General features: G+C 40.7%; 1 protein-coding gene and 1 long non-coding RNA gene across 5 annotated transcripts in view; both read right to left on the bottom strand.

Annotated features, from left to right (window-relative positions):
- The window catches only part of LOC124275617, a 10,231-nt gene extending 4,178 nt beyond the window's left edge, over positions 1-6,053 (bottom strand). For 3 of the 4 annotated variants that reach the window (XM_046711217.1, XM_046711221.1, XM_046711219.1), the window contains exons 1-2: positions 5,990-6,053; positions 5,774-5,816 (exon numbers count right to left, since the gene is read on the bottom strand). In XM_046711217.1, coding sequence (XP_046567173.1) covers positions 5,774-5,815 — 42 coding nt within the window. In that variant the 5' untranslated portion in view covers position 5,816; positions 5,990-6,053. The remainder of the gene's footprint in view (positions 1-5,773; positions 5,817-5,989) is intronic. The other variant, XM_046711218.1, reaches the window with a different exon arrangement.
- A 46,295-nt stretch (positions 6,054-52,348) lies between these two features.
- On the bottom strand, positions 52,349-57,806 carry LOC124275541. Its single transcript, XR_006898310.1, has 3 exons — positions 57,653-57,806; positions 52,759-52,764; positions 52,349-52,359 (listed from the first exon to the last, which is right to left on the bottom strand). It is a non-coding gene; the product is annotated as an uncharacterized LOC124275541 (long non-coding RNA).
- Between the last annotated feature and the right edge of the window lie 14,283 nt (positions 57,807-72,089).

The following is a 72,089-nucleotide window of genomic DNA, read 5'->3' as shown; positions in this document are numbered from 1 at the left end:
TGGATAGTTCAATAGGGTCTGCATGAGTGGATAGTTCAATAGGGTCTGCATGAGTGGATAGTTCAATAGGGTCTGCATGAGTGGATAGTCCAATAGTGTCTGCATGAGTGGGTCCAATAGTGTCAATAGTGGATAGTCCAATAGGGTCTGCATGAGTGGATAGTTCAATAGGGTCTGCATGAGTGGATAGTGTCTGCATGAGTGGATAGTTCAATAGTGTCTGCTTGAGTGGATAGTTCAATAGTGTCTGCATGAGTGGATAGTTCAATAGGGTCTGCATGAGTGGATAGTTCAATGGGGTCTGCATGAGTGGATAGTTCAATAGTGTCTGCATGAGTGGATATCCAATAGCGTCTGCATGAGTGGATAGTTCAATGGGGTCTGCATGAGTGGATAGTCCAATAGTGTCTGCATGAGTGGATATCCAATAGGGTCTGCATGAGTGGATAGTCCAATAGTGTCTGCATGAGTGGATAGTCCAATAGTGTCTGCATGAGTGGATATCCAATAGGGTCTGCATGAGTGGATAGTTCAATAATGTCTGCATGAGTGGATAGTTCAATAGTGTCTGCATGAGTGGATAGTACATAAAGGTTAACTTGCAAGTTGCAATAAAACCTTCCATTCATAATTGTGTATTGAACCATTCATAATGATAGTCATCACAAAACGCCCACTACATGCATTTATAGCCCTGACATATCGATAAAACACTAGGCACAAATACGATTTATTATTAAACACGCAACCCAGGAAGCGGAAAATCGCGGATGGCATTTCGGTAAGATCCTGCAATCATGAGCGTTTTTACGCCGCTTCTAGCAATAGTCCAGGTAGAAATGATGTACCCATTTGTGGAATCGGGGAGAGACATTCGACCATTACGCTACCCAACCGCCCCGCAGTGATGTACTTCATGTATACTCTTCAAAAACAGTAGGGGAACCTGAACTCTCAAGATGGATAGGAAGTAAAAACGTTAACAAACTTTGCAAAGACAGACATCTTATGAACGCACGCACTTTCTCTTTATCACCATCGGCGGTGGGGTAGCTCGTCACGCCGAAGACCCGGGTTCGAATCCCCATATGGGTACAATGTGTGAAGCCCATTTCTGGTGTCCCCCGCCGTGATGTTGCTGGAATATTGCTAAAAGCTGCGTAAAACCAAACTCAGTCAGTCAGTTTATCACCATCCCCTAAACAACGCGTGGGATGCACGTGCACAACGCAGTAGACCCATGCACGTGCATGAGGCGTCATTTTTTTTATTTTGACGGTTTTCAAGAAGGTCGATAAATCACTGTACACCATTAATTTTTACAATCATCTTGCATCACACTGTTGTTTGTTTCTAGCCGCTTTCTTGTTTGGAAATGAAAATCGTACACATGCAAATTTCACGTCAAACACCAATCATCTTTCAAGAGCGATTACTGTACAAACAACTATGGTCATAAGGAAGTGCAAGTGGTGATGCACTCTCAAAGCATTCATTATTATCATAACACTGATTGACTCAGATGCTTTTTTCAATCGTAAATTAAAAATGAAGTTCCCCTACTTCTTTTTAAGAGTCATTGTTTACAGTTTTGTTCATCGCAAATCGAAATCGCGTACCCGTATCTTGCACTTCGACTTTAGTAGAGAAATCAGTTCGTAATATTATATATCGTATATTAAGGGAATATAATCATGAATCTTAAACAAGAACATTTACTTGTTTAAAAAAAAATAATAGTACAACTTCAGAAAGTCTCTGACGAGTGATCAACATGAACCTTGTAACACCCTCATCCCAGAATAGAACCATGGTCCTAAATCTTCCCTCTACTTCAATAAATCTCATTAATGCACACAAATATCTACAAATCGCATGCAGTCTAACGTAATGTATACTTTATATCAATTACGCCGTAATCAATGTTCTGGTTTTACACAGATCGGACCTCACACAGAATCGGTGTTTTTAGCGTCTTGGGGGTTTTAACACAAAAGCCAGAGGTTGACAAATTCTTCGATCCCCACAAATTCGAAAGGACAAATAATCTGTTACTGTCAAACTTGATGTGAGAATTGCTCTCTATTCTTTCTGTAGGAATACAAGGGTAGTTATTAAGCTATCAGACCATCATGGGATTTGGATAAGTTTGTATTTCTGTATGCTATACACACTACACACCATTTGGAGCCAAAGTCAAACTTGTTGCCATGAAAACTAAGAAAATATAGATTCTAAAAATCCCTAAATAGGTAAAGGCAACCTTGCGTCTTTCAAGAATGAATACGTATGAGTTTTTAAGAGATATTGCCCGAACAGCCAAACTTACGTGGGAATATTCAACATTCTTAAACAGGAAACGGCACCCCCACCCCCACCCCCACCCCCAGATTAATACATGCTACAAGTTTAAATGAAAAATGTTGAATCCTTTTTTAGTTCTAGAAATTCAGAAAACGAAAAAAGAGCCACCAAATCCGCAATACCACTTCAGGATATGTTTGATATATCTGCTAATTTCTATAGAAAAATATTGAGGCATTCGAGCTGCGTTCTGATGGTCAAACAGACGAGGAGTCGACTATTGTTCTTTCCCGGTACGACTGGACACCTCTTCCAGAGGAAATGAAGACGCCTACAGAATACCAACACATTGTACCCGTGTGGGGAATCGAACCCGGGCATTCGGCATGACGAGTAATAATTAAAGCTTAACCACTAGGCATCATCGTCGACTATCTCGTGGTGCTACGTTGATGAAGTCGTGTCCAAAGTCGGGACAACTCTGCCATACCTTGCCGCTAATGCTAGTAGTTCCCCAACTTTACGTCTACCGGTAGCGTTATGTGTCGCATTATATCACTTGACATCCCACATCCTTAAGGCACAATGTCACATGTCGGACAATATTTTGGCCTATATTATATATATTTGGGCATATGCACTCACTTTAGCTTCCTACTGATGATAAAGGACTTATTATCCCTTACGACTTGCCTGAAATCGATTATTGAAACTTCGAGGCGAACAGCTTCCAAACAGAGAACACTTGCCATGTATGGAATGTAAACAATTGCTCCGTACATCGAAAACTGTCGCACGCGGTGTTGTCAGTGTTGGCCAAACTGGTTTCAATCACAAGTTGTGCGTAGGATGTTCGTAAAGAGCGCTCCAAGGGACATAACTGTGGGGTTCGCTTGAAACAATATTCGGCTGGTAGAGGGCGCGAGAGTCGATTTAATGCGACGTTGCATTAATTCATTCTAACTTTTTAATTTAATACTGTAATCTAATACGTATATTTTGGGGAATAAATTACACGGTATCTTTCCCGAGGGCTGATAGTATTATTGAGAGAAATGCATTAGGTATCGTGTGACCTTGTGTCTCTAACGGAAAGAAAAGGAATAATGAAAAATGTCAGTGTCATCACAATTAACCATCAAAGCTACTTTATTTTCAAAGAATAACGGTGACTACTTTCCAACCACAGCATATTCATCCGCAATATACTTAACCACCTTTTTGTTTCTATACTGCTCTTAAGCTTGGTGAAGAGGTTTTTGTTAATACGAAAATATCTGGAGCAACAAAGATGTAATATGACCGAGCGTACCGAGACTTTCAATTATAGTTTGGCATGAAATGCATGTGGACCCGGTTTTTTGTAAATATCTCTTCATCCAATGACCCAATCGATCTCAAACTGTGCAAGTGGATGTTTTGTTAGACAACCTAATCACATTATAAATCACCGATTTTATGCATTTGTATTAAAGAATCTGTCTATGTAACTGTCAACAAAATAAACAGCAGAACGCAGAATGCTTGCAGAGGGAGGGAGCCAATGACCTCTAACAGCGGCAGTGTTGGGTCATAAAGGTCAACGTTCGTCAATGTAGATCAGCTATGCACGTGACAGGTATGAAGAGGTGTCACAGGTCGTGAATAGGGTCAGGTGGGTGCCAACTGTTAACCATCATACGGAGTTTGTTTCTCTGAGTTGTTCAACATTAACCACAAAACCCATTAGTGAGAATTATTCTGTAGGTTTAAATCTTTAAATTGTGCAAATAGCCGGCGAATGACATCTCTGATGACCCTGATGTCAAAATCTAACTTTGGATGCCTACCTTTTTGTACCAGGTTTTGTTTATTGGTTGTTGGTTTATTTTTCAAAATTTTAGCACGATGTTTTTTTTCATGCCAAGAGCAAAAGTTGTACGTTTCATGTAATCCGACACCTTATCAATCGGTTCGCTACGTTTGCTCTCTTTTTAAAAAAAATTCAACACATTTCTAATTAAACGGTTAGCATCATCTGAATAAGCTTTCATGATGACCGCTAGAAGTAGTCAATGTGAATGATCCAAACGGTCTATCACTGTGCAGTGGACAGGTAACTATCATGAACTGCACGTGCATAGGTGATTTACAATGTGATTAGGTTGTCTGACAAAACATCCACTTGTACAGTTTGAGATCGATTGGGTCATTGGATGAAGAGATATCTACAAAAAAACCGGGTCCACATGCATTTCATGCCAAACTATAGATATACAAGTGAGTGAATATAATTTTACGCTGCTTTTAGCAATATTCCAGCAATATCACAAACCGGAGCACCAGAAATGAGCTTCCCACATTGTACCTTTTGATATACAAAATAAGAAATCGTTTGAAATATTCTCACAAAATAACGCACGACTGAACAACTGATTACGGAATGAGGAAACTGCGGGCCTTAGCAACAGGTTCAGATTAACGTTAAACGCTGCTTTGGGCAATAACCTTGAAATACGTCAAGTGTGTGTGTTTTTTCCTAAAATCAAACAAAAACATCAAAATATGTCGCGGGTTGTACATATGTAACCCACAGCCTGAACAACAGTGTATTCTTCTCACCACCCTCCTCAATTGCGTGGCTGCTATTGAATATAATTGTTTTATTATGTTTTAAAACGTGACTTAGAAATTGTGTGTATCAAGCAGAACTTGCAGTAAGCTTATCGATCAATTATTTCAGTTGAGTTGGGTGTTGGTAATATAAAATGAAAACGCTTACAAATCCGAGAATGGCAGCCAGGTAGAAATTGTGTGTATCAAGCAGAACTTGCAGTAAGCTTATCGATCAATTATTTCAGTTGAGTTGGGTGTTGGTAATATAAAATGAAAACGCTTACAAATCCGAGAATGGCAGCCAGGTAGAAATTGTGTGTATCAAGCAGAACTTGCAGTAAGCTTATCGATCAATTATTTCAGTTGAGTTGGGTGTTGGTAATATAAAATGAAAACGCTTACAAATCCGAGAATGGCAGCCAGGTAGAAATTGTGTGTATCAAGCAGAACTTGCAGTAAGCTTATCGATCAATTATTTCAGTTGAGTTGGGTGTTGGTAATATAAAATGAAAACGCTTACAAATCCGAGAATGGCAGCCAGGTAGAAATTGTGTGTATCAAGCAGAACTTGCAGTAAGCTTATCGATCAATTATTTCAGTTGAGTTGGGTGTTGGTAATATAAAATGAAAACGCTTACAAATCCGAGAATGGCAGCCAGGTAGAAATTGTGTGTATCAAGCAGAACTTGCAGTAAGCTTATCGATCAATTATTTCAGTTGAGTTGGGTGTTGGTAATATAAAATGAAAACGCTTACAAATCCGAGAATGGCAGCCAGGTAGAAATTGTGTGTATCAAGCAGAACTTGCAGTAAGCTTATCGATCAATTATTTCAGTTGAGTTGGGTGTTGGTAATATAAAATGAAAACGCTTACAAATCCGAGAATGGCAGCCAGGTAGATGTACCAGAGAACCATCCTGAAACGATAAATATTAACATTGTCAGTATATTGACTGTAAATAAGCAACGAAACTACACTAGACTGCTTTATGATCCATTTTAGAAATATCAACCAAACAAGAAGTGTAGTTGACTTTATGAAACTGATGTTCAATTGTTTGAAAACACACACACATATGTCAACACTCACCTGCGACCTGCGACCTACAACTGCACTGAGCTCTCCTTCACGTCACGTGCTCTTTGCCGCAATAGAATCACGTGCTTCACGTGGGTACGTCATAATAGGACAGCCCTTAAAGGCGCTCTATTGTATTTCCAAGTTGTAATGAGTGGGTAAGTTTTACGCCGATTTTAGCAATATTCCAGCAATATCACGGCGCGGCACACCAGAAATGGGTTTCACACATTTTGCCCATGTGTGGAATCGAACTCGGGTTTCGGTGTGACGAGTGAACGCCTTAACCACAAGTCTACCCCCAACACCCCTTCAATTTTTAGTGTTATAGCGAAATATACGTCTAAGTTTTAAACGTTTACAAAGTTTGTGAAACTTAATCCCTCAATTACGTTTGGCGAAATCCCTGCCCTGCACGAGAAACAAAGGCATATATGCTTGTGTACTACTAGCGTCTCTAATGGCTGGCTCCACTCTATCCCATAATGGCTCACAAATTGAAACCCATTTGTGGTGTCCCCCGCGTGATATTGCTGGAATATTGCAAAAAGCGGCGTAAAACCAAACTCACTCACTCACACTCACAAATTGAAACCCATTTGTGGTGTCCTCGCCGTGATATTGCTGGAATATTGCAAAAAGCGGCGTAAAACCAAACTCACTCACTCACACTCACAAATTGAAACCCATTTGTGGTGTCCTCGCCGTGATATTGCTGGAATATGGCAAAAAGCGGCGTAAAACCAAACTCACTCACTCACACTCACAAATTGAAAACATGATGTTTGTTTCTTGTTTAAGGACACGCTCAATAACATTTGACGTGTGTGTTAATATTTGAGTCAATCCAGTGATTGACACGATGAGAATCAAGCTATGAAATTGTGGTACGGTGACATCCATCAATCATTTTGTTGGCTTTGGATTTTTTTTTTGTTTAACGCCGCTCTGAGCAATATTCCAGCTATGTGGCGGCGGTCTGTAAATAATCGAGTCTGGACCAGACTCTCCAGTGATCAACAGCATGAGCATCGAACTGCGCAGTTGGGATACGATGACATGTGTCAACTAAGTCAGCGGGCCTGACCACCCGATCCCGTTAGTCGCCACTTACGAAAAGCGTGTGTTGATAAAACCCAATTCTATCCCGGATCTTCACGTGTAACGTACTAGAATCCACACCTTACTGAATAAGTGTAATCCCAAATATAACATATGTTACATTTGATCACTTTCTTAATGAGAGTCTGTATTCATAGCCTTCGACCATGGGAGCCGTGCCAAGTTAAACTCGTCAGTGGGGTACACAAAGTACGCGATGTTGTCTACCAGTAGTCAGGCTTTTGTGAAGGCCGCGGTAGTCTGTTGGTTAGATCGTTGACTCTGTGCGCTGGAGAGTAGGTCCCTCACTCTGAGAATGTGGTTTCAAATCTCAGATGCGACTTAATTAAAAAGATGTACTAAATTCTGTACTTTTCTCGAAGTTGTAAACCTGATTTAACATGTGTTACAACATAATAAGCATCAACATGTAAAGGCGCACGGGTGAGTGACAGCCTCAGTAGATGCATGTCAGGGCAATTAATGAAACGTTTGATGTCAGTTTATGAGCATCTTGCAGAAACTTTTAAATTTGATTTGTTTTTAATACGTTTTAAAACGATAATTTTCATTGCTTACCTAACATATGTCGGAAAGTTTTGAAACACTTCGAATTAATTCTAGATTTTATCTATTGGAGTTCATGTAAGGCACTGATCCCAACGTGAATTCTCAAATCGTGCTTATTCACAAAGATGTATCTTCTCTAACGAAGTTCGAGATGAATATATCTCGATTCCACCCTGCCAAATAGAGGCGCTACGCTTGTGATTGCATATATAACACGTTCCGGGAAACCAGGTTCGATTCCTAACGTGGTTTCAGTGTGTGAACGTCGTTGGTGGTGTCCCTCGTTGTCACGTGACTACTGACAACTGACATATGTCATATTTGGGATTACACTTTCTTAGTAAAGTACAGATTCTAGTACTTTTGTTGGGTTGAGTCCCATCCGGGATTCGAGCCACACCCTCCGAGTCCTAATCGCCAGCACACAAAGTCAGACGCCTAGACCGCTCAGCCACCGCGGCTTCCACAAAATGGAAGTCGGACAACTGGTAGTCTAGACTGCGGACTTTGTGTACCCCTCTGATAAGTGTTAATTGGCACGGCTCCCACGGCCGAAAGCTATGATTACACAATGCCATTTAGAAAGTTGTCAAATGTAACATATGTTATATTTGGGATTACACTTTCTTGGTCCCCGGATGGGACACAACCGATCAAAAGTACTAGAATCTGTACTTTACTAAGAAAGTGTAATCCCAAATATAACATATGTTACATTTGACCACTTTCTAAATGGCATTGTGTATTTCATACTGACAACTGAGGTAAAGGTATTTGCCGTTGCGCTCCTCTCAACTTTGGCCCCAGAGCATCTCTGCAACCCCATTCTATTTACAGGTGTGTGATCGGTCTACCACTGGTGGACTTGTTTTCGGTACCGAGTTCTTGGGTGCAAATGCATTATTTATTGACTGCGCGGCTCAGATCGCTGAAACATGACAAAGCAATACAAGAGGTATGTCTAAAAAAAACATCGGAACCCTGGTTCAGTTAGGTCAAACAAAATAACTACACAGACAGACACGTTTATTCCGCTTGTAAGCCTCGTACCTCCTGGAGCATTAAAAGACAATCGCGTGGAGTTTCAAGTTAAGAAGATGACGCTGGCAAACTGGCCTCGATTTCTCGAAACAAACAAAGTCTGAGTTTTGACTTAAGTTAGAGTTTTTACTCAAATTTGAGAAACGCTGGAAAATGCATTGCCCAGAATAAACTGAAATCGATATTACCATCAAACATAGTAGACAATTTGAGTTTGGTGGATAGATTACTTAAGTTGTTTGGGCTTTTTTATTTAAATAATGCAGTTGAGTTAAAAATTCAGCTGTTTCAAATTGTCAAACACAGTTTGAGATTTGAGTACAAACTTAAGTTTGTTTCGAGAAACCGGGCCCTGTTCTGATACGGGGATGGTGGATTTGGTGGTCAGGCTAAGTGACGTATTGATGATCTGTACTACAACGACGTTGATTGTTTTTTGACAATATCGATCTCTGGACTGTCCGGTCAAGATTATAATACATCGCTCAAGATGATAATACATACAGGGCGCTGTCCTGTCGCTTGAATATTACCCACTGCGCTTTTGAACAAAACAAACAAACAAGCTTAAAGAAGTGGTGGTGGTGAAATTGGGTTTAACGTCGTGCTTGAGAATATTTCGCTCATATGACGACGTGCATGCGTGTGTATGTGTATGTGCGGCTGCTTGTACTAGCCCAGACTGAAGCTGGTTTTATAGTGCTAGCTCACTGAGATACCATGCCGCAGTGAAGCATGAATACCCTACTCAGACACATTATACTGACTCCGAGCCGACCAGTCCTTGTTGTACCCATTAATGCCAAGCGCCAGGCAGGGACCAACAAGTACCATATTTTAACGTCTTTTGGTATGACGCGGTCGGGGATCGAACCCGCGCCCTTCCTCTCTCCGGGCGGACGCTCTAACCACTACACCATGGAGGTGGTCGCATAAAGAAGTAACATCAGTTGTGGTTTACTAGGTACACAGGTACATCGTTGTTTGATATGTAGCTACTGCAAGTCGGTTCAACTTGGATTTTAATTATAAATGGATTTTCATTTGGTCCAGTGCGTTACACCGTTGTTGAAGTTGTGTCACTTACAGTACACGGGATCCAGCACTCATTTGAACATTTTTAAAGAACTTCACACTGGCTGGAGCAAATGATTTATATACTTGTAGCATAAACTATATATTGTACGAATAAAGAATACAAAAGCCCTCTTGGCAAGAGCGTTTGATGATATGGAGATGATGTACATCTAAAAAAGTAAAGAAAGGAATATTATATTTAACATGACCGAATAGGTGTCTTCTTATGTTCAAGAATAGGGGCACGAATTGTCGATCAGTCTCATTAGCCAGATTTCGTTTGCTTAGTTGTCCCCTGAACTCGTCCACCAGAAATATATGATTGTGGGTTCGAATCTCATACCGTCCCGAATAATTTATGTTTCACGGTTTGTCGGCACTAAACCCATGGGTTTTCACTATGGTGGTAAACACCCGTGATATGCTGGAATATTGCTAAAACTAAGCGGCGTAAAACTAAACTCACTCTCTTGGGCGGCGTCAATACCCAACTCACTCACCCACTCCTACTCAAATGCCAAATAAATTTCATCGAGAATCGACATCTATGATACACAGCTGATCTGAAACCGATGGAAGCGCCGCAAAATGTCTCTACCGCCCGCTGAGCTGAAGTGACTTCACCCTTGAACACTAACAGGTTCCCGCAGTAACTGATATGTAACGGACAAGAAATATTATATAAATGATAAAAATACCCATAAGAAATATTCAGAGTAATAAACAGTGTTTAATTACCACGTATCTTCAACACTTGTCTAGTGTGTTGGCTGGGTAACTTCTAAGAATTGGGGGTTTTCGTTTTGGAGAGGAATGGAACACTGGCTTGTGTTTGTGTGGTGTCGTGAAGTGGTGGCGGGTGTGCTTGTCGTGTAGGGGAGAGGGATAAACCCGTCATGTATCGGGTTGCAGCAGCGATGATGTCTAAAATGTAAATTACCTATAAGCTCATGTAAGCCCTCTAAACCGGCAGCCCTCCAATATCGGCACTAGAATTTGGTCCCGACAGAAACCAGTTAATTTATTATCATTACACGCCCTCTAATCCGGCGCCAGTAATTGGCGCTCTCTAAACCGGCATCCGGTATCTCGGCTCTCCTGTTCATTGGCTGAACGTGTATTAACAACACCGTCGATTGCTATCGTCATTGAGCTCATTGATCTTGCCTGATAAAAGGAGTAAGGATAAGGATTAGGCCTGAGTAGGCGAGGTAAATTGGTGGGTGACACGTGTCACTTGTATTATAAATTGTCGTGTAAATGAAACCAGTAAATTTGACAAAATTAACACACTGACGCATGATAGGTTTTCGACTACCCGCTGTGAAAACATGTCCATTTTCTGGCCCTATTTTGAAAGAGAAAGCTATTCAGAAGGGAAAAGTTCTCGAAACCGGCACGCCCTCTATACCGGTATTTTTGCCGGTCCCAACGAATGCCGGTTTAGAGGGCTTCCACTGTATCTTTATCGAAAATTTTAACAATATCATTCTTTTTCCGAGTGACCAGGTTCGCTGACGTGGATGTTATTGTATCCCAGTTGTGTAGGTCGATGCTCATGGTGTTGATCACTGGATTATCTGGCTTATACGTATTTTACCTGAATGACAAACAGTAAAGAAACCCATTTCTCAAACAGTGCAAAAATCACTAATCAGGCTAATCCCTAATCACAAATCAGGCCTTAAATTGTTTATTACAGAGATTATTTAACTCAGGTGAAAAAATATTTCCATCACTGTTGTTCATGCATATTTCAGTAGTTGAGAATTTTTTTGCAAACGTATGTAGATGTAACACAAGCAACAGCAACTCAGACAGACAATACACCTGTCACAATGTCCTCTCACCTAGTACTGATTATAAACCTGCACTCGAATGATATCTTTGCACGTACGTGCCGAGACTACACCCAGCGAACTGCATGAAAAGTAGGTTAGCGGTTAACGCCATCAAACTTTTATAGTGGTCAGTTCATTCAGTGTTTACAAACATACAGACAGTACAGATACTCTCTGTGTCAAGTCTCCAATGAGAGACTGTCAGATGTGCAGTTCTGTTTATGTAATAGGGACGTTATTTCTGTTTACTTGGTTGATCGTTACGAAGTCTCTCGCCGTTGGGTTAAACATGAACATTTAGTTTCTTGTTGATGTAGTCAACATTGATAACCTAATACGATGACTTACATTTTCCAGGATGGCTTATTAAATCTTCAAGGAAAGAACGCGTGTGAGAAATATTTTTATTCTATTAATGACGTCACAAGGTACGGATCATTTGATACTTTTATATGGGCCGCGGATTTTATTGAGTGAGCTCAGTTGGACGCAGCGTTTGGAACTATTCCAGCAATATCACCATAAATGGGCTTCACATTTTGTACCTATATATGTGGGGAATCTAACCCGGATCCTCGGCGTGACGAGCGAACGCTTTAACCACTAGTCTATCCCACCGCCCCGGATTTTATTGAAAACATTAAGCGCTCCAGGAATGTTTTGAAAACCTATCATGCTTCTAACTGTTGAAACATTGTTGCAGGATATAGTTTTTACTTAAACCACTGGGGAAAGTTATGTCCATAGGTCTTGGAAGTGTTTTATTTTAATTGAATAACTGCCCTTGGGCAATTATTTCTATTTAAAAACAATAAATTGTACTCATTTTGATATTCTTCATCATGCCTAATACATTACATGCGTATTAAATAAGTATGCCCTCGTGGTGTAAGCCGCTTAATCACACTCACTGCGGTAGTCAGGGCTACAGCCCCCGCAGAGTTTATCAAATACCTACCTTGTAAGTGTGATTAACCTATACAAAATATATTAAAATATGTAGAATAAAATAGGCTTTCATTTTAAGAATATCTGTTGTACAATTGTGGCTGAAAAGTCTCCACACTATAAATGAGATAATGATCTCAGTTAATAACGTGTTCCCACGTGGCTTATTCTGTATCATAATAACAAGATTTTTCCATGCAGCATAAAGGATGTTAATAACATTATGCTTTCCAATCTTGCATAACATAGTGTTTTCCAAATTTGAATGTACTGGATTTCAATAGATCTCTTTTGCATATACTGTATCTTAGTACGAAGTATATGGCGTTCGCTTAAAGATCACTGATATATCGCTATGTTAACAGTATAAAAGTATATACATATATTTCCATCGTAGCATATATTGTGTGCTAATTACATGGCGTTTTCCTATGTGTTACGTACCGTGTGTTAATACTATGATGTATTCCAATATGGCATCTATTAATGCCATGATGTTAATACCATGATGTTTTCTGATGTTGCTGAATCTGTGTCTCAAAAACATGATCTTTTCCGATGTTGAATATACCAAATATTATAGGACTATGGTTTCCGATGTTGAATACACCGTATGGTATAACGTAATAGGATTATGGGTTTTTTATGTTGAATATACCTTATGGTAATAGGACTATGGTTTCCGATGTTGAATACACCGTATGGTATAACGTAATAGGATTATGGGTTTTTTATGTTGAATATACCTTATGGTAATAGGACTATGGTTTCCGATGTTGAATACACCGTGTGGTAATAGGATTATGGTTTCCAATGTTGAATATACCTTATGGTAATAGGACTATGGTTTCCGATGTTGAATATACCAGATGGTAATAGGATTATGTTATCCGCTGTTGAATATATTGGATGGTAATAGGATTATGTTTTCCGATGTTGAATATACCAGATGGTAATACGATGGTGTTTCCGATGTCACATGTGGAGCATGTTCTCAGCCAGTTGTGCACATAGCCTTTCAATACCGGGTTCTGCAAGTACAAACCTATTTCTGATTAATTAAGTGTAGACAACGTGCGAACTCGCTTTCTTCTTTGATACAGAGCCCATCTCTCCAGCAATATTGTATCAATTAGGAAACTGTACAATCTAAATATTTGCTAAAAATATCGAAATAATTGGACGCCACATGCGCTGAATAAAACCATTTTACAACCTGTGCGTTCAAAGCTTGAAAACCACACCGTTGTGAAAGGGACCCTATGCACAACATGTCTTGTGGGCGTGAAGACACCTGTTTTCGATGTAATTTACGCAAATATCTCCGAAACATTTCACGCTCTTGGAAGCATGGCTTGTTCTTTAGATATATCGATGTGAAATCGATGTAGCAAGGCCTCCAAAATAGCATACGGATGTGAGGTTAACATTAAACCCTTCGTGTTTCCTTCAAGCACATGGATTAAAAGAGACGATAGCTTTGGTTAACACGCTTGACTTGGCCGCACGGACTTGGGCGCGAGAACTGAGAAGTTATCAATATTGTAAATAAATTACCCTTGGCCATCGCCACTGCCGGCAAATTAGGCGGATGGCGTGTTGCAGACTAACTAGCATGACGAGTGGGGGAACTGGGGATATGGGTGGACGACGGTTTGGTGTCTGGGATCTGAATAAATAAAACAGCACTTAATGCCAGGTTGTTTCAAGTGTGGTTTAAGTTGCTGTCATTGAGCTTTTACGTTTTGTATGTATATTGTATGAATTATTAAGTATTGTACAGTAAAAGTGTGAGTTTTAAACCGATTTTAGCAATATGCCTGCAATATCACGGGGGAGACAAGAATTGTGCCCATGTGGGGAATCGAACCAGGGTCTTCGACGTGATGAGCAAACGCTTTAACCACTAGGCAACCCCATCTCCCCTGTATAGTAAGAAAGTGATATACCGAATATCTGTACCCCTTTGCTTAAGTGACAAGGTCTCTCGCTGTCTTGTTTGCTTCACCGAAGCTGTTAACACTGTAGACCTCGAAGACTTTGCTTCTTTCGTAACAAGCTAACGCGTGTTGATAGTACTTGGGAGGTGGGGTAGCCTAGTGGTTAAAGCGCCCGCTCGTCAGTACGAAGATCCGGGTTTGATTCCCCACATAGACACAATGTGTGAAGCCCATTGCTGGTGTCACCCTCCGTGATATTGTTGGAATATTGTCACTCACTCACTTACGTGGTATTACTAATTACTGTTGAGGCTTTACGCCTAGCTCGTGTGTGATTTGCCCATTCCGATGGATATCGTGACACTATAAATCTCATATATTGGCAGTTTCATTCCAGTTAAAATACTTAACACTGACACTAAAATGTCAATGCAATATGCCGCTTAATCTGAGTCACTATCTAACCTATTACTACGTACTTCCTGCTCCAGTTATAGTCCGTTTGGCTCAAAAGCGGACCGATGAACTGCAATCAAACTCGAAAACTAATAAGCATAAAATACTCAATGAAACGCTGATCATAATCAAAACATCATACCCACTCTGTGAGGTTCTTGCAAAATTTAGAGAAACACGTGCACAAGTGCCGACAAAGTTATTGATTCATTAACCTGTGCTGTGCCGTCTCTATCCTTTCTCACACACCTGGCTGTCCCTTTCTCTCTGCACTCCTCCCTCGTAACAAACAGTGAACTGTGTCAATATTTTAATGATAGTTTGTTAAACAACTTTATTATTTTTAGGACAAAAATTCTGCAAAAACCTCACAGAGTGGGTATGATGTTTTGATTATGATCAGCGTTTCTATGTTATGTTTATTAGTTTTCGAGTTAGATTGCAATTCATCGGTCCGCTTTTGAGCCAAACGGACTATATATATATACGGAGTAAGGCTTTACGACACCTTCAGCAATATCCCAGCAATATCTCAGCAACAACACCAGAAATGGCATTAAGTCATTGTACTCATGTTAAGAAAATTACAACAAATTAAGGAAATGTCAGGTCAAAGACCCAGGCCCAATATACAACTTGGAACAGTTGTTTTCTCAATCTATAGTTTCTTTTCATGATGGCACAGTGAATATACACATGTAGAGATGAGTTTGCTATTTCGTGCGCACATGTGTATGTAAAATATACATGTAGTGATGTAAATATATAGCATGTGAACATCTCACTATTATCCGGAGTGATGCAATGTATAGGTGCAGAATGAAATATGTCTCCCTCACGATATCATGCTCGTACTATCGATCACTGGTTTATCTGGTCATTTAACAAACTTTCAGCACAAAGGGGGGGGGGGGGGGGGGGGGGGGGGGTTGCGCACCCCTGGATCCGCCTATGTGACCCCATTCTCTTCCCCACAGAGGTTACTCCTGTCATATCTTCCTACGTAACCTCTGTTCTAATACGGCCATATTTCCCGGTTCTCGTAAAATCCCCTAGCGGCAAAAGATCGAAACACGAATTATCTCCCTTCTTTCTATCCAATCAGAACACGTGTTACATCGATTTAGATTCAACTTGACTAACACGAGCAAATGTGGGGCCACAAATATCCTCCATCTGCCGGGGACTTGTGTTGATGTTACACACAAGACGTTTAATGGCTAGCTTGTCCGTTGTCAACGAGGGCGAGGGAGACGCCACTGATCCGCCATAACATGACTGAGTTCTGTCTAGAAGAAACGGTTGCGCATCGCGCAGGGGAAGAAGTTTAGTTTTCTCGAAGCATACGGAAATTACCGAGGCCTTGCGAATGATCACTTTTGAAACAGCGTCGCTGATTGCACAACTAAATCTGATTGTCTCCAATCACGAGTCTTGAACGCTCACACCATGAAAGGGCCGTATTAGAACAGAGGTTACGTAGGAAGATATGACAGGAGTAACCTCTGTGGAAGAGAATGATGTGACCCAAACTCTAATATTAACAGGCTACAGTCATAACGTTTGACTATGGCCGAGCACAGCGTTGAAAAACGTACAGAACTTTTACATTACATTTCGTTACTGGGGCAAATCTTCATCGTGGACTTTGTAGGCGACGTGAGCCTATCAAGAAACTATCTGCAACTTCCTGCTCAAGTGACCCCCCCTGTCCTGATAGTGTCTGATATATCTTTGGCTCCCCAACACCCAGCAGCCCGCCGATATCAGGCTATCACGTCCCACATGGCCAAGCTATCTTGTCTCTGATACTGGTCACATTAGGGCCAAATTCCACCCTTCCGAAGCCGATGTCTTGTCAAAATATGGAATAGCTGTGGGTAATTTACTTTAAAACTTTCAAATGTTTATAGTAAATTATTGAAAGTGTTGCGTCCTTTTGTATCAGCTGATCGTAGGTTTGAATCCCCATATCCGTGGTGCTAATTATCCTTGGTTTGTCTGCACCGTGATGACAGGTTTAATCGGCGTGGTGACCGGGGATGAACTGAAATGGTGTCACACGTTGCGTTTAGGTGTTTTGCGCTTACATAGAGACGTGCATGAACGCACGCGTGTGTGTGTGTGTGTGTGTATCTGTTGCCGCTAGCTCTAGTCCGGACTTATGACGGTATTACAGAGCAAGCCACAGAGATACCATACCAATGTTTGACCTGAATACCCTAGCTCATACACAGTATACTGACTACCGACCAGCACTTGTTCTATCCGTGACAAAAGCCAGGCAGAGTAACATCAAATGTTACTTGTGACATCCTTTGGTATGACGTAGTCGAAACGATGTTCCGCTGTCTGGACACACGTTATATTCTTCACATCAAGAATTTAGTGGACATGCAATAATTATGCAAATTATATTCAAAGAAGCTTTAAATCCCCTTCCCTAAAATGCGTGGGGTTTATATGTATATATTGCCTGTTTACACTTATGTAGAATGTGGGTCTGTTTGTTTGTTGTGGTGTTCAGTGCCGCCACTCAGCAATATTCCAACTTTATGACGGCATTCTGTAAATAATCAAAGCTGGACCTAACAAGAAGGAACCCCCAAGGCCTGCAACTGCACAGATGATTCGAAAACGCTGCCAGAGTCGGGAAGAGGTTGAGAATGGAATGGGGGAATGGTTTATGATACAGAGGCCTATTACACTGGCACGTATCATGCAGATGGCCTTTGAATGTCTATCACTCAACTAGCGATTAGTTCAAGGAAAAGAATTTCCTTTCCACCCTCAAACTGCAGAGTTCTGAATATCCCTTACCAACGTTCCCGTCGTTAAATGTCTTGATGTCCTCTGCTAACATTTATGAAGACGTGCAATGGTTCTCTAATGGCCATCTACATGCGTACTTGTAGATATCTCAAAGGCATGGGTGGCCTACTTGTCTGTGGTGCCACACCATTGTCCTGCTTTCTGTCCTAAGTTCAAATCCCAGTAGGCTGATTTTCGGCTGTATTCGGTCAGCAAAGTCACTTTGGACATCTATGTCGGTTTATATACGCAAATAATAAAATATATTTGTGTGGAGTAATTTTACACCATAGCTTCTTAAACATGTAATGAGATCTTTAACTTCACATTTCTCTCCAAATGCGTAAGTATTGGGTATTCGCACGTGTAGGGCTGTTTAGGGAGCACTTCTACACTCGCGCTATCTCCTGCAGCTTGGAATGACCTGATAACCACAAAATGGTATCTAGAATGTTTTCTTCGTTCTTATCTCGTGCAAAACGTCACTTCTCATGTTTCCCGCCAAGAAAATCTTTCCCGCCAAAATTGAGCAGACGTCCGATGTCAAGATGCCAAGCAGACGATAATCTAACTACGTGGTGCCGAAAGACACCGGCAGGGGGCGTTGTATGTTGAATGCGATAGCAACTGATATTACATCAATGTTTGGGAGTAACAAATGAAATTCTATTATCGTTTTGATAAGAATACAATTTTACGCAATCTGGAAAGTGAACATTTCTCGAGATAATGATTCCAAAACAGACATATGTTTTAGTTAGCTGTGAGAGAAGGACCGAGTTTAAGTGTAGATAGATAGTTTAAGCGTTTGATAAACATTAGGAAACCCCTATTAGAAAACCAAAAGACATATCCCAGATATCACCTAACAACGCTAGAGGTCGCTACCCCTATGTTCAGATTAGAGTCGCATAATTTCGGCCATGTTTGTTTAGATTTTTGCATATATCTTATAAATGGAGCTGTAAATTCGCATGTTTTCGACTAAGAAATTAACGTTGGCGCAATTTCAAGTTCGTACAAACAAACTTGTTTTTGAAAATGTAAACATCCTTTGGTTATCAGTTATAGATTTACCCACAATCATAGACAGAGATTTGGTCCGATTTAGAATCATTGCTTAGCGGTAAACGTGCGCCAGATATTATTGAAGAATGTTGGAATTTGCAAAAATTAGTTCATCACGTCGTTTCGAAACGGCTGCAATTATATGCAGTTTAGCCAAAGGTGGGGAAGTTATAAAGAAAATAAACAGAAATAACGCGAATATCTAAACATTGTTTTTCCTCCAAAATGAATCGGACTGGAAGCAAAGTATATAACTAGGGCTACTCTACTAGTGAAGGTGAAAAATAACAATGACAGTAAGTGAATTTAGTTTTACGCCGCACTCGGCAATATTCCAGCTATATGGCGTCGTAAACGACGACTAACGGGATCATGTGGTCAGGCTCGCTGACTTGGTTGACCCATGTCATTGTCTCCCAATTGCGTAGATCGATGCTCATGCTGTTGATCACTGGATTATCTGGTCCAGACTCGATTATTTACAGACCGTCGCCATACAGCTGGAATATTGCTGGGTGCGGCGTAAAACTAAACTCACTCACTCTTCGGTATAACAAATATGGGTGGATGCGTTTGACCATCGTGTTTCACTACCTGATGTTCTATAAAAAGAAACGTATCTTTTTTGTTAACCCGTTCTATTCACGGGAACATAGTTCGTTGTGTGCAAACATTATTTATTACAAGAAGTGTCAGCTCGTTGTTCTAACCTTACCTTCAACTAGGAGCTAATTAAGCCGAGAGGTAGATACATATAGCTCGCTGTTTACCTTGTATATTTCAGTATGCCGTTGTCAGCAGTTTTAGATTTACTGGTCATCTGGTGTTGTCAATTTCAGTACAAGATTATAAATTACCTCTTTACGAACAGTTCTGACGAGTATATTGTTCGACCTGTAGTTCGCGTGTAGAGGCGGTGATAAATATACGTAATTCAACGCGAAAACACAACTGCCTCTTGCGGTTCAACATTGTAATAAACCATGTCCATTTCAATCAACTGACAGTTTGAAATAAGTTCGTGTCATCGTCAATTTCGGCTCTGCTAACAAGACTTCGCTGCCCCTCTACCGTCAGTAATTGGGCAGGAAGGTGCATGTCAATTTCACTGTTGGACAATTCACCTATATATTTAAACGGTAGTAGGTACGTTAACGTCAAATAGTCTGACCTGTGACCCTTTTAATGTCGTAAATTGTCTAGATTTGTGGATGGGGTCCAGTGTAGCCTGTCTTATTTCGTTCAGTATATGATAACGGGTTGCAGATTCTCTTTTCCCAGATGTTCCAATGATTAAATGTTGTGTATGTTTGGTATGGAATGGGTTAACTGTTCAATTGATAATTGCTCATACGTCTGGTATTGTGTTAGCACCCTGTTCAATTCGAGATTGCTCACATGTTTAGAACGCTTTTAGTTAACTCTTTAATTAAAGGATGCTCACAGGTGTGGTATGGTAACTGTTCAAATGATAATTGCTCATAAGACTGGTATAGCGTTGGTTAGTGCCCTGTCCAATTCAGGATTGTTCAGAAGCTTGGAACGGTCAGAATGTGTTGGCAAAGGTTCAGTTTTTGAAAATGAAGAAAGTGGCAAGGCTCCACTTTATTATTTTGTATGAAGACGATTTAGAAACTGTTTTTACCTGTACACTTTGTTCATTTCAGAGACGGCTCGTTGAATTACATTTTTTTACAGCCCAGATTGTTAATTGTTGAATTACAAATCGCCCACATGTTAAATATGGTATTGGAAGATTGTTTATCAAACTTGCTCCCCTATTTGAAGGATATTTTAAGCTGTTTGATTAGATCTGCAAATAATTCAAATTTAGGTAAAAAAATCATTGTCAGAACGTGTTTCATGGTGTGTATTTTCAAAACTTTCAAATTCTAATAGATAAGCACACATTGTACCTACTGTCCCAATGAGACAGATGATTGACACTTGCAATGTATAACCCTGACTACATCTGTGGCAGATCCCACCTGAAGGATAGCAGCGATCCCTGGCGGTTGCTTATCTCGACCAAATTATCTTAATTAGACGACTGCAGGAGCCACGTGCTCCGCTATCGACATGAAACTGGCATGTCAACTTGGTATCGGGACTTTTGTACAGTGTAAAGACAAATCGACATCTGTTTGGCAAGCTAACAGAATTCTTCGAAGAATTTGTATTTAATGTACGCTTTCGGTCCAAATCGAGCAGACATTGTATAATTTGTTATTCAGGTAAAGAAGAAAGGAAAGATAAAAAACACACAGAGAAATGGCCATAGTTAATCTAATACATACATGCATGCATGCACACAAATGGCCATAGTTAATCTAATACATACATACATGCATGCACACAAATGGCCATAGTTAATCTAATACATACATACATGCATGCATGCACACAAATGGCCATAGTTTATGGATGCACACAAATGGCCTTAGTTCATGCATGCACACAAATGGCTATAGTTAATCTAATACATACATACATGCATGCACACAAATGGCCATAGTTCATGCATGCACACAAATGACCATAGTTAATCTAATACATACATGCATGCATGCACACAAATGGCCATAGTTTATGCATGCACACAAATGGCCATAGTTCATGCATGCACACAAATGGCCATAGTTAATCTAATACATACATGCATGCATGCACACAAATGGCCATAGTTCATGCATGCACACAAATGGCCATAGTTCATGCATGCACACAAATGGCCATAGTTAATCTAATACATACATGCATGCATGCACACAAATGGCCATAGTTTATGGATGCACACAAATGGCCATAGTTCATGCATGCACACAAATGGCTATAGTTAATCTAATACATACATGCATGCATGCACACAAATGGCCATAGTTTATGGATGCACACAAATGGCCATAGTTCATGCATGCACACAAATGGCCATAGTTAATCTAATACATACATGCATGCATGCACACAAATGGCCATAGTTAATCTAATATACATACATGCATGCATGCACACAAATGGCCATAGTTCATGCATGCACACAAATGGCCATAGTTTATACATGCACACAAATGGCCATAGTTCATATAGTTAATCTAATCATACATACATACATAGTTCATGCATGCACACATGCATGCATGCACACAAATGGCCATAGTTCATGCATGCACACAAATGGCCATAGTTCATGCATGCACACAAATGACCATAGTTAATCATGCACACAAATGGCCATAGTTAATCTAATACATACATGCATGCATGCACACAAATAATACATACATGTTCATGCATAGTTCATGCATGCACAAATGGCCATAGTTAATCTAATACATACATGCATGCATATCTAATACATACATGCATGCATGCATGCACACAAATGGCCATAGTTCATTCATGCACACAAATGGCCATAGTTAATCTAATAATACATACATGCATGCATGCATGTACACAAATGGCCATAGTTCATGCATGCACACAAATGGCCATAGTTCATGCATGCACACAATTGACCATAGTTAATCTAATACATACATACATGCATGCACACAAATGGCCATAGTTCATGCATGCACACAAATGGCCATAGTTAATCTAATACATACATGCATGCATGCACACAAATGGCCATAGTTAATCATGCATACAAATACATACATGCATGCATGCACACAAATGGCCATAGTTAATCTAATACATACATGCATAGTTCATGCATGCATGTACACAAATGCATGCGCCATAGTTAATCTAATACATACATGCATGTGCGCACATGGCCATACACATGCACACACACATAGTTCACACATGCACACACACACACACACACACACACACACACACACACACACACACACACACACACACACACACACACACACACACACACACACACACACACACACACACACACACACACACACACACACACACACACACACACACACACACACACACACACACACACACACACACACACACACACACACACACACACACATACATACATACATACATACATACATACATACATACATACATACATACATACATACATACATACATACATACATACATACATACATATCACCACTACTGCTACCACGTGAAAATTCGGGTTAGATTGGAACTTCAGCAATCCATGCCTGTCTTGTCGTAAGAGGCGACTAACGGAATCGGGTGGTCAGTCTCGCCAACGTTGTCACCCATTCTAATTTCGCCACTAACTCATTTTGTAGGAGTCAAACTTGCCGAACGCGGTCACCCATTTATCCACCCTCGGGTGTCAAACCTCGGGAGTCAAGAAAGTCAAATGGTTGGTTAACCAGGAAACTGTCTTACGTCAAATTATTGTCAAACTATTGTTGTAAAATAAGTTTGATTTCGCCCTTCAAGGACATTAAACCTCGCCTCGTATCTGTTTAAGACGACTGGGGTTAGCCTGTACCGTTCACACACGGGCCAGTATTTAACACATCGCGGGGATGGCGGTCGGGGTGCTTGATTGAATGTTCTATTGCATGACGGACAATATTTGAATAATTTATTGATAAGGAAGGTCCCTCTTATGTAAGGATTTCTTAAGAGATGCGCATCTAATTAGCGTCAAGTTCGCGATCTTTTTCTTTCACCATGTGCTTTCTTTTCCCGGTACAAAAATAGCGTGTCTGATGATTGTTCAACTGTTCCGTGAAGGTCCTGGTTTACGTTGGTCTTCAGCAACCCTTGTTAGTGGTAAAGTGCGTCTCACTGGAATGGATGGTCAGGTTCGCTTATGCACATCGACGTGTCCCAATAGCGCATACAGATGCTCATGATTTCAATCACGTGATTGTCTGGTCCATTCTCGAATATTTACAGCAATATCGGGGCTGGCTTCACCAATGTACCAATGTGGGGAATCGAAAACGGGTCTTCATCGTGACGAGCGGACGCTTTGACCATTAGGCTACCCCACCGGATCTTAGGCCAATGGTTGTATGTCAGTTCGTACATGTTTGCACACTCCTCAACAGCCTCTTATCGATCGATACGACAAGGTTTTAGTGTACTAGCAAATATGGTTATGCACGTACATATCTTTCTGCTATATAAACCTGTAAAAAGATATAAAAACAAAATGATAATTAATTCCATGTTCAAAATCTCATTATTCTGAAAAAAGGTTGTTGGTTTGGTTAGATGATCAAACGTTTGTTCCAGTAACCCACAATCCCCTGACGTGTCATATAAACACTCTATGTGAAGTCCATTCCTGGTGCCCTAACTGGACTGAGAGAAATATGGTTCCTTGGCATGGGCCAGAACTAAAACTACGAAATGAGTCAAGATTGCCTATAATTAAACATTGATGTGGGTTCGGCTATGTATAACGTTTTTATCTTGCAGATATATATTTCAAAATAAAGTGAATACATACTCTGCGTTTACACTGGGTAGGATGACAGACTTTACAACCTTCTCCTTGATGGTATTTGACGCACATTGTAATGGGAAGGAAGTATTTTACCTCAGATATATTACCCAGCCTGCACTCCGTCCCGTCGCTGTGGACTATTTTGGAATACATTTGGCCATTTTCATGCATACTGAATCAGCATTCGTCTTACAGACACAGCTAATGAGTCCTGATCACGCATGTCCGTGCTTATTGTCTTTCACAAATTGAGTGGAGACAATGTGATTAGTGTATATTTTCATCACGATGAAGTGTTACCTGGGTCTCCATATGTCACTATGACACCAGGATGCTGCTGCTGAGTGAGTGAGTGAGTGAATGACGCCACCTTGAGTCCTCTTTGCGCCACGATGCGGAAAGAAAACACTCAAACAGACAGAAAGTTCGTAATCGGGCATTCAAACCAACAAGCGTATTCTGATTCGTCCACGGGACACAACTAAGCTTATCAAATAACGAAACCTCATCCATAGAGAAGAAGAAGAAAGAAAGATTATTTTATTTAAGTGTCACATGCTGTGGTACAAAAAATATAGTCATATTATGTACATTAAAAACAGCACCCGGCCAAATGGCTTACGAGACACTAGTTACTTGATGGTATATATGATATAAAAGTAAATAAAATAGTTATAACTTTGTTTACGTGCATATATACAGACGTACATACATAGACTACATCTAGGTGAAGGTGGCAGACCATTTTCTTTAAGGGATTGTTCATATTTAATGGCAAGGGGTTGGGGGAAATGATGATGAATAGAGAAGCATGTGCATTGTGAATGACCCCCCTAAAATTTATGTACAAAGTAAGTGACCCCCCTTGCATTTTGCACAAAATCAATTCCGCCCCCGCCCCCGCCCCCCAAATATGTGTACAAAATTGATGTTCCCTAGAAACTAATGGGTGAATCATCTTCAGCTGTCCATCCTACTCAAAATCGTTACATTTTCAAATTCTCTACAAAGGGGAAACAATGTAAGATACACGCATGTAGTTGTTGCAAACACAATTTGAAGGTACGTTTACCAAACTCTAATTGAATAATGGCTGCAATATTTGAAACATGTCGCTCTTGGAAGTTAGCAGGTCTGCAGTGCAATACAGCGTGGTCTGACTGACACTGTGTCATGATAAAGAGATGATAAATGAATGCTGCTTAATCTCTGAGGACTTCTATGTCTGGACCAATCTCCCCTTTTTGTAATGTGATAAGAAAAGATGAATCTGTGCAAATGTATTTTTCAGATCCGTGCAAAATAATAATGGCTATGGAAGTTGTGATTTAATTCACGTACCAAATGCGTGTTACGTGTGATTATATACCGCACCGTCAGCACTGCCAGTTTTGTTATATATAGTATGACCAGAAATTATTGAGAATTTTAGGAATATGTTTAATTGGATTTCTAGTATACTCATGCCAATAATGGTTGTCACCCCCTCCCCACCCCAACCCCCACACACCTCACACCCACACACACCCTCTCCAATTAAAAAAATTGAAGGGGGTGACAACCATCATTGGCATGAGTATATAAACAACCTTGACCAGCTATTAAGTGCTTGGTTTCATTCAAGAGAGACAACTCCGTTAATCCTTTTTCATTAGTTTGTGAAGAGTTATCCCCCTTTGTTTACTTGCTAGCAGACGACATTTTCAGTGATCCTCAGTAAGGATAGGATTTAGAGAAGAGGAAGTTGATTTTAGAGTATTATAACAAGGACATCAGGTCAGCTAAAGTGATTTCAAGTAGAACAGGCATCCCTTTGTCCACTGTTTATCGTGTTTTGAAAAATATTGCAAATGGATATGGCATTGAGCACCAGGGAGGCGCAGGTAGGCCCAGAAAATTGACTGTCGGTGACAGGAGGCGGCTTGGTATTCTTGTTTCTAAAAACAAACGAAGGAGTTTAGAAAACTTAAGGCTTGATATGATTGATAGAGGAACTGTGACTGTCTGTAAGGAGACAATTAGAACTGAGCTGCATGCAGTGGGTTGGCAGAAAAGTCGAGGAGTTCCATCACCGATCATGAAACCTGAACAAAAGGAGCGAAGGTTGAACTGGTGCTTACAGCATAGAAATTTTAACTGGGACAATGTGATTTTCTCAGACGAAAGTTCTGTGTAGCTGTTTCCTAATACACTGAAATTCTGGACCAAACAAACTGAAAAACCTTTGTATCAGCGCCCAAAGTACAGTCCGAAATTTAACTGTGGGGTGGCATATCTGTGTTAGGGGCAAGGACCCTCTGTGTATCTGAAGGGAATATGAACAGTGAGCGGTACACAGATATTCTCGAGGGACATTTACTTCCATCTGCTCACGTGTTCTATGGAAGGTTTTGGATTTTCCAGCAGGACAACGACCCAAAACATCGTTCAAAGCATTCACAGGCCTGGTTTCGGACCCAAAATATGACATTATTAGATTGGCCAAGTTATAGCCCTGACCTAAATCCAATAGATAATGTTTGGGGACTTATGAAGGAAAGTGTCAATAATAAAAATCTGACATATATTGCTGCAATGAAAGAAGAGGTGGTCCGATATTGGGACAGCATGGACCACAACTTTCTAACTTCTTTGATCAGTAGTATGCCCCGCCCCATTAAAGTCTGCATTGCTGCCCATGGTGACTTGACAATATACTAACTGTTCACCTGTCTTTGAATCTGGAGTTATGTTCTGCTAATATTCACATTTAATACGTGAGTTATGAGTGAAAAAAATTAAAAATTTACAATCTTTAAATTCTTAAAAATTTCTGGTTGTACTGTACATCCCCGAGTGGTGGGTGTTTCGTCATGAACTAGGCAAACCCGGCGTTATGCTGGATCGGCAATAATGGATGTATGCATGTAGATATGGAAGGTAATCTCCAGTGTCATGACGTCATCACATAAATTCACATATATTGATCATTCCTTATAATCTTCCTCCTGACCGTGTACCAGGAGTATCTTTTTATATTGTAAAAACAACAGCCTGTTATTAATGAGTTAAATGCATGCTGAATAAAGATTACTATCTGGATTGACGGATCAACAATGCATTTTGCATGTTTCTTAAGACAAGGATCTAATTTCGCAGGAATTACCAAATTATCAAAGATTTACGATCACGTGCCCTTTCCATGTGCTCTCGTTCACCCGAAAGCAGTCAAACAGCCACGAAAATTTATTTAACAGATAATTCCAGTCTGAACCGTCTCAGATGCATTTGTGAGTCCGCACCGTAGATGCTGTTGCTGGTTCTGATCACAGGCTGCTATTTCTTGCCGTCCATTCTTCTGCCCTTCGTTGTCTCACACGCTGTTCTTGATGCCTGTCACAGATCCTGATACTTATCCTTTCTATCAATGATGCCTGACCATACCTACGATGACACAGACCTGCCCAATACCTTTGTAGAAGACGGTAAGTCAAACTAATGTACTTATAGTCCCGTATTGTGCATTCAATTTGTTTACCACCTTCAGCAGGAAGACTAACTGACTGACTGAGTTTAGTTTTACGCCGCTTTTAGCAATATTCCAGAAATGGGCTTCACACATTGTACCCATGTGGGGATTCGAACCCGGGTCTTCGGCGTGACGAGCCATCGCTTTAACCACTAGGCTACCCCACCGCCCCTCAGCAGGAAGACGAAGGTTATAGACATTACAAACATACATAATATACATCACAACCATGTATACAATGATTATGTTTGTGGCTGCTCGATTACATGTTGAAATACATTACTTTTTAGGGTGGTGGTGGGGGGATGAGTGTCAATCGGTGCATCCGGGTAGTCGTTACTATACTCGATGAACCACTGATGGCCTTGCGAAACGGGATCTTAGCGTTACGTCTGTCGTAATTCAGCGTTAAAGTTACGATAGTCTTAACGTTTGTGGGAACGTAATCTCATTGAAGTGTTTTTTTGTCAACCGCGCTCGAAAGCACATCTCGATTGTTCAGAATCAACCTCTGTTAGTCCTACCCGTGTTTGTTTACTTCAAGGGTTCGCAAGGCCCCACCGACCGAAGCCAAACCACATCCCAAATTCAACCTCTATCTCCACCGCCCCACGTCACCTTGGCATGATATGTAGTTGCTTCAGATTCAACTGAAGGAAACGACAATAGTTAGCCTTGGCTTAAGTGAGAACCACATTACGTAAATATTTCTTTGTGATACTAATTAGCATCGAGGACGGACTGTGTGCTGCAAGCGGGTTCAAATTTGTCATTCACTCTCACGCGTAAGTTCATGTTCTGGGCATTTTTCTTGGACTCAGTGAACCGTTGTGTGCGGAAGAAGGACGAGATCATGAGAGCGTATCAATCATTAATAGCCTCGTTAATTTCAAAGCATATCCGCCGACTCAAGTCGCATGTAGCGGCTAAAGATAGGTCTGCTGCAGGGAGATTGCTTCACACCTTATGTGTTCATTGTAAGATAGGAATAAATGTGGGAAATCTTTTTTTATGTACTTAGCCCGTAGTTCACGTCGGAAACCACTTTTGTGTTATAAAACTGTTTCGAGTAGTCAGCTTCGTATTCTTTGATATATATCTTTACGTGTACCATGAGCCGTGAATGAGTCAAAGGCAATCATCTTTTTTTATCAATTATGCATATTCCTAGCATCGGCTACTGTCATGCTTCACGTACGTTGAATTAAATTAGCATAAATGCTGAAGATTTAATACAGTTGAACCTTAGATCGAGATATTCTAACACCAATATCTGTATGGGTGATGGAAGTCAATTTCAATAAGCCAAGTTAATCGGGTTCGTTGGGATTAGTTAAAATGCATTTTTGTAAAATCCATCAAAATGTTACTGATGCATGTGTACCTAACATGTATAATGTAAAAACATATTATCCATCGACTTAAAAATAATAACATAATATCTCCATATGTATTTACTATGGCAACAATAATCAGTTGGTCAGGGTAAAGGTGCATGAAACAACCTTTAAACAAAAGCATTAAGAAGCACTTCTTACCCATCTGTTCATGTTAGTCATTGCTTTGTAACAATGCCAAAGAACAGATGCCAGTGTTTTAACCTGACACCTGGGGGGAGTTCGTTCCTATTTGTCCGTGTTTTTCCAGCACGATCATTACCCGGAGCAACATAACCGGAATAGTCCACACACATTTCACATTCGTGTGCCATGCGCCTTTTTCGGTTGGAACTTGTAGACTGAGTCTAAGCACTATTGCCTGAGTTCATAGCTGCTGTTAACTTCCTGAATCCGTTACGGTGACGACATTGTGTCAAAGGTTCCCAACATTAACTCAACTTTTGCTTCAACACTTCGGTGAAATCGAGTCGTGCATGCTGGTCAAGCTTTGCAAACTATAGTTATGTCGTAAGTCTCCATGACGTCACAATCGGATGGCATCCTCAGCCTGTTAGCCAATGAAGCTGGATAAGCTGTGCATTCAGCAAACTGTTTATAACTGTTTACAAAGTTTATTGAAGAATAATTATGGTAAGCTTCAGACTTTTGTCGACTGTTGTTAATAAATTTCATGTAACCATTCAACCCTTTGAGATTCGGTATTTGCCATGGTTGGTTTAACTGTGAGTGGATATCCATGCGCATGTGCCATTAGGCAGAGGACCTACGACAGGGCATATTGTCATTCCGCAAATTTCGTCAAATCATTTAAACCTCCACCTTTTTTTCTTCTGCTCAAAAGCTACGATGACTTTTGTCTGTCAACCAAGCAGTTAATTTTTCACCAATATGAAAAATGTCTCAAAATCACATATGGCTCTGATTAATATCTAGACGTGGAAACTGAGTGGCACCAAGTTGTGGGTAAGCCTTAAAGAGGTATGTAGGATTATATTCATCTGTCATCTTTTTTCTGAATATTGATTCAAGAAGAGTCTCGCGAGCTGATCTTGAACTAGGAGAGTTCCAAGGAATTCTACAGTCTTTTCTCAAGTCTAGATATCTTCATTTTTAGATCAACGATTAAAATCTTACACTGTTGTCTTTCATAGTCAATAAGTTGGTGAATTCTGACAATTCGTGTTCTACAATAGACAGTTTGTCATTTAGTCAAAGGAAGGTCCACTTGAAAGAATATCAAGTTATACAATGAGACATCGTAAGCTCTGTCTTCGGCTGAACGTCAAGTGTCTCGAGAAGCCATATCGAATCATTGTGACAATAAGATGGTTTTGAGATAACCGAGTTTGGTCGGCTTTAACGATGCATCGGGAAAGTCATGGCTTGTAGTATGCACTCATCAAAATTTAAACAATTCCTATTATATGAATAGTTACATTTTGTTTACGGTACTCAATCAAGGGCGTGGTTCAGTATGACATTTGAGGTGGTTATGAGCTGAAATAGATATTGAAGTCCCCGTTTAAGATCACTTTATTAATTTATTTAAGATATATAGGACGTGCATTCACGTGTGGGTATAACTGCCTGTACTAGTCCGGACTAGTCGCACTTTAACATGGGTAGTGCTGAGATATAAACCAACACATTCGTCTATACCGGAATTCAGGCAGGGGAACAACATGTACCATCTTTTAACTCCTCGTTCACTCACTCACCCACTCACCCACCCACTCACTCACTCAACCACTCACTCACTCAGTAACCCACTCACTCACTCACTCACTAAGGATAAACATAACAGTAGATACTGTACGTATGGTACGTATCATGTGTCACATTCTCTCTAATAAAGATTACATTGCTATTTGTTATCACAGCACAACTTCTGGAATGAAAACAAACAACTTTCCACACGATTTCGGTTGCGCGTTCAAACTATAACACGTGACATCTGTGTGCATCTTTATTACCTTGAGCATCGCGTACGACCATCAAGGGAAATATACAACGTAAGTTTTCTTATCTGGGCCATTTATCAGCATACTATCTGTCAACTAGACTTGTCTCCCTTTATCTGCGATCTAGTGGAATCAGTCAGTGCTCTCACTAGGTGGCGCTATATCTGGAAAATGTCACCACAATGTTCCTAGCACATTCGTTAGTAGGGTAGGTGCAATGTTCTGACCTGCATGCATTACACAGCCCTACTTAGATTTGGCTGTCGTCGTAGTTCCTCGAGCTGGCGTCTCAACAGAATATAGGCTACATGTGAACGTTCTCGGGAACATGCGTGATGTTTGGGAACATTGGGTCTCGGGAACATGCGTGATGTTAGTGAACATCAGGTTTTGGCAACACGTGCGATGTCCGGAAACATGAGGTCTTGGGAACGGGTGTGAAGCCAGGGAACAAATGCGATTCAGGGACACGTACCATGTATGGGAACACATTCGATGAAAGGAAACGCATACTAAGCCAATGATCTGTTTATTTCTGCAGAATTAAGGCATCATTCCTTAAGCACCAGTGTGTAAACAGAACAGAACAGATCGGAACATATAGGATGACATCATGTGTCTTGCCCATATATCGTTCACGTTGTCGTCGCCATAATACCAACCTTTTTCGACCAACAGTCCCCGCTTAACACCTTTGTTATTTTATATTTATCATCTAAGTACTTGCTCCAAACCACTCGGGGCGGTGGGGTAGTCTAGTGGTTAAAGCGTTGGCTCGTCACGCCGAAGACCCGGGTTCGAATCCCCACATGGGTACAATGAGTGAAGCCCATTTCTGGTGTCCCCCGCCGTGATATTGCTGGAATATTGTTAAAAGCGGCGTAAAACCAAACTCAGTCAGTCAGTCCAAACCACTCCTTCAAGTGCCCTGTTCGTGTGTTGTGCCAGTTGTACGGCCTGCTACAGCATACACAACACGGAGGCCACCATCCTGGTGTATTAGCGCCCATGCATCACAGATAACGTGTTGACTCGGCTATGGTGACTTAGTTTATTACTTTGCTTTATGGACATATTCATACAGCAGAAAATAGGAAACACTGATCACTTGAGCAGATACAGCTTCGGGGCCTAACCGCAGACACGCGTTACCCACACTCGGACTGGAGAACAGGAGAAAAAGTCCTGCGTTGCATGTAAGCCTAACACAAGGCTGCATGCGTTACTCGTATAGCCTACAATACCGCTACAACTATAGCTTACCACCTTGCTTCGTGGATAGCTTTACCGTACATCCAGGCGGTTTATTATAGTTATACTGATAGACGCCTTAACGGCCTGCCGCATGTTTCACTGTACTTTCACGTGCTTTACCGTAATTCCAGGCGTTTTATTTACTGTTAGACGCCTTGCACTGCCGCATGTTTCACTGTACTTTCACGTGCTTTACCGTAATTCCAGGCGTTTTATTTACTGTTAGACGCCTTGCACTGCCGCTTGTTTCACTGTACTTTCACGTGCTTTACCGTAATTCAGGCGCTGTTTCATACTGTTAGACGTTTTTACATAATGCCACAAGCTGTTGGGTACTGGTGCATACGTTAACATGATTTAACATATTTTAACATGCTTTACCGTACAGTCACAGTCGTTAGTGTACTGATGCATGCTTTACCGTACAGTCACAGTCTTTATTGTACTGATGCTTGCTTTACCGTACAGTCACAGTCGATACTGTACTGATGCTTGTTTTACCGTACAGTCAGTCTTTACTGTACTGATGCATGCTTTACCGTACAGTCAGTCTTTACTGTACTGATGCTTGCTTTACCGTACAGTCAGTCTTTACTGTACTGATGCATGCTTTACCGTACAGTCAGTCTTTACTGTACTGATGCATGCTTAACCGTAGTCAGTCTTTACTGTACTGATGCTTGCTTTACCGTACAGTCAGTCTTTACTGTACTGATGCTTGCTTTACCGTACAGTCAGTCTTTACTGTACTGATGCTTGCTTTACCGTACAGTCACAGTCTTTACTGTACTGATGCATGCTTTACCGTACAGTCAGTCTTTACTGTACAGATGCATGCTTTACCGTACTGTCACAGTCTTTACTGTACTGATGCATGCTTTACCGTACAGTCAGTCTTTACTGTACTGATGCTTGCTTTACCGTACAGTCAGTCTTTACTGTACTGATGCATGCTTTACCGTACAGTCAGCCTTTACTGTACTGATGCTTGCTTTACCGTACAGTCAGTCTTTACTGTACTGATGCTTGCTTTACCGTACAGTCAGTCGTTACTGTACTGATGCTTGCTTTACCGTACAGTCACAGTATTTACTGTACTGATGCTTGCTTTACCGTACAGTCAGTCTTTACTGTACTGATGCATGCTTTACCGTACAGTCAGTCTTTACTGTACTGATGCATGCTTTACCGTAAGTCACAGTCGTTACTGTACTGATGCTTGCTTTACCGTACAGTCAGTCTTTACCTGTACAGATTGCTTTACCGTACAGTCACAGTCTTTACTGTACTGATGTACTTTACCGTAGTCAGTCTTTACTGTACAGATGCATGCTTTACCGTACAGTCAGTCTTTACTGTACTGATCTTGTTTTTACCGTACAGTCACAGTCTTTACTGTACTGATGCATGCTTTACCGTACAGTCAGTCTTTACTGTACTGATGATGCTTTTTACCGTACAGTCAGTCTTTACTGTACTGATGCATGCTTTACCGTACAGTCAGTCTTTACTGTACTGATGCATGCTTTACCGTACAGTCAGTCTTTACTGTACTGATGCTTGCTTTACCGTACAGTCAGTCTTTACTGTACTGATGCTTGCTTTACCGTACAGTCAGTCTTTACTGTACTGATGCATGCTTTACCGTACAGTCAGTCTTTACTGTACTGATGCTTGCTTTACCGTACAGTCAGTCTTTACTGTACTGATGCATGCTTTACCGTACAGTCAGTCTTTACTGTACTGATGCATGCTTTACCGTACAGTCAGTCTTTACTGTACTGATGCATGCTTTACCGTACAGTCACAGTCGTTTACTGTACTGATGCTTTGCTTTACCGTACAGTCAGTCTTTACTGTACTGATGCATGCTTTACCGTACAGTCAGTCTTTACTGTACTGATGCTTGCTTTACCGTACAGTCAGTCTTTACTGTACTGATGCATGATTTACCGTACAGTCAGTCTTTACTGTACTGATGCATGCTTTACCGTACAGTCAGTCTTTACTGTACTGATGCATGCTTTACCGTACAGTCAGTCTTTACTGTACTGATGTATGCTTTACCGTACAGTCAGTCTTTACTGTACTGATGCTTGCTTTACCGTACAGTCACAGTCTTTACTGTACTGATGCTTGCTTTACCGTACAGTCAGTCTTTACTGTACTGATGCATGCTTTACCGTACAGTCAGTCTTTACTGTACTGATGCATGCTTTACCGTACAGTCAGTCTTTACTGTACTGATGCTTGCTTTACCGTACAGTCAGTCTTTACTGTACTGATGCATGCTTTACCGTACAGTCAGTCTTTACTGTACTGATGCATGCTTTACCGTACAGTCAGCTGTACTGATGCACGCTTTACCGTACAGTCAGTCTTTACTGTACTGATGCATGCTTTACCGTACAGTCAGTCTTTACTGTACTGATGCTTGCTTTACCGTACAGTCAGTCTTTACTGTACTGATGCATGCTTTATTACAGTCAGTCTTTACTGTACTGATGCATGCTTTACCGTACAGTCAGTCTTTACTGTACTGATGCATGCTTTACCGTACAGTCAGTCTTTACTGTACTGATGCTTGCTTTACCGTACAGTCAGTCTTTACTGTACTGATGCATGCTTTCCCGCACAGTCAGTCTTTACTGTACTGATGTATGCTTTACTGTACAGTCAGTCTTTGCTGTACTGATGCATGCTTTCCCGCACAGTCAGTCTTTACTGTACTGATGCATGATTTACCGTACAGTCAGTCTTTACTGTACTGATGCATGCTTTACCGTACAGTCAGTCTTTACTGTACTGATGCTTGCTTTACCGTATAGTCAGTCTTTACTGTACTGATGCTTGCTTTACCGTACAGTCAGTCTTTACTGTACTGATGCTTGCTTTACCGTACAGTCACAGTCTTTACTGTACTGATGCTTGCTTTGCCGTACAGTCAGTCTTTACTGTACTGATGCTTGCTTTACCGTACAGTCAGTCTTTACTGTACTGATGCTTGCTTTACCGTACAGTCAGTCTTTACTGTACTGATGCTTGCTTTACCGTACAGTCAGTCTTTACTGTACTGATGCTTGCTTTACCGTACAGTCAGTCTTTACTGTACTGATGCTTGCTTTACCGTACAGTCAGTCTTTACTGTACTGATGCTTGCTTTACCGTACAGTCAGTCTTCTCTGTACAGATGCATGCTTTACCGTACAGTCAGTCTTTACTGTACTGATGCATGATTTACCGTACAGTCAGTCTTTACTGTACTGATGCTTGCTTCACCGTACAGTCAGTCTTTACTGTACTGATGCATGCTTTACCGTAAGTCACAGTCGTTACTGTACTGATGCTTGCTTTACCGTACAGTCAGTCTTTACTGTACAGATGCATGCTTTACAGTACAGTCACAGTCTTTACTGTACTGATGTATGCTTTACCGTAGTCAGTCTTTACTGTACAGATGCATGCTTTACCGTACAGTCACAGTCTTTACTGTACTGATTCTTGTTTTACCGTACAGTCACAGTCTTTACTGTACTGATGCATGCTTTACCGTACAGCCAGTCTTTACTGTACTGATGCTTGCTTTACCGTACAGTCAGTCTTTACTGTACTGATGCATGATTTACCGTACAGTCACAATCTTTACTGTACTGATGCATGCTGTACCGTACAGTCAGTCTTTACTGTACTGATGCTTGCTTTACCGTACAGTCAGTCTTTACTGTACTGATGCTTGCTTTACCGTACAGTCACAGTATTTACTGTACTGATGCATGCTTTACCGTACAGTCAGTCTTTACTGTACTGATGCTTGCTTTACCGTACAGTCACAGTCTTTACTGTACTGATGCATGCTTTACCGTACAGTCAGTCTTTACTGTACTGATGCTTGCTTTACCGTACAGTCAGTCTTTACTGTACTGATGCTTGCTTTACCGTACAGTCAGTCTTTACTATACTGATGCTTGCTTTACCGTACAGTCAGTCGTTACTGTACTGATGCATGCTTTACCGTACAGTCACAGTATTTACTGTACTGATGCATGCTTTACCGTACAGTCAGTCTTTACTGTACTGATGCTTGCTTTACCGTACAGTCAGTCTTTACTGTACTGATGCTTGCTTTACCGTACAGTCAGTCTTTACTGTACTGATGCATGATTTACCGTACAGTCAGTCTTTACTGTACTGATGCATGCTGTACCGTACAGTCAGTCTTTACTGTACTGATGCTTGCTTTACCGTACAGTCAGTCTTTACTGTACTGATGCTTGCTTTACCGTACAGTCACAGTATTTACTGTACTGATGCATGCTTTACCGTACAGTCAGTCTTTACTGTACTGATACTTGCTTTACCGTACAGTCACAGTCTTTACTGTACTGATGCATGCTTTACCGTACAGTCAGTCTTTACTGTACTGATGCTTGCTTTACCGTACAGTCAGTCTTTACTGTACTGATGCTTGCTTTACCGTACAGTCAGTCTTTACTATACTGATGCTTTGCTTTACCGTACAGTCAGTCGTTACTGTACTGATGCTTGCTTTTACCGTACAGTCACAGTATTTACTGTACTGATGCACGCTTTACCGTACAGTCAGTCTTTACTGTACTGATGCTTGCTTTACCGTACAGTCAGTCTTTACTATACTGATGCTTGCTTTACCGTACAGTCAGTCGTTACTGTACTGATGCATGCTTTACCGTACAGTCACAGTATTTACTGTACTGATGCATGCTTTACCGTACAGTCAGTCTTTACTGTACTGATGCTTGCTTTACCGTACAGTCAGTCTTTACTATACTGATGCTTGCTTTACCGTACAGTCAGTCGTTACTGTACTGATGCATGCTTTACCGTACAGTCACAGTATTTACTGTACTGATGCATGCTTTACCGTACAGTCAGTCTTTACTGTACTGATGCTTGCTTTACCGTACAGTCAGTCTTTACTGTACTGATGCTTGCTTTACCGTACAGTCAGTCTTTACTGTACTGATGCATGATTTACCGTACAGTCACAATCTTTACTGTACTGATGCATGCTGTACCGTACAGTCAGTCTTTACTGTACTGATGCTTGCTTTACCGTACAGTCAGTCTTTACTGTACTGATGCTTGCTTTACCGTACAGTCACAGTATTTACTGTACTGATGCATGCTTTACCGTACAGTCAGTCTTTACTGTACTGATACTTGCTTTACCGTTCAGTCACAGTCTTTACTGTACTGATGCATGCTTTACCGTACAGTCAGTCTTTACTGTACTGATGCTTGCTTTACCGTACAGTCAGTCTTTACTGTACTGATGCTTGCTTTACCGTACAGTCAGTCTTTACTATACTGATGCTTGCTTTACCGTACAGTCAGTCGTTACTGTACTGATGCTTGCTTTACCGTACAGTCACAGTATTTACTGTACTGATGCATGCTTTACCGTACAGTCAGTCTTTACTGTACTGATGCTTGCTTTACCGTACAGTCAGTCTTTACTATACTGATGCTTGCTTTACCGTACAGTCAGTCGTTACTGTACTGATGCATGCTTTACCGTACAGTCACAGTATTTACTGTACTGATGCATGCTTTACCGTACAGTCAGTCTTTACTGTACTGATGCTTGCTTTACCGTACAGTCAGTCTTTACTGTACTGATGCATGCTTTACCGTACAGTCAGTCTTTACTGTACTGATGCTTGCTTTACCGTACAGTCAGTCTTTACTGTACTGATGCATGCTTTACCGTACAGTCAGTCTTTACTGTATTGATGCATGCTTTACCGTACAGTCACAGTCGTTACTGTACTGATGCTTGCTTTACCGTACAGTCAGTCTTTACTGTACTGATGCAGGCTTTACCGTACAGTCAGTCTTTACTGTACTGATGCTTGCTTTACCGTACAGTCAGTCTTTACTGTACTGATGCATGATTTACCGTACAGTCAGTCTTTACTGTACTGATACATGATTTATCGTACAGTCACAATCTTTACTGTACTGATGCTTGCTTTACCGTACAGTCACAGTATTTACTGTACTGATGCTTGCTTTACCGTACAGTGACATGCATGCGTCTTTCATGTGTTTACTGTATAGTCACATATTTACCACACCGTCACAGATACACGTAATATGCATTTTATTCCGGTACTATCACATTTGTACGTTACTTCTACCATTTACGGCGACGTACTGCCATATCAGTACTATACAATATGATAGCGCCTTTAACATGCAGAGTGTAGTTCATCCAATCATGTATCATTGATTTACTATGAAAACAATAAAACACTTCACCGAAATAAAAGCAAATGTGTTTCTCGACAATCGGTGTTAAACCTTTCACATTTGTAAACCGCCATCTTGCTCAATGGCGTATTTGATGACATGCAAATCTGTCTGATACATCTCCTAGCTCACACCGATACACAGGTGTGGACGTTAGGCGGTAAAGAATTGAATTAAGTTAGTTTATTGTACAATAGTTTTTTGACAAAAGAATAATAAACAAGGAGTCTAATCAGATGGGCTTGTTTCCAAGTAAAACAGATGAGGCAACTGAGAAGATGTTTCAGCTTGTTTTTCTTAGCGTTCTTTATCCGGCTTGTCACTCGCCTGTGTGAAGTTTGTGACACGGATGTAACAGGAGCACGCTTATAGACGGAAATCATCACTTGCTGTTGTCTTCAGCAACACGTTCATTATAAACATCATAGGTGCTACACCGTGGCCACAAACAAGGTTGTCAAATGGCACTGAAACACATCCAAGCATCATGTAGGACGCAAACATTTCATTTCAGAGATCAGTAATTTTGGTTGCTCTCACAATAGATACAGATTTGAGAAAAAAGATATTTTTTTACATAAATTTGACGATAAAATTACAATTGGTATAATCTATCAAAATCTGTCACTTTAACACTTTCATTGGACATGTATGCATGCAAGCGTGTGTGTATGTATGTACGAATGTATGTATCTGTGTGTATGTATGCATGTATGCAAGTATGCATGTATGTATGTATGTATGTCTGTGGGTGCGTGCATGCGAGCCCGCGGACGCATGTATGTATGTCAAGAAATACACATTATCAAACCTCACGATCTGTTCTCCTACATGTTTCAGTTTTACCCTCAATGATTAGAAAGAGGTCACATCAGTTGGACAAATAAACAATAACATCAACATTATGAAATACAGTTACAGTTATAACCTAAAGCCTGTACTATAGTGGAATAGGAATGTAGAAGCCTCTATGCGTACTGTTAGACAGGAAACCTGTTTCATATTAAAGTGTTCCACCAAACTAATATCTCTCAGATATGACTGTGGTCCCATTTACCAAAGCATGTGGAAAAATGAATTCCTTTACCTGTTTTGTGATATTCATGAAGTTTGTGTTTGGCCCAACCGGCCTTGACAATATGTATGTATACATGAAACGATGTATATATCTAAAGAAGGCTGTCGCGTGTTCTGATGAAGTAAAGCCCACACGTAGCTAACATATTTGCGTGATAAAGTATATTTCCACCTGCAACTCGAGCGTGCATATAAGCATAAACGTTCAACAAGACGAGTTGCCATCTTGTGTATTAAATGGCACGGGCTAGCTCAGCTTATTATTTCACATGGTCAAGATGGACTTGGTATTAACTGACCTAGGCATATTTCCACACCTTGTAATTGACACCTGTTCACTCACACCTTAAGGTCATCACTAGATGTGGAAATGGCCAAAAGGGTAACGTGACCCCTTGACCATATCGGACCATTAGGTGTTTAGGGCTCTGTCTAATCTTAAAACAATAAATCCTAAACTACATCAACATCGGGGGTTTAAGGAGAGTCGGAAGCTGAGGTTGTAGCCTCCGTACTGAATCCAGGCCAGATCGCCCCAGCATATCGCACCCCAAAGCTGTGTTTACCCCTCAGCCCCGGGGGTGCGCTCCATAACCATCTAGACTCGATACTCCTTCAGGAACAATCATTTAATGTTCATTTGTTTACAGCAAGACCCGCGTGGAGATAAGTAGAACTGAGTAGGGCAAGAGAACACCAGGGTTTAGCCCACAGAGTAAGTAAATACGTCTGAACACCTCAAAGAGGCTCCTCCAGTTCGCATTGGATCATTGCTGGTCAAATAATGGAAAACAGGCTGAAAAAAAGATCTGTCGGTGTTGGTATTCGGGATACGCAAGAAGCGTGATTTGTTTTGACGTTCGCCACGCGGTAGCGTTGTTTGACGTGAAAACAACGTTCTAAATACAATCCCTTTTTACACAAAAACATCCTCATTTGAAAACGGATGCTTCTAAAACGAGAGTTTTATCTGATCGGACTTCTTACAACTTGCATACGCTTTCATTGTGTGATGATTGTGCACTTTTGCTGTTATTGATTTTACAATAATAATAACGTTTTTGGCGTATAGTGTTATATGACAAGGGTTTTCGCGCTTATGCCGCTCACGTGATGTTCACCGAGACAACCACTGTATTGTCGTAATAAATCATTGATTTATCCAACTACAATTGTGTATAGCAATGTATTGCGATGATAATGCATGATTAATCAGAATGGCCTCATGAGATGCTGCAAATACAAAAAAATATCTGATGTCCTTTTGTCTTCGTAAATAACATATCTCAATACATCCCCTACATAGAAATGACGACTAGCAGTTTCAAAAACGAGTATTTTCTCAATTCAAGCAATGATGGAACCAAGCGGTATGACCTTTGAAGGATCGGCGACAACAAACGTTGCTAGCCTTTTTATCATTATTTTGTAAACTGATATTTTTTTTATCCAGATGTAGGACAAAGACGATAATTCTATCAGACAGAAGCTGTAAGATGAAACAGTCTTTAGATTCTGATCTGGCAATTTTCATTATGGAAAGTAAAATTCCAGTAGACCGCGACTTCAAAGAATAACTGTAATATCTTTCATCACGCACGTCATATTGCTGGATCTGAATACTTCGAAATCAAGAATACCCTGACCTAGTGGAACAATCTACCTGTGCCAGTGTACCTGGAAAATTGTTATAGTTCCTTCAGATGACCGTCTTCCTAATGGCGCTTGTGGGCAAAATCAGCTGGTTATCATCTGGTTATGACGTTCATCAGGTCTAGCTCCGTATTCAACCAGCAGGTAAGCTATACTTCAAACACGCGTTGTAATTATGTGCCAATTTATATAGACAAAATAACAGTGTTATCAGGGGTTGTTGTAGAAAAATGAAGATATGTCCTGAGCGAATCATCTCTACCATCGCTTAAGATCTTGCTCATGGAAGCTGTGTAATAGCCCTTGTGCGTCACTTGCAATTATTTCGACAAAATTCATTTCGTTTTTTATTTGGGTTTCCAACGTTTGCCAAGTCATATGAGTGGGGTTTTTTTATGTTTGGTTGTTTATGCGAGTGTGGAGATAGTGTAAATAGCTTCTGGAATGGAAGTTACATGGATGTTGTGTCACCTCCAAACACCAAATACATGGGACGTTCAATGAGATGTAACATGCTAGGCTGGTAATATTGATGCATCTTAATGAATTTCTGATGGAGAACGATGAGCTGTCTAAGGGGAATCTGCATCTGGCTGAACATGTTACATTACAGTACTAGCTAAACACAGTCTTATCACAGACAGCAGTAAGAGAACAGCGGAAGACTTTGCCTCATTATATCATTTATCGTGTATTTCTTACCCCTACAGACTTTAAGGAATATTCCACCCCTCCACTCACCATGTAGTCTGTCGTACAGACCCTGAAATAAATATATCCAAGAAAGCCAACGCAAGTCTAGAAAATGTGGCAAGTTTAGATTTCCTCAGCTTCAGGTCTCAGGGCTCCTTTTCATTATATTTTATTGTTTTTTACTATGAACTTTTTTTCAGTAAAATATGTTCATTTCAGAGACTAATTGTTAGTCTACTCACCATGTATCCTTAAGTTTTCTTCTGTGTAAGGAAAAGAATATTTTGCGTGAAGTCAATGGCCTAATACAAGTGATGAGCACCCGCTCCCACACCATATCTAATGTCCTTGAACACCCACTCTGGCATAGTGTTTAATGTCCTTGAACACCGCTCTGACACAGTATGTAATGTCCTTGAACACCGCTCTGACACAGTATGTAATGTCCTTGAACACCGCTCTGAACCAGTATCTACCGTGAACACCGCTCTGTTCTACATCGTCTAGTCAGTTATCATGAAAGTCCAGTATAATGAACAGTACTACATCTGGTCTGATCAACGATCTGATAGCCAGTCAAAAACAACTCACATACAAAACTGAGAATTCGCTCTGCTTCACCCACTTAAATATTTTCTGAACACCACCCAATCGTCTTTTTTCCAAAAGCCACAAAAGACGCGTGTTGTTCGTTACTTACCAGAAAAAATGGGGACCATGACAATTCGGGTGAACAATTCGCTTGTCTTTGCGTGTGTTTATGTCACAGGATCCGCTCAATTTTTTGCGAACTCCATATCATCGCTGTTTGACAGTGTTCCATACACACACGCTAATGGACTCTGCTTAAGAAGAGATTCCTTACGAATATGGAAATGGTATTCTATATATATACATGGCTCTATATTTGATAAACATCTCCAAATGTAAAATGAAACAGAAAAAATGCTTATAAATTTCATCAACCGCAAAACAGAGGAAATATGGTCATACCAACAGAGGTTCGAGGCCATTCAAAAACGGAATCTGGGCCGATATTCAGAACAAACAGCAAAAACAGAAGGACAGAAAACAACCACTTGCTAAACGCTCTGTTGATAAAACTTCAGAGGATAGATCCTTGTCAGTGGAACAACAATAAACCATTTGAGGAGGAGCAGAGGAGGGTGAAGGTCCGTGGCCAGAAGGGAGGAATGTGGAGAAGGGTGTATTCCATGTGTGGCAGGGGCTCTGATATTGGCTGATAGATCCCAACGCCCTGTCTGGTGTACCTCCTAGTTTTGACAGTTATGGGTAAGCGGCAATCTGAGAGCTTATGCCACTGGCGTTTTCTCCTTGCTATTACATCCCTTGCAACGTTGGTGGTGGAAGTTAGTTTCTAAATCATCAAATATACGTAATAAATCATGCTTGTAGACATACTGGATGCATGATGTCGTAGTGGGTTAACTTGACCAGTGCCACAATGACCATTCTCACGTGCATTCTGAAAACAAAACAATTATTTTTAATACACGTGAGAAACTTTTTAAAAATGCACTTCTATTAAAATCTAGACTTTTGTATAACGTAAATATCTGTCTGCCACTGCAGGAGCTCCTCATATTATCTCTGTTGCCACGTTTAATTGGAGAATAAAATAATGAAAATAGTTATAAGCGATTTACAATACCCCATACTGTCAGCTAGATGTGGTCACGTGCCTTTTATAATGTTTTCTGCACGACATGCCGAAAAGGCTGTTTGTCTATTAACCGATTTACAAATAGCATTTTACATCTCAACTTGTGTTTCGAACTTCAACTTATGAATTGTAACGACAAAACACAAACACAATATCCGTGATTCTACAGCCTGTGCTATTTGTAAACATGCCAATAAAATATGTTTTTGGATACAATCTGAAAGTTACTTCATGCATGTTATGTTGCCGGTGACGGACATTAGATATTTACTTGACGGTGTTACACACAGTCTTGGAATAAGAGGCTCGCGGTTACTCTAACCCCACTGGAGTACGCAAGAGGTCATGGGTTAATGTCGTAATAATGTTTTAATAGAGTATCTAATGAATCAATAATATTAACCAATACAGACATACATACTACCTATTTCTGGATGATCCCATCTGTTGTATGACAGTAGGCAGTATGGTCATAGTATAACTAAGACTAATATACGTATGACAATACAGTATGACATGCATTATCTATTATGACATTACACCTGAAAAGGCAGATGTAAAAGAGCATTTTCTGTACTGCGCTTCAGCATATTGGGTCATCATACTGCAACGGTAAATAGCCAGAGTTTGTACATTATATAAATATATATTTGTAATATTAAATAATAATTACTTTGAAATTCACTTCGAAGGTGTTTGTAACAATTCATAATACTATTTTTAAACTTTCAGTTCCGTGATCATTTTTAAAAAACACTTTGATTTTTAAAATAAAAAAAATATATGCTACTAGTTCAATATTTGTCATAATTGAGCTCAGTATATTTGCAAGTATTTTCCGTGAATCATGTCGGTGTTGATTTTAGGCTCAGTGTTTCGACGGCATCAATCAATACAAGTTTTCATATCTCTCAAGACGCCTTTGACCTTGACCCCACGCTAAGACATCATGAGGTCGAGTCTCACTGATCCCAAGCAGCTGCTCGCCTTCTCAGTGAAATACGTTACACTGCTGTTTGGGAAGGGAAACATAATAGCATGCATAAATAGACACGCGTATATTTTTCGAAAGGTCACGACCCATGACGTAAGTTCAGCATCAAGTCTTGGAAGCCATCGCCCAATGACAACGATACCGCCATGCGAAATAAAATGAAACAGTCAACTAACTGTACGATATGAATTTTGTTCTTAGCCTGCGGAAGGAAACAGACAGCATGTTATCGTTTCGAAACAAATCTTTGAGGAAAAAGTTGAGAATTGGCATGTTCGTGTTAGAAGATCGCTGAATCTATTGCTCGAACACAGAGATCAGTTCAAGAAGGGTTACCATCAACATACTGCCTGTGCCTGCAGGCGATGACGTCATTGACACCATTACGCCTCGGGGCTATGATGTGAAATGCCTACTGCAGCTATAACGGAGAGTTGTGGGACTTAAAAGAAAGACACACGTGTCAAAGATTTTGTAGGCTGCATTCTGACGGCATGATACTACAGAGGTTTAAACGCAACAAAATGTATTTGACAATGTGATTCAATTTTTTTAACTCGTGGTGTAGGGTACTTGAAAAGTACTTCACATCCTCTTCGTAATACCCATTGTCAGCGCTAGGAAATTAGGAGAATTGTGGGGTTTTTTAAACTCAAGGTATCTTTATAATTTATTCTATTTGACCTGACAAGTACAGTTATTTCTATAAGCTCAGATGACAGGGACAAACCAGAAACCTTTGGGTTACATTTTGAAGCGCAGAGCTGCACCCCCTTACTGTACCAGGATCCGCTGATTGGAATCCTGGATTCGCCCTGGTTAAGATCCTCACCAGTAGTCCCAGTGGTTAAAGGGTTTGCTTATCAACGTTGAGAAGCTTGAGTTCGATTCCATAAAGCCTGCTCAAACTTCCATCCGTCTTCTATTCATTTCAAATACCATAAACAGTCTAAAATGTTGTTTCAACTTACCTCCAGGAATGAAATTATCAATCTGTATACTTGTATCTACATTTGAAAATAATTAGACACATAATAAAAGACTTAATACATGTACCAGACCTGCACCACCACCCAATGTTCAATATATATATATATATATATATATATATATATAATATTGATTGTTCGCAAACCACATTCAATCAGTTTTTAGATGGAAGCTATGCATTATTGCGTAAAGCGAGATTTCATACACTACACACACGTCTCACGTAATACTAATGTAAAACCTTTATGACAATAATGTCTATCTCGTTTAGCTGGTACAGTCTCATTACTTCGCGTCAGTCATCGGAAACAGGAGGGGTTTCCCTTGAGAAATGTAACGCATGACACCCGCTATATTTAACGCCAGAGGGCGCCTTAACGCTGTTTTTTGCAAGTGATTATTCGGCGTGTGTACAAGAAAGCAACAAAGATGTTATCAGTACGTGAGTGGTCTGGTTAGAAGGCTGTCACATACCCAACATGGCTGCCAACACCGGCTGCTGGAGATGGGTACACTAATTAGACTAAAGGAAGATCCCGTTAACAAAGCACTCTCATACAGTTTGTAATGCTGTTTGCCCCAGTTCTTTGTTCCTAGTTTCTGTAAAATGATTATTACTATCATAATCGAATGTGTAATAGCGCATTATTACTTAGGATTATAATGATACTGTAACATTATTCACACGCATTATTAATTATGATTTTAAATACGTATGTTAATATACTTTGATCATTTCAATACATTTGGTGAGGGTGTCGGTAGCCCCATGGTTATTGCGTTTGCTCGTCACGCCCGAAGCCTGGGTTCGTTTCCTGACATACCATGCTTGAAAGCTTCAATCGACCCCACACCCCACTCTACTCTTGAGTGTGTGACTGTCATTTAGCGCAGTTTTAAACAGTATATCTTTGTTACGGCCTAAAGCTTAATGTCTGTGGTTTGTGGTTTTACGCCGAACTCGCAATATTCCAGTGAAATGGGTGCGGTCTGTGACATATTGAGACCAGACAATCAAGTGATAGATATCACGATAATCGATCTATAAAATGAGCTATTAGTAAAATGATATGTACCATATTTGCGAGCCCGGCAAACTGGCCCCGTTGCTCGCATGTTGCTGAAGACCAATTCTATCCCATATCCTCACAACTCCATGTCGACCGTTGTCAGTCCCACAGGACCCGTGAAGGTCCGGGTTTGAATATTGGCCTTCGGTAACCCATGCTTATCGTTAGAGGCGACGAACGAGATCGGGTGGTCAGGCTCGCTGTCTTGGTTGACACATGTCATCGGTTCCCAGTTGCGCAGATCAATGCTCATGCTGTTGATCACTGGATTGTCTGGTCCAGACTCGATTTTTTACAGACCGCCGCCATATACCTGGAATATTGATGAGTGCGGCGTAAAACTAAACTCAATCACTCACTCAGTCCCACAGGCATGGTCATAATCGGAGCGCATCTGACTCGATCTCAAGTGCAGAGGATCATGACACGTCTAAGGGAGATAATCGCAGAACTTAACCACTTGTATGTAACAAAATATTTACTAATATACTCTCCTCAAAAAGAAACGCATATAGCAATTTCAACTGTATTTTTATGTTTATTTTGAAACATCTTGTAGGATTTATGAGTCAATGAAATATAGCGAAATTGCACACTGGGAATGCAGACTTATCCGTCTTTGGCACCGACTCGAGGAAAGTCAGTTTGAGTGTCACATGGAGACGTGTGGTGGCGCTGAAATCAATACCTTGTGTGACCACTGTGGGCATCCAGAACTGCACGGCATCGCCTCGGCATCGAACGAAAAAGTCTCAGAATCTCGTGTTGCCCAATCGCAGCCCACTCTGCCTGTAGTGCCTGTGTGAGTTGCTGAAGTGTCTGGGGCTGAGGGTTACGGCGTCGCACCCGTCTGTCCAGGGCATCCCACAGATGATTGATCGGGTTTAAGTCCGGTGATCTTGAGGGCCAGGGGAGCACATGGATGTTGTGGTTCTTGAGGAAGTCTCTAGTGTGTCGTGCTGTGTGGGGCCTGGCATTGTCCTGTTGAAACAACTCCCTTTCGAGATCAATGATTGGAAGGAGGTGTGGGCGTAGGATTTCGTCACAGTACCGGTGGGCTGTCAGGTTGCCCTGGATCATCACCAAATCACTTCTCCTACAGCAGGTGATCGCTCCCCACATCATAACACTGTCCCGGCCGAATCTGTCCACCTGGGGAACGTAAGCGTCGGCGAAACGTTCACGTCGACGTCTGTACACCCGCATTCTTCCATCGCGTCGTTCCAATAGAAATCGTGTCTCATCACTGAACCGGATTCTACGCCAATTCGATAGGTTCCAGGCCTGAACGTTGGTGCACCATTGAACTCGATGTCGACCATGTTGTTGTCGAAGCACAGGGCCAAAATAAGGTCTTCTGGCACGTAAACCAGCCTCTCTCAACCTGTTCCTGACGGTCCGTGCAGAAAGCCTCCTCAATCCGGGTATTTGTTGAGCGGTACTGGTCACCGTAGCTGTTCGATGACGCAGGTGATGTACCCGGATGTAGCGAACCTGCGCCGCAGTGGTCGCTCGAGGTCGCCCACTACGAGTGGCATCTGCTACCGAATTCTGCCGGCGATATCTCTCCCAGAGCCGTGAAATGGTGCTTTGGTGAACATTCATGCGTCGGGCAACTGCACGTTGGCCAGCTTCAAGCAAACCAATGGCGATATGACAGTTGGCTTCACTTAGACGTGGCATTTTGCGTTCGTCAACAATATTCCAAATACAATGAACAATCGACAGACAGCGGTCAACCTTTCATACCCATCATTGAGACTATCTGATCCCCAACTTTCAAGTGCATTGCATGTGAATTGTGTATTCTGTGACACTACACGCCGAAATTGAAAATCATGCTGTTAAATACGGGTATTTTACGGATGGTGCGTTTTGTTGTGATGTTTCAAAACATAGACACCACAGGATTCATAAACAGAGCAAAACCTTTTGTAAAATGAATGACGTTTTAATTCATTGCTACATGAAACTGATATTTTTATGATGCGTTTCTTTTTTGGGAGAGTATCTTTAAAATGCCAGGCACAATTCATGTGCGTACTTGGAAATGAATCTTTTTTTCACTATTAACGAAATAATAAAATTAATGACTGTCCCCGATACATCATAAATTCTCAAATTGAAAATATGAAAACCTCAGTTTCTTGTTTGTGTCTGATGAGAAGTATATCCTGTATTCTGAAACACAGTGACATTTATAAGTGGTGTTGCTCGTGTCCGACAGTGAACAAATGTACTCAATACGTGGATAATTGCTATACCAACGTCTGACTCGCGTCCGTTTTGTCTCACGTATGTACACTTATTACATGTAGCATGCTAACGGTGCGTACTTCAACTGCCGACCAAGAGAAAGTACATGGAAGTATACACACATTGTCAATGTTGGCCCAAATGGAAACAAACGAGAAGTGATTATTCAGTGTTAATTTATTTGCTATCATAGTTACGTTTTCAAACTTAAGTTTAAAGGATGTTTAGCCTAGTAATGCCATTTAGAACGTGGGCAAATGTATCCTATGTTATATACTGAGAGAAATAAATAAAGGATCACAGGAAAATGCAAGCATTCCTTTATTATTTTCCAGTTTTCATCGCCACAGCGCTATTCAAAGCAGGAGATGAATAATGGAAAATATTAAAGGAACGCTTGAATTTTCCTGTGATCCTTTATTTGTTTGTCTCAGTATTTTGGGATTACACTTTCTTACTCAAAATGTACTTAGAATCTGTACTTTACATAGAAAGTGTTATCCCAAATATAACATATGTTAACCTTAGTAACGTTTGACAAGTTTATTTTATTTTATTTTATTTCGAGTGTTTATGTTCTTTTGCCTAACATTTTGTGCCTCGAACTCTGGAACTTTTAATCATCACTGTCTTTTAGTGTACATACGGTCAAGGTACAATCTGTCAGTCACACCTCTAAAACCTACCCTATTTGAGAGTATAAAATGATCTTAGTTTTTTACCAAGCATAATTTGTATGTCAACCTATGTATGGAGAGCAAGGCTAAGGACAATAATTAATATCTTTCTTGTTCTCAAACTTAAATTACACATAATACATATTTTTCAATTCGTTGAAATGAAAGAATCATGTTTTACGCCGCAATCAGCAGGTGTTTAGGTCATCGAGAAACCAATGCGTTCTCCAAGTGTACTTACAGTTTGGTTTAGTTAGCCCACTCGCTTCTTCACGATGCACAGGTATCCATGTAAAACCAAACTAAAACCCATATATTTGTAGCAATATTTAAAACTGTTTCTTTAATTTGTTCCAAAATCATTGCACTTCAAGGCACGTAATCGTGGTGTTTTGTAATCAGGTACCATTCTGTTAAATAATGCCATACTGGCAAATAATATATGGCTTTACACCTTTCCTGATGGTATCTAACATAAATGAGAGATGTGTGATATGAGATAGTAAGAGAAGTGTTTTCAATCACTTTGATATATAAGTGCAGCAACTATCTCTCCATGCTGTCTCGCCACACTCTTTCAGCGCGTCGATCACTCTTTTATTTCTTATCTCCGTAAGTAAAATGTCTGTGCCTTATTTGACGTTTACATAATACGTAAGAACATTTGGCAATCTGGATTGGGAAAATGCAGACTGTAAACGACTGCCGTGATATGGTAGTCCGATATATCAGGCCTCCTGTAATGTTTCGAATCTCAATAGCTTGGGGAGTATATACACTTGTGCTGTGTTGTTGGAATGGGACGTCTGTGGATATTAACGATTATTGGAACATAATTAGGTACCCAGTATTCAGCGAACTACCATTTTAGTCCAGTTTCTCGCGAAGGGGGAGTATGTTTGTCTTTTCCGCAGTATTAAATGACCTCGATTTGCATTCGTATTCACTCGGATCCATTCGGGTACATTCGGCATGTTCCGCTATTTACAGAAACAAAGCGATATTCGATAATATCACGTGTATAATCCGTTTACCGCAACATCCCAAAGAGAAAGCTTTTAAAGAGTTTGGTATCGTAACAGAAACCAAGAAAGAGCACTCTGAATTGATGAAAAACAGTCTCGTATGAAAGTACATCAATGCCGTGACATTGAGATTTTTGCTGGGTATTATGACGTGCTCTAGTTCTAACATAAATTCTTCCAGTACTGGACCCGTGAAGGTCCGGGTTAGAATATTGATCTTCATTATAGCTAAAATGGACAGAATTATCATTAAAACGCCCGCGCGTTTTCAGAAATGAGCGGGAGACTGTAACTTGATAATGCCCGCAAAATGCTTGACGACGGGCCATTATCAATCCCGTTGTAAGTGACATCATAAGTAGCTCAGCTGTTGATGTTCAATCACCTACGGCTCGTTTGAACTTGGGTTCATTATTGACGAAATTTCTGACTCACATTCGTCACATGTACCTGTGCCTTTATGCACTTTCTTGCCGGAGTCAACCATAACAATTGTACCATAAATTACAACATACAGCAATGAAAACAGCGACTCGAACTCTAACGTTGTTTGGCACTGAAAAAAATGGTGGCTGGTAGTATGGGCAAAGGTCAAGGTCTCAATAGTGACGTCACCTGTTTTGTTCTATGACGTTTCCATATTTTTAAAAGGTATGTCAGTGACCTTCATCGTTTGTTGTTAGCAATAAATGCTTCAAAACCGATGCCGTTGTTTTTATTCTTATTTTATTAGAAATTTTATCCTTTTTAGCTATAATAACGGTAACGCTATTTTTCAGGGCATTATCATTTGCAGAAGCCCTCGGTCTTTTCAACTGCCCTCCTTCGTCGGGCAGCTGAATATTGATGAGTGCGGCGTAAAACTAATGTCACTCACTCACTCCTCCCATACTCGTTGAGATGATCTACATGTTTCGTATTTAGACTTATGGTTAAAGCGTCCGCTCGTCATGCTGGACACGGGTTCGATTCGGCACATGTTTGCAATGTGTGAAGCCCATTTCTGGTGTCCCCAACGTGATATTACTAAAAGCGGCGGAAAACCATACTCACTCACACACGCACTCACTCATGATGTACGGGCCACGATTGGGGGACATATATATGCTATTAACACGTTTAAAATATTGTTTGTTGTCAATACAGTTTTGGTTATATTTGTTTGATTTGGAGTTGGCATTTGATATGGGATTCATGTTTTCACAGCTGTATCAGATACATTGGTATGGCAGCTGTTGCTGTGGATGGAGTCCAAGGATGATCGGACTTGTTAAAACCATCAATTTCAGAATCCTTTTGAAAGCCGTGTTTAAATGTTGAATACAATCTTAATGTTATGACATCTTTGGAGAAAGGACATGCTTGAATAAACATCGAAAGTAAATGTAAAAACCGAATTAAGGATGGAAATGCTGGAACATCGCATAAAAGGAAGAGTAGAACCCCTTGACGTGCAGTCAGATACTGTATCTATTACTTTGTAACATGTTAACATGAGTTTATGTTAACCGGATAGGACCTGGCTGTTTTACTAATTTGTTGGTGAACGATATGACATCATGTGAGTTGAACTGCCAAATTCCCTTGTTTTGACTTTGCCATTCCGAATATCGCGTGAAGAAAGAACCAGATCAGCAAAGTATGGAATCCGAGAAGGGACATTATGTCCTGTCCCCAAATATACAGAGATGTTATCTATGAGGAAGTCCGGCATTTCACATATTGTTTGACAAGACGTTTACTTTTATTGTTGACAAGGTTTCATGATCCTCTGGAGAAAGTGATGTCTTTGTATCACACAATTAATGCAGTGACGCCCACGTACAACGGTTATCTTATTCGAGGTCTTGTTCAGCGGAAACAACTACAAATTGTCCATTTTCGGCACGCTGGCTGGGACGTGAAGGGTTATGCACTCTTCCAAGACACCATCCGTACTGACTTAAGCCATGCTGAAGGACATGAAACACCTTTATCTTCTCTTTTAGACCATATTTTGTCATATCCCTCTACGTAATCCAAAACGTTGTGATCACATGTCCCAGCAAAATGTCGACGTTCAGCGTTACTTTGCACATACGCCCTATCTGATCGACCTCGAGATGTGTAAAACGTTTATAAGCTGTGTAAAACCCCTCCTTACGCCTTCTCGTTCTCGTAGCCACACTGTTACAGGTAGGAAAATGCACCCGCAGGCCTGAATGTTCGTACTAACTAACGGCCCGTCAACGTTTGGTGCCAAACGTAATCACTGGTCCAGATAATGACGCTTATTGGCAGAGTTTATTAGATCACGTGGTCTGCATGTTCTGACGTTGACCTTCGCCTTGGTCACGAAAAAGGTCGCACCATCCCTTCAATATTTACGCATCATATATGTTTAAATGGCCTATTTTACGAAGTGTGTTTCACGTAAAAAGATAACACCAGCTCCTGACAGAACTTGGAAACACACAAGATGCATGTTCTGTTGGTCTCGTCTTGCCATATAACTCCACTGGCACATGTAGGCCTAGATCTGCCAAGTATAAAGAAATGTGAAGTATCCAGGCGTTCGTGTCTCATTTATGTCTCCGGGTGTCGGTGCTACGGGGTGGCCCAGTCATCAATGGGTCGCAATTCACTGTGCAGGAGTTGCCGTCTAGTGGAGAGACTTTCAACAAAGTGGTAAACGTCTAGTGTAGAAACTTTCAACAAATCGGTAAACGTCTAGTGTAGAGACTTTCAACAAAGCGGTAAACATCTAGTTGTAGAGACTTTCAACAAATCGGTAAACGTCTAGTGTAGAGACTTTCAACAAAGTTGTAAACATCTATTGTAGAGACTTTCAACAAAGCGGTAAACATCTATTGTAGAGACTTTCAACAAAGTGGTAAACATCTATTGTAGAGACTTTCAACAAATCGGTAAACGTCTAGTGTAGAGACTTTCAACAAAGTGGTAAACGTCTAGTGCAGAGACTTCAAGAAAGCGGTTAACGTCTAGTGTAGAGACTTTCAACAAAGCGATAAACGTCTATTGTAGAGACTTTCAACAAAGCGGTAAACGTCTAGTGTAAAGACTTTCAACAAAGCGGTAAACGTCTAGTGTAAAGACTTTCAACAAAGCGGTAAACGTCTAGTGTAGGGACTTTCAACAAAGTGATAAAGACCTTGTGTAGAGACTTTCAACATAGAGGTAAACGTCTAGTGTAGAGACTTTCAACAAAGCGGTAAACGTCTAGTGTAGGGACTTTCAACAAAGCGGTAAACGTCTAGTGTAGAGACTTTCAACAAAGCGGTAAACGTCTAGTGTAGGGACTTTCAACAAAGCGGTAAACGTCTAGTGTAGAGACTTTCAACAAAGTGATAAAGACCTTGTGTAGAGACTTTCAACATAGAGGTAAACGTCTGGTGTAGAGACTTTCAACATAGAGGTAAACGTCTAGTGTAGAGACTTTCAACATAGCGGTAAACGTCTAGTGTAGAGACTTTCGACGAAGTGTAAACGTCTAGAGTGTTTTTTACTTCGGACTTTCCAACCACATCAAGCCGGCACAGCTGCTATATGGTTTTGCTTGGGGATGTTAGCCTGAGTCCACTGAAGACCAATGGGTGTCCAAACGATGGGATGACGAAGGGATCACAGTAAACAGAACGACCTAGGATCCTTGGATGCATAACTTGTTGTTCAGCGTTGTTGCCATTAGCTGATAGGATCCACTGCTGTTCCCCTTTTCACCCGCCATATTAAAATATTGATGCGTTATGAATAAAACAGAACCTCAATAACAGTATATATATATAATAGTGCTGGTAGTAGTATTAATAGCAGTAGTAGTAGTAGTAGTAGTAGTAGTAGTAGTAGTAGTAGTAGTAGCAGTAGCTACTAGTAGTAGTACCAGCAAGCATCTCTGCTATAGGTTAGCCTATCTAAATCTCCTCTAGGATCCCTTACAATGCGTATGATAAGATGTTTGAGCAAACCAAACTTAAGACAGTGTCAGCTGAGAAACTAAATAGTCTTGTAGACCATAATTAAACCTACAATCTTAGCGTTGAACCGGTGGCGTCGTGGCTCCTGTACCATTAAACTGACCAGAAAAACAACAACCCCTACACACTGTCACTCCTCTCTCTCTCTCTCTCTCTCTCTCTCCCCCCTCCCCCAACGTCGCTGTACATGACGTTAACGCTGAGTAGCAGCTGGGATAGATGTATCGTGTCTAGCCGCGACACGTGCCCATCCTCATCAGCATCAGCAACATTGAGGTACCGGATTCGCGATTTTTTACTAATGTTGTTCTTCAATAAAGATGTCAATTTTGCTTCAATTTATGACATATCTTTGCTCGGAAATCCGACAGTTTCCTAAATGTACGTTTCTTCACGGTCTTTGAAGAGGGAGACCTTCTGCTTCTCCTATTCCGATGGCGTGTTCTACACTGGTCAATACCACAGAACCTTCAAGCGGCGTGCTTATTCGAGTCTTGTATCGTGTTTACTCTGTATCAGGAGGCTTCCCATACCATAAAGCATTACCGTCGAACACCGTTGTATCACCATTGTCTCGAAGTATAAGCTTTGTTCCTGTGTATTCCTTCTTTAATCACCCTTTACTCACTGTTTTGCAGTAGTGGAACGTCGGATAACTCGAACTATTTAAGTAGGAGTCTTCAACTTCGACGGTTCGATGTTTGATGTTTCGATATTCATCTGCATTTGACAGTTTTGTTTTCAACGGTTCGGAATTGCTGTCTTCGAGAGTGCGCCGCACATTTCTCACACTGGGAACAATATCCATTCACCTCTCCGTCTGTAGCTATGGTCACTGGCGGCCAAAACAAAGACTTCACCACCATTGCAGTGAACGTGGACAAAGTACTGTGACTATGTGTCCCAGTCCACCCAGCTGTGAATGGGTACCTCGTTAGAATGAGAAAGCCACAACAACTCGGTGCGCCTTGTGGCTGCAAGAGTGGTATACTCCTCAGGGAGTTGAGATTGATAATACGATGTGCCGTTAAGATTGACAACCAATGATCGAGGGAAAAAAATACCAGCACCTTGAGCATGCACTAGTTGCGTGGGTATGTGCGCTATATAAATACCCTATAATTGATGCAGGCTATGTATAAAAAAAAATAGTGAATGGTTATTCCATGATGATGTAGTTAATAGAAACATAACTGTTTTTTAAACCTTACTGTTGAACTTAGTTACTTTTTGATAACATTTATAATTCAGTCAAAATCCAATTTTCAAGTGTACACTTTCATCCATTTGCCTGTCAGTCTATAGATCTAATCACTGGAACTATTTTCGTCAAATAAAAACATTCTCGTTATTATGATACTTCCTACAGCAAGCCATGTACATCTTCTAGGTCTAAACTTTCAAACTACGTTATTGGTCCACCTCCGCTCCCAAAGTGTAAACATTACGTCATAAATTCCGCCATCTGTTGGCCTCGTTTTGACATCTGCCCAGGCTAAACCCATCCGCCAATGATTTCCCTTATGTAGTGATGCATTGTGGGACCTAGACTTAACGTTGAATCACGTGAAAGACGTAACGCAGTGAGATGAAAGTCATCTAGTGCAGCATTTCCCCACACCCTCTTGGCTGTAATTTAAGCACCCGTGAAGATCCGGTTTGAATTGGTCTTCAGCAACCATGCTTGTCGTAAGAGGCGACTAACGGGATCAGGCGGTCAGGGTCGCTGACTTGGTTGACACATGTCATCGTTTCCTAGTTCGATGGTCGTGCTGTTGATCACTGGATTTTCTGGTCCAGAGTCGTCGCCATCAAGCTGGAATATTGCTGAGTGCAGCGTTCAGCATCAAACAAACAACCAAAAACTGAAATTTCCGGACAAGGCGGGTCCCTGATACTCTGGGTTCCTCATAGGAATAGTACCATTTAACCATTAAAACTATATTTCGGGACTATATGTAAGTCTAGCAAGGGATGTACCTATGATCATTGTCTGATGTAAATTCATAAACGATTTAAGAGTTGATACTGCCCTGTCTCCATCAATAAACTGTATTACATAATACAGATACTTATCGGAATGTAAGATTGAACTACTTCAATCGGTGGAGTAGCGTATTGGTTAAAGCGTTGGCTCGTCACGCCGAAGACCCGGGTTCGAATCCCCACATGGGTACAATGTGTGAAGCCCATTTCTGGTGTCCCCCGCCGTTATGTTGCTGAATATTGCTAAAAGCGGCGTAAAACCAAACTCAGTCAGTCAGGATAATATGTGAAGCCCATATTCTGGTGTCCCCCGCAGTCATGTTGCTGAATATTGCTAAAAGCGGCGTAAAACTAAACTCACTCACTCACTACGTCCCGGGATTCATGTACACTGGTACACAAGGCCTGGCTGGCATCTTGTTTGTCCGACTTTGACAAGAAACGAAGTTCTTAACTTTCGTCTAAAGAGGACAGGAAACCTTATTAAAGTTAATTGCCTCCAATAGTCTGGCATGCTAATTTCAAGTTATAAATACCAGTTTGACAGATGTAATGTTATGTACAAGGGGCTGTTCTCCACGTGTGGTCTACCAACGATGTAGTCACGCCTCCAGTGTTGGCTGTATACAGCCGTCCCCGACACCTGCATGCCTTCTTCTAGCACTTGTGTCTTTATAGCCCTAGCTGCCAGACTTGTATTGACTACAGCGCGAGACACGGTATGGAAAGTAGTCCCATAACTACGTTTTCTCTGTTGTTTTAGGCCGCATTCAGTTTCATTCCAGCTATATGACAACGACTTGCAAATACTCGAGTTTTGACCAGACAATCCCGTGATTGATATAGTGAGCAACGACCAACGCCATCGGGATACGGTGACATGTTCGTTGGTTGGTTTTTTAACGCTCCACTCCACAGCAATATTCGAGCTTCATGGTGGCAGTTTGTAAATATTCGAGTCTCGACCAGACAATCCAGTGATGAACAGCATGAGCATCGATCTACACAATTGGGATACGGTGACATGTGTCAACCAAGTCAGCGAGCCTGACCACCCGATCCCGTTACTCACGACAAGCATGGGTTGCTGAACACGCATTCTAACCCGGATCAAGTGGTTCGCTAATCTAATATAAGCAGTCTTGGTCACCCCTGATGTATCGTTAAATCATGGCCCATATATTTCAGGACGTGACAATAGATAATGATTGTTTAGACTGTAAGAAATACTGCCCCACACCAACCCGATCTTCACCGATAAAGGTGAAGGCTGCACTGGTTAACCGTCTACAAGTGTCTGTAGAACGTACGGCTCATATAGCGCACACTACATGAGCTGTCAGTTTAAGACCCACTTGATATGGTTAGCGATCCCAGATTCATCTTAGTGGGTTATAGTGAAGGGAAGATAAATTGTAAAGAATATATATTTGGAAATAAATGACGTCAAAATGATTCCTGCCATGAATTCAACAGGTGATAATTCAAAAGTTAGGTCAGGGTTTGACAATTGAAATCGGTCATCTTTGGTGAAACGGAAGACCATTAAAAGGCGATTACAAAACTGTACAGATGATGAAGTAACTTCCCAGACCTGCAGACTAATGTGAATCGTTGTTCCACCATTTTGTGGTTGTAGTGTGATATGCGAGTACAGTGGAAATATACCTATGTATGAAAAAATACCCTGCTTACAAGATGAAAGAGTCAAACTGATCTTGAGCAAAGGATCTGTATTATTTGAGTCAAGCTAATTAATTCTCGGAGACTTCCCCAGGATTGTGAAGTGGTTCGCTCTGGCTAAAGTCATTGATAGAACACAGTTTCGAGTAAGGAGACAATTAAAGTAAATGCGTAGCGGTCTTACGTTTATGAGCGTAAGTTTCGTGGTTACGTATACCACTCAAAGTGATTAAGGAACACCGCACGATGCCATAATTTATATACTTGTGGCCTTGGCTGGTTAACTGTAGTACAAGTGAGTATGGTTTTACGCCGCTTTTAGCAATATTCCAGCAATATCGCGGCGGGGGACACCAGAAATGAGCTTCACAGATTGTACCAATGTGGGGAATCGAACCCGGGTCTTCGGGGTGACGAGCGAACGCTTTTACTACTAGGCTACCCCACCGCTCCGGTTATCTACAAGCATACGAAAAACAATGTTCTAATGGTTTTGAGCAGCGTAAAATACATGTACTCTTTATATATGTACTACTGTACACTGCTGAACTTTGCCACTTTATGTACACATTTATTATTATTACGTATGTATATCATTTTGTATCATTAAACATTTAATGTTTCCTTAAACATTTCCTTAATGTATGTATGTATGTATGTATGTATGTATGTATGTATGTATGTATGTATGTATGTATGTATGTATGTATGTATGTATGTATGTATGTATAGGTAGGTACGTCATCTCTACGTACGTACGTATGTATATAGATGGACTATCATCCACTGGATATCTTTGTATCTGGAAAATTCCATTTTAATGTCTTAGGAAGCATTAATTCTTTTATGTCAAACCTTTTGGGCAAACATGCATTACATACAGACCACAGCATGGCCGACAGTAGATAATATTTAGTTGTAGTGCATATATAACACGTCGACTGTCACCACATGACTCCTGTAGACAGATGTATGGATGTATCCTGTTTTAATGATAAAATTACACATCTAGAAAATGTATAGAATACTCCTACTTCCTCTGTACCAATCTCGATCCCGCTGCAACAAGCGGACATATTTTCAAGCTTGTCTGAAGTTGTCAACTCCTATCAAGTTCTTCTAAAAACACAGTTCTTTGAATCAAATTAAACATTACTCTTGGATGTCACAGATTCAAGTTTTCGCAAAATGGCAATTAATATTGTCTGTTGTGTTCACCCAGCTATCTCCTCGGTAGTGAGAATGCATTGGCAACAATCTCAGAGTATTCGGTCTCAAACGTCAGTTTGAGAGATAGAAACTGATAAATGAAAGTTTTTATCCAATACTAAGAATTTAAACAATCTTATAAACTTGATAGTCATAAGAGGCGGTTCTGTATATGGGTCAACTCTATACCCTGTCTCTATCATCAATTGATATCGTTCAGTTTTCATGTAAATTCAAAATGGCGCGTTTTCGCGTCTGCTCTTTCCAATCGCCTTCTGCTTTCATAGAATTGCGTGCCTTTCGTTCTTATCACACGCAGACCTCTTTATTTGTAAACAAGTTGTCCAACTTCTGTATCAGCCGTAGTAAAGAGACGATCGGGTTTCTGAAACCGCCTTTCCACAACACTACATTACATAAACATATCCTGCTAAGGGGTAAATATTAGTTGTGTAGAAGACAGCATTGCGATGTGTCGGTTCAACATTCAAGTGATAATTGTCTCCTGTGCTTAACAAGTCACAGATTACAACCTGCACCCAATAGAGAGTGCGAGATGCTGCCAGACCGTGGGGGCCATATTCAGGTAGGGACGTGCTGGTTGGAGTTAGAGAGGGCCACAGATTTGACGTTTCTAGTCAGATTAGTTTCATTGTCAACATTGCTTGCATTAATAATTCATACATGTAGGTGTTTATATCGCATTTTAAAACTGACTCATTCTCTGGACAACAGAACCCACACTCCCCTGCGTGTATTTTCACAGTATACTACAGGATTTATTTGGCCGTGAACGACAAAGAAGAGGCGAAATTTATATGTTATATGGATGGGTCACTGAAGGTTAGGTTAGAAATGTCCCAGAAAAATGGAGTCCTTTGTACTGTCCCATATTTGACCATACTCTGCCATATCTTACCGTACCTTTCCATTCAGCACCCTATCCTACATGAACCTCCTGTACCCTGCCGTTCCAAAATACATCTTAACGTACTCTACCATATCCTGACGTACTTTACCGTACCAAACCGTATCCAACTTCACCCTTCCATACCATACCGTACTTGACTTACCATATAAACACCTACCCTACCCTATCCTGCTGTTCTCCACCATACGGCGCCGTAGTCTACCGTACCCTGCCGACCCGATATCTTATCGCCCCCTATCGTACCTTATTGAAATGTGCATTACCTCCCTCTAGATCACTCTGGATGAACAAACATATACGGTCGACTCACTGTTGCTTCGTCAACAGTTGGTTGGTTTGTTGTTTAACGCCGCACTCAGCAATATTCCAAGTATGTGGCGGTCCGTCAACTGCATCTAATGTATACAACTACTTCCACGCCAATTCCACGATCCTAAAATTGGAATGATCAAACGAAATATAACATTACTGACCCCTCAAAACCAAATACATGTATGTCAAGGTCGGCCCACCTGAACAATTATGTCAAGGTCGGCCCAACAAAACAAATATGTCAAGGTCAACCCACCTCAAAAAAAATATCAAGGTCAGCCCAACAGAATAAATATGTCATGGTCGGCTCCTTCATTTGAGACATACGTATGTTCAACTGCCTCTAACCTGATAGGCAACACGTGCGCTAATATTGATTATATTGATCTATTGATAAGCAAAGTGGAAGACAAGGTAAACGTGCAAACATGATAATTTATTACCGTCAGTATATGTCTCGTTAGACTGATGTATTTGACAGCAGAATAACGCCAGTGTTTGTGCCCTATCTTAACCCAATGTAGGAACCATGTCGCTGATTAGGTTTGATGGGTCGCTTATCGAGTCCCTCAAGTAGACAACGGCCACAGGTGTGGTAGGCACAGCTACGTGTGGCGGTTCCATGTGGGAAAGATGTCCCTGTTGTTACCCTGGTGCTTGAAGGGATACAAGAACCGGTATGCTGGAAGTCAGTATACTGTGTCTGAGTGGGGTGTTAGTGTAAGCATATTCTATTCACGAAGTGAAAAGGATCAGAGACAAGTTCTTACAACTCCTTAAACCCTTCTCCAAGAATAATTACAGTAACAAATTCCACCACAAGCAACTATTAGAAGCTGACAAGGTGGAAGACTGAAAGTGAAGGGGAAATAGTTTAATACAAAAGGTACAGAGTAAGAAACCTACCGTAATAATTAAAAAGCAATGTTAATCTTTTAATTTAATTTTCTCTTTATTAGTGAGACCCGCAATGCCATTTAAAGAACATACAACGCAACCACAGAATTACAATCTCAGACATCTTGAATGACTTTAAACACGATTTGTCGATGCTGTTTGTATAATGCAAACTCACTCCGGTGATGATGATGATGATGATGATGATGATGATGGGTGATGGGGTGATGGATGATGATGATGATGATGATGATGATGATGATGATGATGATTTAAGTGACTATTATGAACAGCGGTATTCGTGTCTCGGTGTGCTAGCGCTATAACACCGGCATTAGTACAAGCACAGACACTCTCACCCGTGCTTGCTCGCGGCTATGACACTGCAATAATCATGAATGCGACGTTATACCCCTCACCTCACCTGGAGACTTGGTATACCTATATACCTATATTATAACTATCTTAGAAACATCACTCATAAGACCGGACAAAGTATCGTTGTGACAATATATGAACATGTAAATTAAATATAATGTGGTTCAATAGTCTAATATGTATACATACAGAACGTTACAGGTTATATATTACTTGTCCATTATCGATGAAACACTTTGTTTAAATATCTTTTGTAAGCTATCAATAATTATCAATCAATTATCGATTGCATAAATCATGCATACAAATATACGCATACAATAGTATATTATGAGATAGACAGACAGACATATAGATAGAAAGATATATAGACAGAGAGATAGATATGTATACATATATGTATATGTATATATCTACACACATGTATATACGGACTATATATTTGAGTGAGTGAGTGAGTGAGTTTAGTTTTACGCCACACTCAGCAATATTCCAGCTATATGGCAGCGGTCTGTAAATAATCGAATCTGGACCAGACAATCCAGTGATCAACAGCATGAGCATCGATCTGCGCAATTGGGAACCGATGACATGTGTCAACCAAGTCAGCGAGCCTGACCACCCGATCCCGTTAGTCGTCTATACGACAAGCATAGTCGCCTTTTATATATTTGAGAGAGCGAGGGGACACAAAATATAGTGTACTACGTATATATGTATCTTGCAATGTTATATAATTCACATTTGCTTGCTTCAAATAACCGTATGATTACTAGTTATTAAATTATACATAAATTAGCATAGATAACGCTAGACTAGCATGTGCGCATTAAAATAACCACCACCAGAGAGTGATTGGTAGTCTTGCGTTTACGTTGCTCATCTTCCAAATACGTTTTTGGAGAAATATTTTATTTGAGCGATAATCCAGTTAGAACAGACGCACGTCCGTGTCACGAACTGTAACACACCGTTTACGGTAGTTTTTGTCAGTTATAATTCCAAGTATTTTCTCCATGACCTAACAGAATCCCGTCAATGCAAAGTTAATAACCCATCACATTCGCCGATATTTATATAAAAAAATGAAGATGTTCCACATTGTTCTAAGACCCACTAATCCATGCTGCTTCCATTTAAACAGAGTCGTCCATTGGTTCCATTGGTCAATTGATAATATTCACATCATAAGTAGTTTGATTCTAAATATAAATTTCGTTAAGCTGTCCCGGAATGTAACAAAAAGGATTATGTGATTTGTGGGAATAATCCTGAAGTGATCAGTAACCCATAGTTAGGTACCATTAGCCCCTGTCTAGACACAGCTTGGTGTGGTAGGAACGTCAGAATGTGTATCATGTATTGTGATGTCTAAGCATGCGAGAGTTACAACATCCATTAGTTAAAGTTCTGTCCACGGCCTGCTCACCATATAATGGTCTCTTAAACCGCTTGACATGTATCTGTTTACAATCACAGTTTAGCAAAAAACATACATTAAACTTTACTGTGAGGATAGTATTTGAAATGAACTTCACCATGAATAGAACGACTCTGAGAAGAGAAGTTTTAGGACACGATATCAATCTTTACAACCCTATGATAAAAAAATATGTAAATATGCTGTACCAGTTACAAAATAATTGATATGCCTTGAAAGGGATAAAGTTACAAAAAGAATCGGGCTCTAAGTTTTTTCTTAGTGTGTAGAGATTTGGAAGTTCTAAATTGTAACTGACATTTTCCCTGGAGCAGCATCTTTAAAAGTGATTGTTTACGTGATATCAATGTCTATATATGTCCTGAGCATCCTTTTAGAAAGTAACATTTAACAAGCCGAAAAGCAATAATACATGACCTCGACATCACAGAACAATAAATCATTCAGCTTAAAGCCTGGGGTTTCACTTTGAAGGCTCCAGCTTGTTACAGTGTTTAAAGAAAGTTTAAGAACAAGCTTGTATACTTCTCCATAAAGGGGCAGTAAAACATGAAATCTCAGATGTAGACAAATGCATCTGTTGGGGAGATGGGGAAGGGAGGGGGACGTTGTGGAGAGACTTACTCACGCAAAGACTCCAACGCGATGATCGTCTTTCTTCAAAACATCTACAGAAGTGCTGGCTTTTTCTTACGTGTCGGAGTGAGCATTTACCGTTGATTTGTAGCCTGTGGTTTTATGTCGCAGTGAGACACAATAAATTACTTCGATATTCTTTGCCATTGCAATTATGTCATCTTATGATGACTTTCTTGAATCTGCGGTTACTTCTTATGAAACAGTAGCTATATTTGTATGCATGTATTACAGCGTTATTTGCTGACTTTAAAAGATAGATGGAATAAAAACAATGAAATATATGACATTGTCAATTTATAGATGAAATGGTTGTTAAATGTATTTGTAAAACAATATTTTAAGTTCTTTTTGCCATATTCATGACGATCATGTGTTATAGTGTTATCCGCCATACTGTTATGAAAGCAGGTCATGAATTCATGCATCAAAACCAATGCTTATCCCCCATAATTTTGAAATGTACATTAAACTTCACAAGCTATAAATATTGAGGAAATTAATTAGAAGATTATAATTGCAAGAAAGTTACTTTTCCATCAATCGGATTTAACAAGATGTCTGTAATCTGTATAGGGGTGGGTATTGCAGAGAATTTTCATATTGCGATATATTGCGATGCGAAAGCATATATTGCGATATGTATTGCAATATATTGCAAGAAGTTCTTTTTTAACAAAAACACTACTTATAATCGAATTAATGCTTCATTTATAAAGCAAAAACACAAAAAATTACTATGCTTGATTAAGCTTTAATAAAAATATAGACAATAGTTGCCACAAATAGAAAAGGAAAGGAAGAATAATAAAAACGGAAACATCCGAAGATTTCCGAGTGTTACGAAGTTTTCCGAATGCATGTCAAAATACCGGTTTTCGATCAGCGTATCGCAATATGTAATTGTTTTCATGTCTGAACCGGTAAGTACCGGTAAACCGGTTATATTGCGCAGCCCTAAATCTGTATTACAATAACAATAGTCGGTAAACGTTTACCACTTGGTAAAGGTACGAGATAATGAGTTTGTCATAGCTAGGATCGTAATCAAGGTTCAGTACCTGGTCCATGGAAATTCAGCCGGAGGAGCAGAAGCACATGAGTGAGTGAGTGAGTTTGACCTAACGCTACTGCGAACAGTATTTGATTTATAACATGCGTGCCTGTTTAAGGTGGGATGGTAACCCGGTGGTGCACTTCTCTTTACTGCTTTGCTAAATCCATGAGCATTAGTCCATGGTACTTACAAACCAAAGGTCATCATAATTAAGAACATGATTCGAACCCATGATCGAAGTTTCATTTAACTCCCAGAGGGTAGCAACTGTCGAGTCCACTGCGCATGTACATAGTACCGGGCAAGATGGAGAACTAAACGTTCCCTATGTGCTGGTGTAGCGCCACTACAGTATACGTAGGTAACAAAACCACTGATTAACACCAATAAAATTTAGTATTGATTTTAACCGGGCCTATTTACATACCTAGCCAGACATTAAGTGCATTGTCGGTGACGCGCGTTAAAGGAACCGATACTATCTTGACATGCGCACTGAGAACAACACGTCGTTGATCTGAAGGAGGATTTCATTCTTTACCCACCGCTATCTTAAGAATGTCCCCTAATCACGTCGCTTAAATTTAACTTTTTTGAAACGATGACAGCTTAAAAATATTTTCTTTTTGCGTACACGCATTCACCACTATGGTTGATAGCATCGGTTGCCACGCTTTCTTGTTAACTCTTTAAATGGTGTCGAGAGTTAAGTTAAATTTATACGTTTGGTTGCACCGTTTAAGCCATATGAGATACGTACTGACACAAATGTAACTAGTTAAAAAGGCGGTTTCCAGCATAACAATGGTGTATCTAATTACGTCTTGCCATGACTGTTACAATGGTGATGAAATGTTAACACAGAAAATGAAACGTGTTTCACCTCCAGTGACAAAAATACATGCATCCAGTCTGATTAAAGGAAAAGTCAAAAGTAAAATACCTTACGTGTCATGGCCATGTGCCCACTATCAATGTATCTGTACACACCATCTCAGTCTGTAGGCAAGCGTCATGTGTTATGGCCATGTGCCCACTATCAATGTATCTGTATACACCATCTCAATCTGTAGACAAGTGTCATGTGTTATGGCCATGTGTCCACTATCAATGTATCTGTACACGCCATCTCCGTCTGTATGCAAGCGTCATGTGTTATGGCCATGTGCCCACTATCAATGTATCTGTATACACCATCTCAATCTGTAGACAAGTGTCATGTGTTATGGCCATGTGTCCACTATCAATGTATCTGTACACGCCATCTCCGTCTGTAGGCAAGCGTCACGTGTTATGGCCATGTGCCCACTATCAATGTATCTGTACACACCATCTCAGTCTGTATGCAAGCGTCACGTGTTATGGCCATGTGTCCACTATCAATGTATCTGTACACGCCATCTCCGTCTGTATGCAAGCGTCATGTGTTATGGCCATGTGCCCACTATCAATGTATCTGTACACACCATCTCCGTCTGTATGTAAGCGTCATGTGTTATGGCCATGTGTCCACTATCAATGTATCTGTACACACCATCTCAGTCTGTATTCAAGTGTCATGTGTTATGGCCATGTACCCAGTATCAATGTATCTGTACACACCATCTCAGTCTGTATGCAAGCGTCATGTGTTATGGCCATGTGCCCACTATCAATGTATCTGTACACACCATCTCAGTCTGTATGCAAGCGTCATGTGTTATGGCCATGTGTCCACTATCAATGTATCTGTACACACCATCTCAGTCTGTATGCAAACGTCATGTGTTATGGCCATGTGCCCAGTATCAATGTATCTGTACACACCATCTCAGTCTGTAGGCAAGCGTCATGTGTTATGGCCATGTGCCCACTATCAATGTATCTGTACACACCATCTCAGTCTGTATTCAAGTGTCATGTGTTATGGCCATGTACCCAGTATCAATGTATCTGTACACACCATCTCAGTCTGTATGCAAGCGTCACGTGTTATGGCCATGTGCCAACTATCAATGTATCTGTACACACCAGCTCCGTCTGTAGGCAAACGTCACGTGTTGTGGCCATGTGTCCACTATCAATGTATCTGTACACACCATCTCAGTCTGTAGGCAAACGTCATGTGTTATGGCCATGTGCCCACTATCAATGTATCTGTATACACCATCTCAGTCTGTAGGCAAGCGTCATGTGTTATGGCCATGTGCCCACTATCAATGTATCTGTACACACCATCTCCGTCTGTAGGCAAGCGTCATGTGTTATGGCCATGTGTCCACTGTCAATGTATCTGTACACACCATCTCAGTCTGTATGCAAGCGTCATGTGTTTTGACCATGTGGCCACTATCAATGTATCTGTACACGCCATCTCAGTCTGTAGGCAAGCGTCATGTGTTTTGACCATGTGTCCACTATCAATGTATCTGTACACACCATCTCAGTCTGTAGGCAAGTGTCATGTGTTTTGGCCATGTGCCCACTATCAATGTATCTGTACACACCATCTCAGTCTGTAGGCAAGCGTCACGTGTTATGGCCATGTGTGCATTATCAATGTATCTGTACACACCATCTCAGTCTGTAGGCAAGCGTCATGTGTTTTGACCATGTGTCCACTATCAATGTATCTGTACACAACCATCTCAGTCTGTAGGCAAGTGTCATGTGTTTTGGCTATGTGCCCACTATCAATGTATCTGTACACACCATCTCAGTCTGTAGGCAAGCGTCACGTGTTATGGCCATGTGTGCATTATCATTGTATCTGTACACACCATCTCAGTCTGTATGCAAGCGTCATGTGTTATGGCCATGTGTCCACTATCAATGTATCTGTACACACCATCTCAGTCTGTAGGCAAGCGTCATGTGTTATGGCCATGTGCCAACTATCAATGTATCTGTACACACCATCTCCGTCTGTAGGCAAGCGTCATGTGTTTTGACCATGTGTCCACTACAAAAGTCAAACTTCCATGTTATGGCTATGTATGGAATTATCTGTATGCCTGTACACACCATCACAAAACAAAAGCAAACTTCCATGTTATGGCCACGTTCCTTATATTGCGCCATGGTTACTCCATCATAACATAAAGAAAAACCTTGTAATAACCTCTTGTAATATGGGGTGGCCGCTTTAACTCGTTGTTTTGCCAGTATGTTTACTATCTGTTGATGCTGCCGTATCCTGCTGGGTTTATTATCTACCCTCTGTAATACAATATTCCTTCTGTTCTGCTTTATGGTCCCACATCGTCCCTCAGCCATCATAGAACTATAACATTACTGCCACTATCAGCAGATTGGATAAAAAATCAATCTTTTATAGGACATCCCATTTTATTTCAACTCCTATATCTGTGCCTAGCACCAGGACCCCTCTTTACACGCCCGAGGCTGATAGAGAAGAGTGCTAACGTTCACCGTCTAGACCATGCACTGATTGCATAATATTGCCTTATTTAGCGGTATGCAATGTACCGGTGAGTTATCTTCCCTTGACGTCAAGCGTCAATCATGGCGCAGTCCTGTTTTGACGTTTTAGCAATGAAACATTGTTATTGGTTTGTTTTCACCGCGTCCGACGTCGACCTGGCTGTAGGCTGGCTAGTTTCGTGTTACTAATCCTCCTGGACATAAATCACGGCAATCTCAGACAGTGTTTCAGCGCTGGCAAACGTCCATTTCAGTTCGGAGTTGTGGATGTTTTCGGGACACGTTTATCGCAGAAAAATCCGTCTTGTTGGCTTTTGTTCTAACACTGTTGCATATTTCATAGATTTTACCTTAAAACTCTGGGATTGTATTCGTTGAAAACTATTAAAATGGCCGACTTGGGGATATCATAACTCCTGAGATAGTGAGTAGTCTGTATAGATAGGTGAAATCATAATTATTTTTTCTGAACTCTTGTCTAAGAGTAAACACCTCTTATAAGACCATGAGCCCGTTTCTCTGTCCCCCGCTGTGATATTGCCGGAATATTGCTAAAAGCGGTGTAAAACTCTGTATACTGTCCACATAAATTGTATATCTGGAAGGAAATAGATTGATACGGTATCAAACCGGCTCTCCATATCTAAATTTGAGTCGGACTCAATTCTGGTCCTCTGACATCCCCGCTGCGCATGCGTAGTGACTTGACCCATCTGTTTGTTGATGTTTATAGTAAACTCAGTCACCCTTCACCCAGAACCAATTTAGATACTCCATTTACTACAAACCTACCACTGATCTTTGAACGCGATGGCCCCTGTAAACCAGTCAAATATATAACAGAATTGACAGTTTTACGAACTGCTTAACGCAAGCATGAAAACGACAAAGCTTCCGTTACCCTTAACACCGTTGTTTAGCAGCGTCTAACCTGGGCATCGGGGCTTTTACCGAAAGTCCGAAACTTCCAACAGGACCAAAGCATCTCAACCTCCCAATAACGCCTTTTTGTGCTGTTTTCTGAATCGCTTTTGCATTTTATGCGTAATTTGAAATCCGGGCCTCTCTTTTAGGCGATTATTCCTGTACAAATGACAAGACATCATTATTTATCGTTCTTTTATTGCTTGTAGGGTTTATTTAAGACTCCAAACACTAATTAGATGGAATAGTATGCCAGACCGGCCAGTAGTATTGGCACGTTTTCAGTAAGTGTTGGATAATATTTGTGTGCCGACCTTTGTTTATGCCTTTGTAGCATGCGTAAGCGTGGCGCTACTCCACAACCTTTGTTTATATTGAGGTAGCGCCATGAAAAGTGCTTTCCTTTCTGCATATTTCTCGGTGCATATTTTTACAACATTAAGTTCTCAAAAAGAGAAACGAATCATTCTTCAACGCGTACATCTGACAATGATGGAATGTGTTCTTAGCTGCAGGACGTAGTATACCGTCCACGTGTGCGAGTGTGATGTACGCTGCTTCATCAATATTCAGGCGTCGAAAAAGATTTGATTGCTTGTTGTTTTACGCCGCACTTAGCAATATTCCAGTTATATAGCAGCAGTCTGTAAATAATCGAGCCTTGACAAGACAATCCAGTGATCAACAGCATGAACATCGATTTACGCAATTGGGATACGATGGCATGTGTCAACCAAGTCAGTGAGCCTGACTACACGATCCCGTTAGTCGCCTCTTACGACAAACATGGGTTGCTGAAGACCAATTCTAACGGGGATCTTCACGGGTCCTCCAAAAATGGGTCTTATCCAGCGTACCATCTGGCACTGAATCCTCAATTTAACCACACGGCAACCCCGCGTTCCTCTGTATAAAGCAACATGTCGACGTTCATTTTAGCCATATATATTGTTATATTGATGTTCACATACGCCAAGGAACACAATACTGGCTTACAACAATCGGAAAGATTCGAACACATAAATAATAAAGATGACATTTGTAGTCCCCGTGCATATTTATAGCTTTTTACATCTTTTTACGACCGACAAGGAAACTTCATTTCAATGCAACATTTGTTTAGGAGTTCATGCACACTACCCGGATGTTCCATCTGAACATTGCATCTGATTACAATGACATTTCCCATCGAGCATGATCAGGGCGTGATGCTCGTGCACGGAGGGGGTACACATATTCTCTGACGCCACTGAACTGACCATGATCCGGAAAATGAACTACAATAACAAGAAGACATTAAAATACGAATCTTTGCAACTCGCATGAAAGCAATGCGCTGTGAGAAGTCCTAACAGTTTACCGTAATCGTCAGGGTTTTGGGCGACTTGGTCAACCCCAGGGACAGGCTGGCTGCACCGATGAATGAGGATTTTGCTTTTAATTCACAGAAGACAACAAACACTGATGGCCACGTAGCGGCGAGGGGTGTACCAGGGGCTCTTGACCAGGGCGGTATTGGCATGTTGTTACGCCGAGTCACGCAATACAGGCAAACTGTCCTGCCGTTTGGCCTTTCGATAGATTCATCGGCAAAATGACAATATACATCAAATCATACCCAGGTCATATGGACACTGGATTAGCCCCTGTTCCCTTGAACATTGGACTGGCACCTGACATTTCCCCATATGATCATCTGCGGGATGGTCTCAAACACAAGAAAAAGCACAGCCTGGAGAAGCTTCAGTTGGAATGGCGGGCAATCCCTTGGACAATCATACGCAAATTGATCAACAACGTACTGTCAACGTGTCGTGCATGTATGATCCAACATGCTCATCCACACCACCAAAATATATTTTACAGATTCTGAACTTTATTGTCCGTACTCCTTCTCTATCATTTCATCAGTTCCCGTTTTTTATCTGTAGCATATTTCTTATATTTATACACACTTCAAACTTATTGTAACAAGACATTAATCTACAGAGTTATGTCCCTTTGTTGCCGGGTTAATCAGATACGAATCTTTAGGTCTCACCTTCCGCAGTATTCATTGGTTAAACCAAAGTGTAGAGCCAAACGTTTGGTCATCTTTTCAAGACATGAACAATCTATGATATTGCCAATTTTTCCACAACCGATCTTATCTGGGCCCTAAAGTGACATGTATTACCATGATCGATATGCCTTATTTTTTCAAACTTTAGACTTCGATAACAAAAGTGTTAAGACCACCAGGTAAGATTTCTCGCTTGTTGTTTTGAGAATATTTACGAAATACCGACTGTCCGAATACGTAGCTGTTATCTCCAACAGCAGACTGACGTCTTCAGTAACTGAATACAAACATACAATAAAACACTCATAAAAACAACTACCAAACATGCTGACTTCACAAAATGGGTTATTCAGTTAGTCATGCTTAAGCTACGTAAAAAAACTAAAGA

This window comes from Haliotis rubra, unplaced genomic scaffold (assembly GCF_003918875.1).
Source record: "Haliotis rubra isolate DU_JTF1 unplaced genomic scaffold, ASM391887v1 Scf20, whole genome shotgun sequence".
NCBI classification, from domain to species: domain Eukaryota; kingdom Metazoa; phylum Mollusca; class Gastropoda; order Lepetellida; family Haliotidae; genus Haliotis; species Haliotis rubra.
Note: the sequence above shows the minus strand (reverse complement) of the source record. Positions and strands in the feature narration are given on the sequence as shown.